Source organism: Schistocerca gregaria, chromosome 6 (assembly GCF_023897955.1).
Source record: "Schistocerca gregaria isolate iqSchGreg1 chromosome 6, iqSchGreg1.2, whole genome shotgun sequence".
In the NCBI taxonomy this organism is placed as follows: Eukaryota; Metazoa; Arthropoda; class Insecta; order Orthoptera; family Acrididae; genus Schistocerca; species Schistocerca gregaria.
The window spans coordinates 352,621,691-352,693,779 of NC_064925.1; positions in this window are offsets into that span (position 1 = coordinate 352,621,691).

Consider the following 72,089-nt stretch of genomic DNA (forward strand, 5'->3'; position numbering starts at 1 on the left):
TAGAGCTTCTGGTTCAAAATAAATCCAATGAAACACGGTATGAGTTCAGGTACTACAAGAACAGACAAAAGCACTTCATGAAAACATGGCCCGAAAAATACCCCGAGTGACAATAAGCAATTCACACAAGTCAATTAACATATGCAAGCACAGCAGATATAAACAGGCAATGATTAACTGTAAAGAAAACATGAAATATAACCTTTACTTAACTCAGAGAAATATTATTTGAACTCTTTTGAACAGGTAGTGGTTGGCTTATATAAACAGGGAAACAGGGACCTCAGCAGAATGTAAATCACATTGAAGAAAGATTTCAACGTACTTAGCTGGATTGTATGTTGCGATAACTCAGGCTTGTCTTAGAAAATGTAAACAACGACGCCCATATGGCTCCAAGCGAAACAGTAAAACTCAGCTTACATTAACCATGAGTTAAAAATAAACTACACCGAAACAGCGCAAATAATAATATCTATAAATTAAGAACAGGGGACATATCAGATTGACAGCTTTTACTGTGGTATAAACAGTATTGTAGGTTAGCCAATGTCACTCTTGAAATTTTATCGATGTGGAGAGCAGTCAACGAAGTTTTGGGACTACAGGCGGATTACGTCGACTTTTCTACATGACTTTTCAACTGACAATCACTCAGACATCTTTACGTGTTTCACACAGTAGATTGCTAGTTCATATCACTATCAGTACATCAAAAGTTGGCCCGAAGGCACATGCGCAAAGGCAGCAACTGCATGAGCGAACTCTGTCGACTTTCGCTCCCTCGTCTATTATTGCTCCCTCCATTGAGAACAGAAGCATGCCTAATGATGGTATCACACGAGCGCTCTCTGGCGGAATGCGCGCTCGCGGAGTTAAAATTCATATGCCAAAAGTCATGCAATTAACAGTCGCAGATATGTTATTAGTGATAAAATGTTTTGTTTCCAATTTTTTGTATCAGTTAGCGATTTGAACTGCCAATCTCCAGCGGATATTATTTAAATGAAGATATTTGAATGGTTGTCAGCCGAAATATCTTGACAAGAAGTCTACGTAATCCGGCTGCATTCCCGAAATTTCGTGGACTACAATGTTAAAAAAACATATCGGCTCAATCACTTATTTATAGTGTAAAACACTAAGATTGACGCGTTTCGGAAGTCAAGCTTCTATCATCAGAATAATAAAAAGTAAAAGAACCTGTTAAAAGTCGCTAAAATGGAACATGCACAAGGCACAATACAATTGATGATAAAATTAAAACATCGTGGCTACTTCCCTTGTTGCAGCCGTGTCTTCCAAGGTGCATCTCCACAGAGTCGTCAAATTATAAAAAACGCAAAAATGGTTTCGCCTATGGTGTTCAACATCTAACCACATGGCTCTCTCCTCTATCGTCGTAAACCGCCCGCGTGACATCCTTGTTTACTTGCGCGTGAGCTCACTCGCGTTTCAGTGTCGTGTTTGGCTACGTGGTGTGAGGTATCAACGAAGACGCACGGGCGGTTTACGACGATAGATGAGAGAGCCATGTGGTTAGATGTTGAACACCACAGGCGACACCATTTTAGAGTTTCTTATAATTTGATGACTATGTGGAGATGAACCTTGGAAGACACGGCTGCAACAAGGGAAGTAGCCACGATGTTTTAATTTAATTAACAATTTCATTGTGCCTGTTGCATGTTCCATTTTAGCGAGTTTTAACAGGTTCTTTTACTTTTTATTATTCTGATGATGGAAGCTAGACTTCCGAAACGCGTCAATCTTAGTGTTTCACACTATAAACAAGTGGTTGGGCCGATATATTTTTTAACGCTGACATTCACAACCACGACCTCTCATGAAGTATGGATAAAATCAAAGTTCGTGGACTACGCGTTACGTCGAGAAAATTTTAATAATCACAAAGGTTGTCTTACACAGCTGAAACTGTGTGTGCCGTAGAATATCTGTCTATCTGGTGTGCACCCAGCAACCCCGAAAAATCATGGAATAACTTAGCTTAATTACGACCGATAAACTCTCAAACCTAAAACAGTGTAAACCAGTATAACACACATACGAATGGTGTAAAGAAACCGGCGGACCACCTTATAGCTAGGAGCAACTAAACTCGTCTTCCTCCATAATAGAGCTACGTGGTTCTTGGGCATGTTAGATGGTAGAATAAAACATCGCCCCAGCTGCTCGAAAGTAATATTCATCAGAGGCAAATGCTCATACCGTCCATATGCGTCATGGCTCGAAGTACATGTCCTAGGAGAGCGCACATTCTCCCTGGTGGGAAGTAAAGCAAGCGATAGCTTAGCTACACAGGCAGTGAGATTACATCACGCTATCAACCAGATATCGAAGCGCTGTACGGGTCAGTATACTTCTACAAAGGTCTGCCTCTCAGGAGAATAATATTTCAGCACCCGATCATGAAAATCCCTAATAACAATTAGCATCATTTTGCACGACGATGTTTAGGTCTTCGCCATTTCCAATTCTTACTTCCCTCCCTTGGCAGGGATGATAGCAATACACCCAGAAATGGTCAATGGTTATTAACTGCCTAATGAAGTCTTCTGCACTGGCCTGACATATCTGCAATGTTTTAGCTCCCGCGGTCTTTTCGAATGGGTGTGAGCAATCGCAGGCAGTGGAGACCTTTGCCATGTCCAAAATGTGGTGCAAGATGTTCAACATTGATCAACGATTTTTCACTTTTTGGTGAACTGCCCTGCCCTTCCACTAAATAACAAAATTTAATACCCTTGCGACTTTGTATCCTTATGAGATTAGCATTAAATTTCAAGTAACTGTAACTCAGGCGTGCAGGAGCATGCTTAATGATGCAATCATACACAGAAGAGGAACGAAATACTCGTAGCTATGGTCAAACAAGGGAGTGCTAGGAACATAACCCAGAGGCAACAATGTTTGAATTCACAACAATTTATCTCAAATTTTCATTAACTATATAGCTGTCACTGAAAACATAATTAATTACCTCTTCAACCATTAGCCGAGAGATATGCACAACACGCCCTTAGGTTTAATATAGTGCCGACAACAGACGCCTGCAGTAGCGTGAAAGCTCTTGTTCCGCCCGCATCTCGTGGTCGTGCGGTAGCGTTCTCGCTTCCCACGCCCGGGTTCTCGGGTTCGATTCCCGGCGGGGTCAGGGATTTTCTCTACCTCGTGATGGCTCGGTGTTGTGTGATGTCCTTAGGTTAGTTAGGTCTAAGTAGTTCTAGGTTCTAGGGGACTGATGACCAAATGACCAAAGATGTTAAGTCCCATAGTGCTCAGAGCCATTTGAACTATTATGAGCTCTTGTTCCAGGGTGCTACAGGAGACTTCCAAAACAAGAAACGAACATACATATAACAACTAAAACAGGATTGTTTTAAAGCCTTTAGTGTCAATGTTTAAAAGCCGCTCCGACCTGCTGTATTTGAATGAATAAATTGTGGATGTAATTCTAGGAATTGTTGATAAAGGATATCCTGTGCAGAACAGGAAGCTTTAAATGTCTTTAAAAAAGGACTTTAAATTAAAAATACATCTCATCTACTAAATGGTGCAGCGATCACTACTCATCTCTTAATTTGCTTGTAACTAATCGAACACTAGCGACATCCGTCCAGTAAAAGACATTTCGCGAACTATTGCTGCCGCGAATTAATGAGTTGATGAATCCAAGGTCCAGTAATCAATTGACGGTCGCTTTTAAACTTTCCCAGTACCCCGGTACCAATTAAAACAATTTTGTTAAGTTACTGAAAGACAATTTCAATCTTTAAAAACAACTTGTAATAGCTAAACCCTAATTTTAAATACAGGCAGCGCATTTGCTAATAAATGTAACACAAAGAAAAGATGTATATATAAAACTACACTCATGCCCATATATTATGAATAATGCTGATACATGGTGAAAGAACGCTCTGGTGGGTAGTTTGCGGGTTTAACTGAGGTAGGGGTATGACCATGCGGTGCATTTTGACCTGCGGTCGTTGCACAGTGGCGCTGGCAGCAGTCCACATACGCAGACGTGTGTTGGTGGATGTCAGAGTATGATGCAGTGAGTAAGTGTGCAGACATTTTCAGTCGTGCTAACGATGACCGCGTGTTGAAGATGGCTCAAAGAACTCATAATGATGACGTTATGAGGGGTAGCATATTATGGCGACTGGAGACTGGTCAAACTCAGCAGGTGGTAGCACAGGTCATTCGTGTGCCGCAAAGTGTGATCTCAAGATTATGGCAACGATTCCAGCAGACAGGAAACGTGTCCAGGCGCCACAGCACGGGACGTCTACAGTGTACAACACCACAAAAAGACCGATATCTTACCATCAGTGCCAGCAGACGCTCACGGAGTACTGCAGGTAGCCTTGCTCGGGACCTCACCGCCGCCACTGGAACAGTTGTCCCAGACACATAGTTTACAGACGACAACAGACACTGTTTATTCTCTCAGAGACCTGCAAGGTGCTTTCTGGTGAACCTTGGTCACAAGAGAGCCCGTAAAGCCTCGAGTCCAGAATACAGTACATGGCCACTGGAACATTAGTCCTAGGTTATGTTCACGGACGAGTCCAGGTATAGTCTGAACAGTGATTCTCGCCGGGTTTTCACCTGGCGTGAAGCACGAACCAGATGCCATCCCTTTAATGCCCTTGAAAGGGACTCGTATGGAGGTCTCGGTTTGGTGCTTTTTGGTGGGACTATGATTGGTGCACGTACACCCCAGCATGCCTTTGAGAGAGTAACTGTAACAGGTTAGGCGTGTCAGGACGTCGTTTTGCACCAGTATGTCCACCTTTTCAGGGTGTAGTGGGTCCCACCTTCCTCCTGATAGATGATAATGCACAGCCCCATCGATCTGCCTTCGTGGAGGAGTACCTCGAAACAGAATACACCAGACGAATGGAGTGGCCTGCCTGTTCTCCAGACATAAATCCCATCAGGAACTTCTGGGATGCTCTCGGTCGACGTGTCGCTGCACGCCTTCTAACCCATAGGACACCTCAGGAGCTCCGACAGGCACTGGTGCAAGAATGGGAGGCTATACCCCAGAAGCTGCTCAACCACCTGATCCAGAGTATGCCAACCCGTTGTGCGGCCTGTGGACGTGTCCTTTTGATCATATCCCATATTGATGTCGGGGTGGATTCACAGGAAGCAGTGGCGTTATGTAGCACATGTGTTTTCGGACGGTTTTCTCAACTTATCGCCAATGCAGTGGACTTAAAGATCTGTGTTGTGTGTGTTCCCTATGTTTCTATCATATTAGCGCCAGTTTAGTGTAGTGTCACGTTGCGTGGCATCACATTCTGTAATTATCATTAATTTATGAGCATGAATGTAGTAAAAGTCATTGAAGCTGGACACAGGACGGGAATCGAATCCTACAATAAAACCACGGGCAAAGAATATAGTTTATTTAATGCTGCAGATGCTCGCACTTATCACCTCGTAGTGAAGTCTGCATTTATCCAACCCCATTGCATAATTTTCCACGAGGTACAATAGTTTCCAGCATGGTGCCAACCATGGCGTATGGCATCCACAGTACATCACATTTAGCGAAGCACACAATGTCACCAAAAACTGCGGCTGCAATGGCCGACTAAACTCGATGCAGTGTGGAACTTACTACCATACGGGACGGCGTATCTCAATGAACGTGGAGCAAGAGGGGTCATTAACACTTTACATTCGATATAGTGCATTTCTGGTGATACATATTCTAGACATCACATTGCCAACACAGCAGTCGTTACGTATGCATTCATACACATTGCTAATCTGCCACAATCTAGTGGCCTTCTGTAAACCAATTATCGTGCGGAGCACAACACTTGCTTATCCAAAACTGCACTCTCTCCACACGGTATGGGTCTCCAGCATTCATGCTTTGGGCATCCAAAGCCCGCCACCTAGAAGCTAGCGATATATCACATGAGGGCACCAAAATCACCTCTGGAGTCGATAATAGACCGTGTCATTTGCTTTAGTCTTCATTAACCACTGGCTCCAGGTCTCTTACGATTCCCAGTTCTTCACAGAGAAAAGATGTGCCATTTCGTTCAGTGACATTCGATTGTGTTTTACCACACTGGAGGCATATGCTATACCTAATTACAGTGTTATTTATGGCTTATTGCTGCTGTACACTTACACCGATTCAGCGTGGTTCGTTGCAGATTTCCCCTTGTAGAGCAAATAAATAAATAAAATAAAATAAAATTCTGCACAGGCTTCCCTTTTATCAATTCCATTTCCTTTACGTAATTAGTAGCTACACACCACGGAACGGGCCTGTCATTGTGTACCGAGACAGCAGATGCGTAGCACAAACACACAAAAAATTAGGAAATAACAGTGCCTGTGCCGTTGATGGTGCTTCTTTACAACACCGACACTACTGTTTATATTCGCAAACACCACGCTCTCAACTATGTCCTTCCTGGATGGGAATACACGTAAAGTACAAGCGCAGGTTGCGACAAAAGGACTACGACGTATGGAAATCTGTGTCTGGCCGTAATTCGTGTACGAAGAACGTAAGCGATTAAGGTAGCTGCTCACTCAGGGCGGGAAATCCGCGTTCGACTCCCAGTCCAGTCAAATGTTCATTGTCTTTATTCTAGTAAATAGCCGAAGGTGGTCATATTCGTAGCTACGAATACGTTTCCTGTAGAGAATTTATATACTTTGCTTCATTTCTTAGAGGTGATGATTAAAACACTATACGGGTCCACGCAAGTGGTCGCCCAGTTAAATCTGCCAGCTATATAAATTCGGGAGCAAGGCACTTAAGAAGCAACAGCAAAGGCTATCAGTAGCTTCAGGAGCGGAAGAAATTGTCTGGCAATAGGGGCTGGTGGTGTGTGGTAGGGGGTTGGCTGGGCACAGACCGCACGGCGGTGTCCTGTGGCGGGACAAGAGGCCGCTAATTGAATTGCTGGCCGCGGCTGGGCTCTGGCCCGCCGGCACCGCCCCCGCTGCTGCCGCCCCCGCTTCTGCCGCCACCGCCTCCGCCCTCGCCAGTGCCCCTGGCCGGGTCTCCCCTGCATAGCCGCGCCTCCGATGCCTGCAGCCTGCCGGATGCTCGCTGATGAGACCGTCCGCCTAATCTGCACAGCGGCGCCACGTGCTAATCACCCTGCGGCGCAAACACACGCACGTACACGGCTACCGGCCGCTAACGATCTCCATCCCGACCATTCGCCAGGTAATGCTCGTATGCCGACCGCTCGCCATCCGATATCGTTCCCTACTCGCCGCTTTACACGACGATGAGCTCAAGGGAAAACTCAGAGCCACACACGCAGTATTTAGCATCCATATGCTGAAGATTGGACGATTTCAAAATATCGATTGATTGATGCGTTTTTATTATCATACTACCACCACCCCAATCTATAATTTGGAGGCCTTAAAACTGCAACACCGGGAAGATAACAAATAACGAAATTTTGGTGTGCATATACTACAGAGTACAATGAATGCATGATTAAATTCGTACGAGAGGTAAGGATGTCAAGCGCCCGACGATTAGCATACAGAGCTACCGACAGTGACCCTAACCTAGCTGAGCATCAAGTCGAACTCAGCTTGTACCATAGGTAATTGCTTCGAAAGAGCATAAGCTGCAGTGGCTCGGTATCTGATGCCTTTCTGTCTACAACCCATGCGTAAAAAATCTGGAGAATATAGTAGTATGAGTGTAGTCAATGCTCTCAGTATCGATGTACATGGGGACAACACTGTGTAATTTAGAAGGAGGGAGGAGGGACGGGAGGTATGTTTCTAGTACCGTAATAGTCGAGAGCAGTGTTTATAAAAACTCACAGGGCTGATAAACACGTGAATTACGCGATAAACTTGATCACAAGTAAGTAATTCGTTCAGCCTGTGTTTTACTTAATAAATGTATTTTTTTGGAGATATAGTCAAGTGCAACAAGTACGTTTAGAGTGTAGTAATGTGGTATCTCCACCGGGAGCCACTTTCACCGACTCACACCGCCAGCTGCCCAGGAGAAAGCGAGCCGAACCCCATGTGGTGAGCACCTGAGATAAGGACACTGGAACCATTCTCCAACTATACAGGGGGTACCTAGTTGGATGCCCTCGCCTCGCTTTGGGTACGTTCTGAAGAGTCTGGCGGATAGAGGGAAGAACGCTGAAAACTGTTGGGCTCCTGTACACATTAGCGCACGCAAATGCATGGGAATTTTTGTGGCCTGACAATAGCCACCTTCCCCGCTCAGAGAAAGCAAGAAAATGTCAGCTATTCCAGTCTATTCCAGCATCCAACAGGCACTGGGAGGAATGTATACATAGCGCAAAGAACCCACATTGGGAGAAGTATGAAAGAAGTCAGATTTCTTCAAAACATGTTTTCTGGACAGTAAGGACGATCCTTATTAGTCACAGATGCCACAAGTCTCTGAGATGAAGCCCAAGTACGAGTCTTTCCAGGCCTCGTGTGGAGATAGCGGCGACAAAGAAGTGCTGTGTGGCTACTTTCACTACAACTTCAGAATGCAGAGAAACATCGGATCACTCACCAGCCCACACTAGAAAGGAAATTTCTACCCAGCACGGAGAAGCGATCAGTCGTTGGTCGTAATTGCAAATTGAGTCCGCATATAACAACGACGAGAGGAGATAAGATTTCGAGAAATCGTTGAGCAGAGGAGTGAGACAGCGTGGAAGCAAGCATCCCTTCTATCCGTTACCATCCTCCGCCTCCCGGTAGCGTGATATCGCAACTTTGGCCACGCAACCCACAAGGGGCACACAGCGCGGAGTTCATCTCAAGGCCTCTCCTCCACCTTAACAACACAGTCTTGAACACGTCCAGTCAAAACGACCCTGCGACTGGTAATTTAGTTTTGGTTTGTGTAAAAGTTACTGATTTAAATACTTTACTTTCTAAGCATTGTATTGCTTCCATACATCAACCCCATTACTTCATAATATTTTGTGTTTGACTTTATTTAATTACCGACGTTTCTTAATTTTTGGCTCTAAGATTACATTGTGGTATCCCAAAGGATAATTTCTCGATCCACAACAGTTTCGGTTCACGACTCAAGAAAAGTTCTTTTTCCTATGGTTCAAATGGTTCAACTGGCTCTGAGCACTATGGGACTTAGCTTCTGAGGTCATCAGTTCCCTAGAATTTAGAACTACTTAAACCTAACTAATCTAATGACAGCACACACATCCATGCCCGAGGCAGGATTCAAACCTGCGACCGTAGCGGTCACTCGGTTCAAGACTGTAGAGCCTAGAACCGCTCGGTTACTTCGGCCGGCTTTCTTTTTCCTTTAGTAGAATGTGCTGACCTCTTTGTGTATGATGTCAGACGCACGAATGGTTTGTTTGTGTGTGCTGAATGTGTTGCAAGTGGGAAAATGAAGTAGATATAGCGGTTGGTAGTATATTCAGTTCTAGTTCACACAGCCGCCACCTTATTTTGTGTAGGGGTTTTACAACGTGTAGTTTGTTGCTGGGAATATTCTGTTCCATGTTTACATTGCCCTGTTCGCTGCTGCCAGAGTTACCACCAGCATTGTATTCTCTCTGTTACTTCTGTGGAGTACTGCTATTTTGTGGTTTCGTTTTTCTAAGCAACTGAAGTCTGGGAGATTGTTAAATATGGAAACTTTCAGGTTATTTGTTTCTCCACGGGGAGGGGGGGGGGGGAGGGGAGTACCCAAAATCAGATAGCATTATGATAAAGCAGGCGATTTGAGGGAAGTACGGGAGTTACAAAGAAAACAGAAAGCCCTTATGTGGGGGACACAAAACGTCAGCGTACAGGGGATCGACTTCTCGTTGTGCATGGAAACCACACACAGAAGTTTACCACCATTAGAGAGTAGAATAAAAAAATATTTGAGAGACTGCAAGCCAATAATTTGTAATCAGAAACCTGATGGGCAAACCGCTGAAGTTAGGCCCAATTAGAGACCGAAATCAAAAAGATAAGGATGGAGGTCACCGAAGGCCAGGACGAGATCGGAAAAGAGTGTGAAACGAAGGTCTGACATCTTAGAAATGAGGGTGAACGAGAACATGACTCATACCTCTTCGCGCATAGATGAGGAAAATAAATCGCCCATGAAAACACAAACTCATGTGTCAGTCCGGGTGCAAAAAGTGCTTACAATGCGACAAGGAAATGTCCTAGTAACGTAGGTCACTTCAACGAATTTGCAGGGCGCATTCCCTATGTGATACCAAAAATGGTTCAAATTGCTCTGAGCACTATGGGACTTAACAGCTGAGGTCATCAGTCTCCTAGAACTTAGAACTACTTAAACCTAAGTAACCTAAGGACATCACACACATCCATGCCCGAGGCAGGATTCGAACCTGCGACCGTAGCGGTCACATGGTTCTAGGATGAAGCGCCTAGAACCGCACGGCCACACCGACCGGCTATGGGATACCACTACGTAAGTTAAGTCGAAAGAGCAATACCCAGCCGAATTCATACATAAAGAATTTAGACGTTACTCTATGGACAAAAGGAATGGCGTAGTGTAAAGCTTTACTCGTTGCACAGCACTTGTTCGACCACGAGGATTCTGCCAGGTTTGATGTAACAATTAGTGAGAACAGTTGTTACAAGCATTTCTGCACAACATATCTCGAAACATACTGGCACCTGGCCGCACAGTCAAGTGTAAAGATTAGCGTGCCCCACATTTACGTCAATCCGTGTGAACATACGTTATTCGCTTTGTGTGGTGTGCGTACTGTAAGACCTTCGGTACACACACCTTCAGATTAGCTGACATGTCGCTCTAACGAAGTAGGCGAGTGTCAGCAATACGTCTCGTGGTCTTATCGTGGCGTGTTCATCTTCTGCCGTTAGTTCAGACGATAGAAATGCCACTTGCACACTTAGAGTAGCAGATTGACAGTGACTAACTTTAAACAGAACTTGATTAATTTTTACACACATTTATTAAAATAATAACAAGCTTAAACATTGTTTAACTTGATTCTGGATGCTATTTACAATTCATAATCTGAAGTTCCTTTGGTCTTGGTACATTAATCTTATTCTCACATATCTCTGATACTTGACAAAGTGTCTACACATTTCTTTTCATGGCTATGTACAGGGATATGATAATATTATTAGGCGCAGACTGAAACTTGACTATAGACTGGTACAGGCTAATTCAGACTAACTAATCGGAGGTCTGTACTCTCGTTATAATACCTCGCGCGTTCAGATATCACTTCGCGAGTGTGATCCGCGAGGAGAAAAGGTTCTACGTTAGCAGCAATCTCATTGGCTGCGTTACATATTCATACGCGGATCGGCGGAAGCAGAATCTGGTCCGTCTCTAAGACAGCACCATCTCGTAGTGCGGAGACGGACGAGCGCTGTGCCTGTGCTGTTGTGCTTAAAGGGGCGCGCTCCATTGGGGAATTTGTGTATGCACTGACTACGCGGAACTATGTGAACAACACTTTGTCATTCAGGTGGGATACTTGGACGTCAATATGGCAGAGGAGGAATGGTGAATCGCGAGTGGTTCACATTCTCCTGCTCACATATAACGTGCACTCGTTGGGGCACTGTCGAGAGAACAGTTCCTCAGTATTTTATGAAGACAGCGAATGGCAGGAGAAACAAAACACGACACACGCTGATGCAATGGGGTAATAGGTTGCCAAAAAGTTTTGTGCAGCGCACTAACAGGCAGAAATGGTATAATAACGGACGAAGGAGTGAAGAAGGAAGTAGGCGAGGGCGCGATAGACGCTTTGGTCCACGCCAGGGAGAGCAGGGATGTGCCTGAACACAGATGCCACCTGATTTGCAAGCGTCGCCTAAGAAGAAAGGCCATGAGAGTAATGGAGATTCACTAACACTGCCCCACCACAGGCAGAGATGCATGAGGTCGCACAAGTGAATGACCATAAACAATATCACAGGCGTCGCCTCTGTAGAGAAGGGGCAGCACATACTAACGTGAGATACTGGCAATGACAAGAGCAAGACAACGTTGACCGTACAGTGTTGACTCATAATTGCAGGAAAAAGTGGACAACCGGTGTCCCCTTATTGAGATAACAAAAAAAAAAAAGATCATAGGTGTGTGAAATCTTGTGGGACTTAACTTCTAATGTCATCAGTCCCTGAGATAACCGTTGAAGCAATGAAGAAGAAAACATGTCGGGATTCTGGTTCGGAAGTGACAATACTTTAGACGCCTTTTAACAGAAGAGTGGAGGAATTGGTATTGTGTGTTCATGCTGCTCTTGTTACTCTGGATGCACCTTTGGTGTAAAGGGACCAGAGCTGTGTGATCCGCCGAGTTGCCCAGTGGTTGGACGTGGAGGGAGGTCGCTTTGAGCATCCGTTCTTCTGAGGACAACGTATTCCGTTGTGAAGGTCATTCGGTCATTGTATGGACATTATTATTGTCACTGGTTGCCAATGTGCGACGTCTGAGCGCTCATATTACATGTATTATAAATGACAAGTAGTTGTTGTGTTATTGTACTGTGCTGTCATATTTAACATTTCAAAACTGATGTTGTATTTTAGTTATTCTCTCCTATGACAGGTCATTTGTTTCAATTGTCTACTTTTTATTTGTCTAACCACATATTTGTAATGCTCAGCGCTACAACGTGTTGTAAATTTAAGATACACGTGACCTATGAAATAATGTATATTACAAAATAAAATGCCAGAATGACATTACCAAATAAAAATTTAAAAAATCTACCCAACCCAGGATCGAACCCCTGACCTCCTGCATTCTAACCCAACTTTAGACACTACACGAACTGCACAAATACAAGCAAGATGTGCAGTAGAGGTAGTCACCGTACAAGTGCTTACAGTGTTGCCAGATTGCCACTCTTCAACGTGCTTTTTCTACTAGATGTACTGGCCTGACGAAATTTTGGGAAGGAGATTTTTTTATCCTTGACATGTGAGGAGTCGTGCTACGAAGCTCGCGAATTTCACTTCACCCTGTATATTGACAATGCGGTCACAAACCCAGAAACATTTAATTCAATAATGCTGGCTGTCGCAAACGGTAGTTGGATGTGAAAATATGAGGGCTGGGTGCAGTTGATTAGTTACAATGTAGAATAGTATTTAATCACGAGTAAATGATGATTGCTACTGAGTAGAAACTCTAATTTATTGCCGTTCGTTAGCTGATCACAGCCTTATTACAGCATATGATTGCGAATTCGTGCTGCAAGAGACTGAATGCTGCTCCTGATCGTGTAACTGGTATGTAAAGGAACGCAGTTAATTATTTATTAAAGCATTGTTACGGCTGTTACCCTGTATTTATTCACTCTAAATATTTTGACAGACGTCTGTTTTCGCAGGAGCCAGCTATAAATGTGCAGGCTGTATGATAATCTTGGAATCGATTATATTGTTATCCTGGTGATGAATTGCGTTGTTGTTGAGTCTTTGCTTGCCGTGAGATGCTATTATTCCTTGGAAACCACTGGAGCTCAGCAAGATCTTTATTTTATTTTCCACTTCTAGTTCCGTAGGACCAAATTGAAGAGCAAATCTCAAAGGTCATGGAACGTCTCAGGACATGAAATTACAACACGAAAGTAATAACAGATAAAATAAAATGTTTCAGATTCCAAACATTCAACAATTCAACAATATAACTCAGAGATCAGCTTCAATTTTCAATGAATTCCTCGATGGAACGGAAGCAGGAAACTCTTTAGTTTCGATTTGAAAGTGCCTGGATTACTGCTAAGATTTTTGAATGCTTGTGGTAGCTTACTGAAAATTAATGCTGCTGTTTACTCTATGCCTTTTTCCACAAGAGTGAAGGTAGTGCGATCAAAATGCAGATTGGATTTCTGTTTAGTATTGAGTAAGAGAAAGCTGCTTATTCTTGGGAATAGTATGACATTATTAACAAGAAACGACAGTAAAGAATATGTATATATTGAGAGACCAATGTCGGATCACCCAGATTAATGAACGGTCACAAGAGGTTCACGAACATATACCATTTATTGAAAATAAGCGAAGTAGACTACATTACTATCGACGAATCACTTACTTTAGGTACCGTTTTAACAGTAAAAATGGCAGTATTATGTCTTTGAACAACATCGTGAGCACAAAGAAATTTTAAGTGTTCGGTTTCACTAATCATATTCCCATTTTGAGAAATTAAAAAGTCGTGTTTTGTTGAGTTGTGAGTTACACACCGTAAAAACTTAGTATTACTGTGATTTAGTATTACTGTAGTTTCTAAAAACAATGAACTTATTTTTTGAACTGTTCTACTTGTAACATGTCACCGTTGCACACATATGCTTTACCACCAAGCTATGTCATCAGCAAACAGAAATATTTTACAATCTCTTGTAGCACTGGAGGGCATATATCATTATGTGATTTATATAAATAAGAAACAGGTGTGGTCACAGAACTGATCCCTTAGGCACCCCCTTCTCCTCCCCTTTTAACTGTATTCCATTCGGAACCAACATCATGGCCACCCTAAATATTGTGGAAAACGAGCTTTTTCTGTCTCTTATTAAAGTAAACGTGAACTGCGATGAGCTATTCCCTGTATTCCAAGATGGAGTTCTAGTTTGTTATTAACACAGTCAAACGTCCTTAGTTAAATCGATAAACTTGCCAAGCATTCGAAACCTTTTGTTTAATCCATCCAGTACCTCACAGAAAAAGAGAATGTAGCATTTTAAGTTGTTCAACCACTTTTAAAACCAAACTATGCATCAGATGCAAATCATGTGAAATAAAATGGTCATTTATCCTTACATACACAGATTTTTCAATAACTTTAGCAAACACTGATTTCTTATAAATAGGTCTATAATTGCCCACATTATCCATTCCTCCCTTTTTATAAAGCGGCTTTACGTCTTACAACTTTAATCGTCCAGGAAACTGATCATTCCAAAAGGAAACATTACAAATATGGCTAACTATAGGGCTAACATGTACAGCACCATTCTTTAATATTCTGATAAATAGTCCATCATATACATGTCAGTCTTTATCTTTAGTGAATTAATTATTTATTTCATCTCCCGCTTGTCAGTATCACAGAGGGGTATTTCAGATACCAGTCTCGGAAAGGCATTTTGCAAGAGAGTTATATAATTCTCTGTAGAAAGTAAGTTTTTATTTAATTTAATGTTCTGAAAATGATTGTTCAATACTGTACATATATCTGAGTTATAAATAAGAAAAATATTCTTACCAGGAACTAAATTTACATTGTCGACTTTGTGCTGGTGACCAAACACTTCCTTCATAAATGACCATATGGTTTTAATTTTAACCTGAGCATTAACTATTCTATTTGCTTACCACATACTATTTGCCTTCCTTACGAGATTTTAAGCACTTTGTAGTACTGGTTGTAATGGGCTAATGCAGCTCGATTGTGACCACTAACATTTTGATACAATTCTCAGTTCGTTCTTCATGATATCTATATCCCACTAGTCAGCCACTCAGAATGCCTCTTACTATTAGTTTCCTGTTTAGGGCGTTGTAATGAAAATCAACTTTCAAAGCGCATGAGAAATGCGTTAAAGAAAGAATTGTATTGGTCATCTGTGTTATCTTTTTTTTTTTTAATCTTATGGGACTTAACAGCTACGGTCATCAGTCCCTAAGCTTACTCACTACTTAACCAAAATTAGCCTAGGGACAAACAGACACACCCATGCCTGAGGGAGGATTCGAACCTCCGCCGGGACCAGCCGCACAGTTCATCTGTGTTATTGGCACTATAGACAACTTACCACTATTGTTACTTAACGATGCTTAAAAAACTCTCTATTACCGTTGGATTAGCTCTACATAATTTTCAATTAAATATAACATTTGTTTAAGTACAAAAACGTTTTACTTTCAAAATTTATTCGTCATGGTCTGAAAGGTCAGTCACGCTTTTCGTAACAGAATGCCCATCTAGTTATCAAGAATGAATAAAAAATATTGTCTACAGCTGTGATACTGTTCCCCTGCACTCTGGTTGTGAAAAATTCAGTCTCCATGAGATCTTTTGAAATGGGGAGATCTTGCAAGACCCTTTTTCTTGCAAAATCACAAAAAAATTAATACTGAAGTCACCAAAAATAACCAATTTTTGTTATTCTCTATGCACTGAGCGAGGAACCCTCTCTAGTTGAGCAGAAATGCTCTGAAGTCAGAGGTAGGAGACCTATAAGTAACATAAATTAGAAGTTTAGTTCCGCTAAATTCTACCGCCCCTTGCACAACTTTCAAATACACTCCTGGAAGTGGAAAAAAGAACACATTGACAACGGTGTGTCAGACCCTCCATACTTGCTCCGGACACTGCGAGAGGGCTGAACAAGCAATGATCACACGCACGGCACAGCGGACACGTCAGGAACCGCGGTGTTGGCCGTCGAATGGCGCTAGCTGCGCAGCATTTGTGCACCGCCGCCGTCAGTGTCAGCCAGTTTGCCGTGGCATACGGAGCTCCATCGCAGTCTTTAACACGGGTTGCATGCGGCGACAGCGTGGACGTGAACCGTATGTGCAGTTGACGGACTTTGAGTGAGGGCGTATAGTGGTCATGCGGGAGGCCGGGTGGACGTACCGCCGAATTGCTCAACACGTGGGGCGTGAGGTCTCCACAGTACATCGATGTTGTCGCCAGTGGTCGGCGGAAGGTGCACGTGCCCGTCGACCTGGGACCGGACCGCAGCGACGCACGGATGCACGCCAAGACCGTAGGATCCTACGCAGTGCCGTAGGGGACCGCACCGCCACTTCCCAGCAAATTAGGGACACTGTTGCTCCTGGGGTATCCGCGAGGACCATTCGCAACCGTCTCCATGAAGCTGGGCTACGGTCCCGCACACCGTTAGGCCGTCTTCCACTCACGCCCCAACATCGTGCATCCCGTCTCCAGTGGTGTCGCGACAGGCGTGAATGGAGGGACGAATGGAGACGTGTCGTCTTCAGCGATGAGACTCGCTTCTGACTTGGTGCCAATGATGGTCGTATGCGTGTTTGGCGCCGTGCAGGTGAGCGCCACAATCACGACTGCATACGACCGAGGCACACAGGGTCAACACCCGGCATCATGGTGTGGGGAGCGATCTCCTACACTGGCCATACACCTCTGGTGATCGTCGAGGGGACACTGAATAGTGCACGGTACATCCAAACCGTCATCGAACCCATCGTTCTACCACTCCTAGACCGGCAAGGGAACTTGCTGTTCCAACAGGACAATGCACGTCACCATGTATCCCGTGCCACCCAACGTGCTCTAGAAGGTGTAAGTCAACTACCCTGGCCAGCAAGATCTCCGGATCTGTCCCCCATTGAGCATGTTTGGGACTGGATGAAGCGTCGTCTCACGCGGTCTGCAGGTCCAGCACGAACGCTGGTCCAACTGAGGCGCCAGGTGGAAATGGCATGGCAAGCCGTTCCACAGGACTACATCCAGCATCTCTACGATCGTCTCCATGGGAGAATAGCAGCCTGCATTGCTGCGAAAGGTGTATATACACTGTACTAGTGCCGACATTGTGCATTCTCTGTTGCCTGTGTCTATGTGCCTGTGGTTCTGTCAGTGTGACCATGTGATGTATCTGACCCCAGGAATGTGTCAATAAAGTTTCCCCTTCCTGGGACAATGAATTCACGGTGTTCTTATTTCAATTTCCAGGAGTGTATATGTTCAGTGCACTGCTTTGACTCATATACGGGCTCTAATCGAGTACGGTTTTTAACGTACATGGTCACTCCCCCAACCTGGAAAGAGCTCCTGGAAAAACAGCCAGCTAATCTATACCCTGCTGAATTATCATATTATTTAAGATGGCCCTGGATACTTCGTTTATCAGAAAATTAATCATATAATTTCGCTGGTGCATCAGAGTGCCATTTGACAGCAGACTACACGGAAAAAGAACTCCAAACGGTTTCCACAAATGCTGTGTGTTTGATAAGCCACGTTAACACAATTAGTAGAGAATGATTTAGCACTTTCAACAATGTCGTCTATGAAGCTATGTTTTAAAAGCCAGATCGCTCTCAAAATTAATTGGTTGGGGCTGAGGATCTCACACTGTTAAAATATATACTCTTGAAACGGTTCACAGTGCAATGTGTAGAAACAATACCAATCATTCACTACGCGTAAGTCCGTAGAACGGTATATGTCAAGTCACTGTTATGTTTTAAGTACAATGGTAGGTCAGTATACTGTTTGAAAAATCACGGTATAACAGCAGTCTCCGAATGTAATTTCTTTGGGCTATTGACTGTTAGTCGCACTTCGGTTTCTTCTTCCCGTCCTCTTCTGCGAAAATATTGAAGTACCTTCTCTCTCGTAATAGGCGGTTCTTCTCCGAGATGTTCACAACTTGAGCTTTCCTATTCTTCGATCTTCGAAAGAAAAGCTTCGTCCCAAAGTAATAGTATATTATGGCAACAGTAATGATGTAATAGTTTTTCGGAATGTTCTGCAATTTATTTATCTTTCTAAGTAAAGACACAATACTCTGTGTCAAAAACACAGTCCTTGAGATCTTCCAAGCTTCCCCTCCTTCCACCACTTCTGAAACTATTCATTCAACAAATTAATTAATTGATCCCGAACTTAGTCCGCACATACACGAACTTCTTCTCACTTCCGAGAACCGCCAGGAGACTGCCTCATCAACAGCGCTTCCTTTCTCACAATATTTTGTTAGATAGTATATTTCCTACTGATTGGAGCTTTGGGAAGTCCTGAGATCGCATGTATGATTACACTGAAGGGAATATTACAACACAAAACAGCTTTTTCTTTCCCCTCGTCCACGTTGAAAAAGTCACTGAATTGATAAAAGTAAAGAAAGAGAAAAAAATATTTGTGATTTTTACAATGCATTCCTATGGAATATGATATTGGTGAAGAGACTGCTGTATAATAAATGGCGTGAAATCTGCCCATCTCAGCTTAAAAAAGTATCACTTATGAGACTTAGACCACATACGGAACTCAGTAATGCGGGCAACCACAGCCGTAACGAAGTGAAGCAAAATGAACTGCAAAACAATTGTAACTGGTGATTTCTTTATTGACACAACGGGTCTCGCTGCATTAAAACATCATCATCAAGTGATCTACATAAGAAAGAAAAGTATCTATGTAATACTATAAGAGTTTCTTCAAAAGTATTTTTAAAGAATTTTAAATTTTTCCATAATTTAAAAAAAATAATTAAATAGGCAGAAATTGCAACGTGCTTACAATTGCTCACCAAGACGCCCCAAAACTTCGTGGTCAAAAATGAAAGTACGCCTTAAAAGTGTACTTCTTCGAGAATCGGGCCATACAGTTTGTTACGTACACTCCGGTTTATCTACTATACTCTAAAAAGAGAAATGTTTAATTCTCAAAATCCTCGAGGAGGTGACCATGCGCTCTAAGAACACCCTCCCACTGCGAACTCTGAATAACCAGATGAAACTCATGCTCTTTAGCAGTTTTAATAATTTCGGTTGTCTAAAAAGCAGTTTTCAAATCCATTTATTTTTCAAGTATACTTATTTGTACGTGTGTTACTTTTTCATCAGGACCTTTACCTTTCCTTGAATGAGGAATTAACATGTCTAAAAAGAGGAACTTAATTTCATCTACTGCTTGATTCTGCTCAATTTTATTGTATTACTTTTTTCATCGTTATATTTACATTCCTTGAATGAGTGCTTGTTATCATTTACTTTTATACTTCTCCATCTTTGGATACATTCTTTCACAGTTAGGGTTCTTCCCAATCATCCGTATTCAAAAATTCCTCCCCGTTTACGTTATGTCGCGTGCTTACCGTAGCTCATTCGCGTCTATCATCATATGTCATCTTTTCGTGTTGGATCATGCCTGACCACCTTCCGCTTTGTACTCTTGCAATCACCACAGGATACGTATAACTCTTGTTTTATGTTATTTCATCTTACTCTGTTGCTATCATATTATTTATAGCCGGCCGCGATGGTCGAGCAGCTCTAGGCACTTTTGTCCGGAACCGCGCTACTGCTACGGTCGCAGGTTCGAATCCTGCCTCGGGCATGGATGTGTGTGATGTCCTCAGGTTAGTTAGGTTTAAGAAGTTCTAAGTTCTACGGCACTGAAGACTTCAGATGTTAAGTCTCATAGTTTTCAGAGCCATTTGAACCATTTTTTATTATTTATAATTTCTGTCATAGCTAGCTGTCCATTCTATTGACGTAATTTGCCTGAATACATTTTTAACGCGTCAATAACTATGTTACTATGTAGGGGTTTCAATCTGGTATCCTCCACCTCATGGATTCCACACGGATACGCTTATCATGTTGTTGGCGAATCCTTCTTACGGTCTTGACATTTACTGATAGTCGTGAGAGGGAGAGTGAAGGGGACTGAGAAAGGGCCGGGTGGTGGTGGAATGGGGGGAGGGTGGAGTGGAGAGTGGAGGTGCAGTGTTGGTTAGTTAGCTCGCTCGAGGACCCAGTTCTGACACTTCCCCATTGTCCTTCATTTTCACTCATTGTACTTATATATGGCTTTTTTCTTGTAATGCTCCACCGTACTGTTCGCACCCATGTCCTATTTTATTTATTTCCACGACGTACCTTCTTCAGGGTTTCGATTTTTTACTAACAGCGTGGCGGTCGTTTTGGTGTGTAAATATGACGCTGTTGTAAGCACGTTTCTATTTTGATTTCGTCTACATATTTAAATACTTTACATAGGATCAATGTAAATATTTTAACAAATTAATAATTATCGAAAACTTAAAAAACCAATTTAAAAGATTGTTTTAGTATTCTGATCACATGTGTTGCAAGGGATCCCCTCGTTCTTATGTAGTTCAGTTGAGGATGCCGTTTTAATACACTGACACCGGTTGTGAGAATAAAGAAATCACCAGTTACAGTTGTATTACGCTTCATTTTATTATTATTCGTTATCAAACCATATACTTTTGTATTTGAGGGACTGTCTACATCTACATATACATGGGTACTCTGCACATCACATTTAACTGCCGGGCAGAGGGTTCATTTAACCACCTTAACAAATATCTATTATTCCAATCACGTATAGCGCGCGGAATGAATGAACACTTATATCTTTCCGTACGACCTCTGATTTCCCTTATTTTATCGTGGTGATCGTTCCTCCATATGTAGGTCGGTGTCGACAAAATATTTTCGCATTTGTAGGAGAAAGTTGGTGATTGAGATTTCGTGACAAGATTCCGTCGCAACGAAAAACGCCTTTCTATTAATGATTTCCAGTACAAATCCTGTATCATTTCTGTGACACTCCCTCCAATATTTTACGATAATACAAAACGTGCTGCCTTTCTTTGAACTTTTTCGATGTACTCCGTCAGTCCTATCTGGTAAGGATCCCACACCACGTAGCAGTATTCTATAGGAGGACAGACAAGCGTAGTGTAGGCAGTCTCCTTAGTAGGTTTGTTACATTTCCTAAGTCTCCTGCCAATAAAAAGTAGTCCTTGGTTAGCCTTCCTCAAAACATTTCTATGTGTTCCTTCCAATTTAAGTTGTTCGTAATTGTAATTCCTAGGTATTTAGTTCAATTTATGGTCTTGAGATTTGACTAATTTATAGTGTAACCGAAGTTTAACGAATTCCTTTTAGCACTCATGAGGATGCCTCACACTTTAAGTTATTTAGGGTCACCTTCTAATTTTGGCACCATTCAGATATATTTTCTAAATCAGTTTGAAATTTGTTTTGATCTTCTGATGATTTTAAGAGTCGATAAACGACAGCGTCATCTGCAAACAACCGAATACGGCTGCTCAGATTGTCTCCAAAATCGTTTATACCGATAAGGAACAGTAAAGGGGCTATAACACTACCTTGGAAAACGCCATAAATAACCTTTGTGGCACTCGATGACTTTCCGTCAGTTACTACGAGCTGTGACCACACTGACAGGAAATCACAACTCCAGACACATAAGTGAGACGATATTCCATAAGCACGCAATTTCACTAAGAGCCGCTTGTGTCGTACAGTGTCAAACGCCCTCCGGAAATCCAGATATACGGAATCGATCTGAAATCCCATGTCAATAGCAGTCAATACTTCATGTGAATATAGGGCTAGTTGTGATTCACCGGAACAATGTTTTCTAAACCCATGTTGACAGCGTGTCAATAGACCGTTTTCTTCGAGATAATTCATAATGTTCGAACACAATATATGTTCTAAAATCCTGCAGCATGTCCACGTTAACAATATGGGCCTGTAATTTGGTGGCTTACTCCTGCTACCTCTCTTGAATAATGGTGTGACCTGTGAAACTTTCCAGTCTTTAGGTACGGATCTTCCGTCGTGCGAACGGTTGTATACGATTGTTAAGTATGGGTCTAATGCATCTGCATACTCAGACAGGAACCTAATTGGTTTACAGTCTGGACCAGGAGATTTGCTTTTATTGATTTAAGTTGCTTCCTTACTCTGAGGATATTTACTTCTACGTTACTCATGTTGCCAGCTGTTCTCGATTCGCACTCTGGAATATTTACTTCACCTTCTTTTGTAAATGCGTTTCGGAAGGCTGTGTTTGCTAACTCTGCTTTGACAGCACTGTCTTCAATAGTATATCCATTGCTAAAGGGCAATGAAAGCATTGATCCTTTCTTGCCGCTAACATACTTCACCTACGACTAGAATCTCTTTGGATTTTCTGCCAGGTTTCAAGAGAAATTTTCGTTGTGGAAAGTATTACAGTTGTCTCACAAAGACGTCCGCGCTAAATTTCGAGCTTCTGTAAAAGATCGCCAATCTTGGGGAGTTTGAGTCTGTTGAAATTTGGTATGTTTGTTTTGTTGTTTCTGCAACAGTGTTCTAAACGTAAATCTCTCAGTTGCTGCCTATAATATTTATTTCAATTTAAGTCACATGTGGTCTACAATTATATTATTAATTTGGAATGAATGGACATTGTCTCATATGAAGGAGTCAAGTGTATTTTAACTGCTTTTTTGAATAGGTTTATTTTTCGCCTATTTTTCAATGATTTGGGGATTACCGCTTTCAATCTCACGACGACAACTCTGTGTTCACTAACCCCTGAATGTGTTTTGATGCTCGTCATTAACTCAGGATTATTTGTTATTAGGAAGTCAAGTATGTTTTCACAACCTTTCACTGTTCGCCAAGGGGCATTAACTAACTGCTAGAAATAATTTTCAGAGAATGCGTTTAGCACAATCTCTGATGATATTTTATATGTACCTCCGGAATTAAACATGTATTTTCGCCATCATGTCGAGGGGAAGTCGTATGAGTCGCGTACGTGCTTGAAATCAAACTCAAGTTTTCTTTGATCCTTTCGGCAACTGTATCATCTGAAATGGGAGGTCGGTAAAGGGATCAAATTATTATTTCATTCCGGGCACAAACAATAACCTCTGCCCAAACTAAATCAAAGGAAGTATCTACTTCAATTTCGCGACAAGATAAACTACTTCTGACAGCATCAAACACGCCACCGTCAACCGTGTTTAGCCTATGCTTTCGGATCACCGCTAGGTTCTTCGTAAAAATTTCACCTGTGCTTATATGCAGCTTTAGCCAGCTTTCAGAATCAGTGCTTTCTATTAGTACTTGGAGCTCTGGTACTTTCCCAACACAGCTACGACAATTTATAACTGTTATACCAATGATTCTTGTATCTACGTTCCTTCTGTGTTCAGCCTGCACCCCTTGTGATTAAAGCCCTTCTTGTGTTTTCCCGAGACCCTCTAACCTAAAATTTAAGTAGTTCTAAGTTCTAGGGGACTGATGATCTGAGATGTTAAGTCCCATAGTGCTCAGAGTCATTTTCTAGTCTAAAAAACCGCCCATTCCACGCCACACAGCACCTGCCACCCGTGTAGCCGCCTCCTGCGTATAGTGGACACCTGGCCCATTCAGCGGAACCCGAAACCCAACCACCGTTTGGCGAAGGTTGAGGAATCTGCAGTCTACACGGTCGGAGAACCGTTTGAGCCTCTGATTCAGAGGTCCGCATAGGCCCTATCGAATAAGCTGCTCGAATCAAGAGAGAATCTCTTCTGATACAAAGTGACATACATCATTGGTACCGACTTGTGCTCTTCATGGCATTCCACATCTGGAATGACTCCATCCGCTATGCACACAGAGTGTACATTCGTTTTCTTACCCTTCTTGTCAGCCAAGTCCCTAAGCGGCCCCACATCATTGGTACCGACTTGTGCTCTTCATGGCATTCCACATCTGAAATGACTCCATCCGGTATGCACACGGAGTGTACATTCGTTTTCTTACCCTTCTTGTCAGCCAAGTCCCTAAGCGGCCCCATAACGTGCCTAACGTTAGAGCTCCCAATTATCAATAATGCTACCCTCTGTGACTACCCGGATCTTGCAGACTGAGTGATTTCCTCTGAAACAGGACAGGCAACAGCATCTGGCTCAGAGGCAGTGTCAGCCACAGACACCACCCGGAACCTGTTTCTCAGGCAAACAGGGGAGGCCTTAGGTGCGGCCGCCTGGGAAGCCTTTTACCGCCTGCTTCGACCGGGGCCACTGCCCACTCGATCACAGGTGAGGGGTCAGCCTCAGAGCGAGCAGTAATTGGGTTTGCCACCAATGAGGACCGATCGGAGGATTCTGACGTGCTGGACGTCCTTTGGATCCCAACGGCCGACCCACAACAGTGGTACCCATTCACTGTAGCCTCAAGCTGTGTAACCGAAGCCATCACACCCTGAAGCTGTGAGCGAAGTGTCACCAACTCGGCTCGCATCCGCACCCAACATTTACAGTCCCTGTCCATACTAAAGGTCGTGGAAAAGTAAACTATGTAGATAAACGACTATCGGCACGTGCCGCGCAACTCTACTCTAGACCCTGACGGAAATGCACTAACTGTGTCTAGTAATAAGCAGATATTCGAAAGCCTAACTACCGAAGCACTCAGGGGAAACTAAATAATTTGCCCCTGATTAGGAACTTGTAATAAGTCACAAAATAGGTTTACTTTCCGACGCAAACGAAAACTCGAGAACAGTGGCTATTAGATATTAAATTTACACGCATAAACTCAAGAAACTAAACTATTAAAGCACACAGATGATATAATGGAATTCTCTCCTGGCTAGGAACTTATAAATGACACAAAAGCGGCTACGTCCCTGCTGCTGCGCCTGTTTCGGTCGACTACTGCTGCCTGACTCGTGCTGAAAAATAATGAAATGGTGGTCTCTGGGAAACAAATCTAATACTTGATAGGATAAACCGACTCAGTACTAAGGAACAGCTAAATATGCGAAAATTGGTTATATCACTTGTGCTATTTGGAAACGAAGATTCAACGTTTACCTTGTGCCAGATATTTCTGGAGCAGAGAATGGGAAGGAATTAATAAAATAACGCTTCTGGGAAGCTAAACCATTGTCCAAGGACACGAACGCATTCCTAAAGCAGGCGAAAATGAGCTAAACATTTGGAAAGAGAAAATTTTGTAACTAACAAACAAAGACTGAGAGGAAGGATCTATATTACTGAGTTTATATAACTGCAGTCTGAAGTGAAAGGGGGCTCAACAATCTTTTACATTTAATTTTTATGTATTTAATAGTCTTTCGAAATCGCTCCAAGGCAAGCCTTGATCTACTTTAATTCGTGACCTCGAACGTTTGTTCAATACAACAGCGTGGAGTTTCCAACTTTTCATTGTGTCCAAAGTAGCTCTGCTTTTGATTTACGAACTTCGGATAAATTTTCGTTTGCATCAACCTAAAACAATCATTTTTATGACGGTGTGATTCTACTTTGTTGATTTGACACACGTTACTACTTCTGAAGCTGCTGTAAGAGAATTTTTTCTCAGACAAGACTCACTTTATCCACATGAAATATCTCGAAAACATTTTTATACATCTTAAATTTTTCAATTCCTGTTTCACTTTTCTCACAGTGTAACCACTTTCCGTCTCCCTAGATTATTTTCAGATGTGTGGTGTCGTGTCAGCAAATATTCTGATGTGTAAATCTCATACGCAAACGCAAGGTTGCTTACGCCAGTACGCAGATCTGAAGACGATTCAAAGGAATCAAATTTAGTTTCACTGCAAAAATTGTGCAACTGAGACTGAAAAATAGACGATATAATTTTTTTCTGATTGTGAATTCTCTCGCTACCAATATGTTTACTAGAGAGACATAAATATTTTTTTTGCTAAAATTAGAAGATCACGTGCGAAAAAATCAAAACTGTTCAAACGTTGTCGATGGAGCAGTGGACACTGTAAGCGCCGCTTTTTAGAATTTGACTGTTCTGTTATCGCACCGTCTTGACAGCTTACCAAGAGGAAAAATTTAAATACTTTAAATGAATGCGGCGATAACGATTATGGATTGAATCCACCAAGCTCTAGTTTTTATTGTTCCTACAGTTTGTAAAGCATTCAAGAGTCTGTTTCATTTTTTTTTTTCGTCCTGTGTGATATTTCTGTCGATTCTTGTCTAGGATTTTGGAAAAGATGTTTTCGTTCTGGTTACCTTCGAGGCGGCGCTATGGATTTCAAGATGTAAAACAGACTAACAGGTTAGTGTTATTTCCTGTGAAATTTCTGCATTCAGTGTATCGGTGTTTTTGTTTTGAAAATAATAACGCGTTCCTTGTTATTTAAATAACTGTAGATTTTCCTGTGACACTTTCCCGTCTCAGTAGAACAGCTGTTGTAAGTTAGCGTTCTTTCTTTTCTATAGTTATATTTCCGCTGAGAATTAGTTTGTTCCATTTTTCGCTCAATCGCTATTTTCGGTCACTCCATTAGTTGTTATCCCTATCTGTTACCACCAAAGATTGCGAAGCCTTGAACTCTTAACTGAATTTCATTTTCCTTCATTCTTTTGAATACTGTACCTTGTATTTTATTTATATTTCTTACGTATCGGTATTTTGATGATTACTCTGCATTTTTCTACTGCACAAAGTCGACCATATTAGAACTATTTATTAATTGAACTTATTTTTGACCTGAGTTTACGTCTATAGTTTATAAATGTGAAATAGCAGATTTAATGATATAATGTGGAGATTCAGCGAAACCCAGTAGAGCACGACATCTCTTTACTCACTTATTCATTTATACATCTGCTTTCAAAATCCATAACTGCACTTAAGCACAGCCAAGTAATTGTAGTTTGGCGTAATTGTAACAGTTAGTCTGATATGTGTCCACTCTCACTTGCACGCCACGTCACAGTAGTTAAACCCCACACTGCGTCATTTCTGATAACTTCGCATGAGGTTGAATATCTCGCACCTTTAGATATATTCAATAGAAGCAGACTCGCACCAAATTGTCAGTGAAATCTACAGTAACAATTGGTGCCTGTCTTTTGTTAACGTGTATCAGATCTGAGTCTTTGTCGCTGTTGTTGAAATCTCTTCTAGATACATCGTGCGTAACAAGAGACAGCAAAAGGTCATTATTCACAGTGTTGACAATGGCTGCGATGTGGGGTCTGGTTGAGGTACGATCAAGTGAGGTCTGCCCCAGGGATCAGTTTTGGGGCCACTCATGTTTCTTATTTATATAAATGATATGATCTTCAGTATTACGGGTAACTCCAAAATATCTCTGTTTGCGGAAACACATTGTGCAGGAAGGTGATCAGTATACAGCTGCATCCATTTTCAATAAGCTAACACAACAATTGTAAAATCACTGCAGCAATCCACGCACTTTCAAGTCGAAACTAAAGAGTTTCTTCGTGGGTCACTCCTCCTATTTAGTTGAAAAGTTCCTTTAAAAATTAAACTGATTCTTATATTATATTGTTGACCGCGTTTACTGAAACTTATGTCGAGATTCTTGTAGGTTCATAAACAGTTTATTTTATCTGTTGTTACCTTTATGTTGTCATGTCATGTACTAAAACGGACCTTGAACTTGGAGATTTGCTTCTTAAATTCGTCCTACAAAACCTGACGTGTAAATAAGTATCAAAGTTGGTTAGAGCGAAGACCACTGTCCCTCAAATTACCTAAAAAATCAGTTTCGTCCTGAGAGCATGAAGGCATCTTAATTGAGAAAACATCTGTAACTCCACGTTCATTTATTCTAAGTTACCACAGTCAAACAATACTGACGGTCGCTTTCAAATTCTGTGAAAATACTGAGCGCATTAAAACTGTTGTAACGATGTTGATTTGTAATGTCTGCCTAACGAACTGCAGAATAACACACATGTACACTTTTCAATACTCTCCTTCGACTAATACAGATGTGAATGTGGGGCTGGTGGACTGCTGCCACTGTGTAAAACCATTACTCGGAATACTACCTACATATTGATTACTGTTTCACCTAAATATATCGGAATGACCCTTATGCCTTCTCTAAACTTGTAATTGGCTAAGTTATACTTCCGCCTTTGCTACTAACACATGACCAAATTTGACGCACATGCACACATTGACACCTACACAAAAGACGTGCAAGTATAATATTACTGTAATATTTATTCCACTAATTAGACAGATAAATTACTAACTACTATCTAGATGTTTTAACTGAAATGAGGAGACGAAACATAAATTTTTTCCTTCCCAGGACTCCAACCCGGCACTGTCGCTGTTATAATCTAGAGAAAACGAACGTTAAATATGGGTTTGTTGCAACAGCAGCGACATTTGAGCATGTCTGAAAGAGAAATAATAAGACGAAGAGTTCAGTGCTCACTGGGAATAGAGCCCCAAACACATCGTTGTTGACTACACACAAGGAGACGTCAGCTATAGAATTTTTCTCCACCAGCTGCTTGGAATAACATCTTGAACTTCCAGTCATCTCACAAATAGTTCTGTGTCTCACTGGGAGTTAAAAACGTCAGATATCGTTAGTGTTGACAACGAATGAAAATACATTAAAAATCTAAATTATTATCCACCGGCAGATAGGTGTTCTCATGCTAGAGATTGATAATACATAATTAAATCCTTAATGCCGGGCCAGGATACGATCAAATTCACAATTATTATGTGCAGATGTTGAGGAATCTGCGTTATGCCGGTTGAATGCGAATCAGGTGAAATGCTAAACAGGTCGTTCGGATACTTTTAAGCACGACTGTACCTCAACTTAACTCAGCAAATTTTCTCATGTAAAATCAAGAGTGCTTAAATTGTTATAAAGCAATTTAGTGAAGGCTGTGACAGTATAAAATCTGTAACATGAAACGGCTTGCGTAAATGTCACCTTGTAGCATATGTTGACCTCCGTTATTTAAGTTAAACGATACTGCAAAATTTTTGACATCGAGTGAGAGTATATGTGTATGTAAAAGAACATACTTAGATTTGCTGTTATTAATATGCATGATTGATTCGATCTCAACGTTCTGTACTGTTATCTATCGCCGAAATCAGACGTGTATTGTTTAGTTACGGTGTAAGCAGTCACTGATGTGAACTTTTCCGGCAGATTAAAACCGTGTGCCGGACCGACACTTTTACTCGAGACCTTTGCCTTTCGCGGGCAAGTGCTGTATTCACTGATGTGTTGAAAAAATGACTGTCTAGGCAAATATGAACTCTTCTCTCACCTGAGATGTAGTTTCTGCTGGAGATGATAGTCTCTGAACTTGTGTTTCAGATGTTGTCGACGAAGCAGAAAGACGCTAAGATGACAATGAGCTATCTCATAAAAGAATAAATTCAGAAATGCTCATAACTTCAACTGGCGGTCCACTGCAACGTCTTTCAGTGAAAACTGCTTTAAACCATTAAAATGTGAAAATTTCACTTGCTGGTCTGATTAAAAGAGTCACGCTGTCTTTTTAAGTGCAACAACAGACAACTACATCAGACATTTTTGAGTAGCTGGCCGTCACATCAAACTTTAACTTTTGAATAACATGTGCTTTGTTCCTCACTCTTAGTTTCTCACAACAAATTTACACATTAAGCAATACGCTCACAGTCCACATTCTCAAAACCAAAAATCAGCTAACAATCACTTTTTGTAAGAGAGTCCACAACGTTGTCGTGGTTCACAGTCTCTCTTCTCTTCTGAGTCAAAGTAATGCATTAATGTTTATGTCATATACAGTCTGCGGTATCGTAGTACATATTCGCGTTTTGTTATGAAAGCGCTAAATCTTAACTCTCCTTTCGCCTCCTGCACCAGTCTTATTACTAATTCCTCAGGACTCATGTCTTTTGTATCTTCAGTATTGTGCCTTTTCTTCTCCGTTGATAATTTCAACTCTCGATGACATCGAAATAAACTTTTTGAAAACCTCTTCGTTCTACACGTCTGTGAACTCACAAGAACTGCTTCTACTGTCTCAGTATTTCAACTCTTCTCCATAATACACTTTCCAACTGTTACCACAAAGAAAAATTACTTCACTCCGCAACATAGCACTCATTTACCAACCATTATTATGTCACATTTTTCCAGTCCGTCCTCATACTTCAATCACATTGCTTCCATTTGTGCCCCAGTCCCTCAGTTAAAGTTAACAAAGATCAAAATAATTCTCTACACACAATCAAAGTTACATAGGAAGGTTACATTAAATAAACATACATACGTCACTTATCACTAAAAACAAGATGCGGAAGTTAGCAAAGGAGAAAATCTTCCTTACTGTATGGCCTTTGTCTTTTGACAGAAATACCGCATCCCGGTTGGGAGTGCTGTGTTTCGTTTGTGACAACCGCCTAATATTTGGAGGGAGACCGTGTGCTCATCGTCCCATGTTTTCACTGGCCCAGTACCATCACAAAGTTTCGAAGACATGACTTATTATTTACTTCGGAAATTGAGTTGTCGCTAACAAACATAGTACGACTAGATATCTTACTGTGATCATATCAGCGTTGCTTTTTACAGAATTATGATGGGATTCTCTGGTGAAAGGAACAATTGACTTCTGTAGACGTTAGAACTCTGTGTTGGTCGCGTCTTCCTGTACTTCTGTGTAGTACGGGTTGGAACCCACAACAGCAAACCGACAATGGATAAGCAACAACGGAAAATCATTCTCCAGCTTGTAACTGCTACATATCAGGCTATCAGAATAATAGTGTGTAAGTAGGCTGTTTATGTTTTTTTATTGGTAACGCCGCCGCCACGTAGCGCTCTGTATGAAAATCACTGGCTGTGCCGTGTGCAGTCTGTGGCTGGTTTGCACTGTTGTCTGCCATTGTAGCGTTGGGCAGATGGATGTGAACAGCGCGTAGGGTTGCGCAGTTGGGAGTAAGCCGCCAGCAGTGGTGGATGTGGGGAGAGAGATGGTGGAGTTTTTAAATTTTTAAGACAGAATGTCATGAACTGCTATATATATTATGAATATTAAGGTAAATACTACACGTAGCGCTCTGTATGAAAATCACTGGCTGTGCCGTGTGCAGTCTGTGGCTGGTTTGCATTGTTGTCTGCCATTGTAACGTTGGGCAGATGGATGTGAACAGCGCGTAGGGTTGCGCAGTTGGCACTGAGCCGCCAGAAGTGGTGGATGTGGGGAGAGAGATGGCGGAGTTTTTAAATTTGTAAGACTGAATGTCATGAACTGCTATATATATTATGAATATTAAGGTAAATACATTGTTTGGTCTCAATCAAAATCTTTCATTTGCTAACTATGCCTATCAGTAGTTAGTGCCTTCCATAGTTTGAATCTTTTATTTAGCTGGCAGTAGTGGCGCTCGCTGTATTGTAGTAGTTCAAGTAAATGAAACGTCACCTAGGAAAAATTATACATGACTTTGCTTAAACTGACACACAATATTTTTAGCGCAAAGCAATTTGACTTTCAAAAATCCCTACAAAAGAATGGCCCTGACTAACATTAACCTATACGTTTCACATATCACTTACCTCATCAAAAATCTTCGTTACTCGAACTACTGCAATACAGCGAGCGCCACTACTGCCATCTAAATAAAAGATTCGAACTACGGAAGGCACTAACTACCGATAGGCATAGTTAGCAAATGAAAGATTTTGATAGAGAACAAACAATGTGTTTACCTTAATAGTCATAATATATATAGCAGTTCATGACATCCAGTCTTACAAATTTCAAAACTCCTCCATCTCTCTCCCCACATCCACCACTACTGGTGGCTCACCTCCAACTGTGCAACGCTACGCGCTGTTCACATCCATTTGCCCAACGCTACAATGGCAGACAACAATGCAAACCAGCCACAGACGGCACAGCCCGTGATTTTCATACAGAGCGCTACGTGGCGGCGGAGTTACCAATAAAAAAAACCTAAACTGCACACTTTTCTGTTGGTCATAGTATATGGACAATAAGTGAGAAATAGGGACTCATAGTGTTTGCACGTGTGTTAATAATTCAGCAAGGGACTGGATAACAGCATTGCTGGTTCTAAGGACAATAAAAAACAAAAAACAAAAAAAACTTTGTGAGTGCAGAAGTGGTGGTTTATGGACTTGCTATATTGTCCACAAGACCCTTCGATGGTGATTGTGCACCGGCACAGTCGCAACGGATGGCTGCTAGCCATCTCTGCAAGAACTACAGTGTTTCTGCATCTTTGATGGCCCACCAATACCATTATTCCTACAAGGACTGCACTGGGTCTGCACCTCTGGTAGCCCACCAATACCGTAATATCTAACAAGACAACAGTGAGTGGTCTGCTCAGTGATGACCTACCTACCAATATCCTTCAACTTCGACTGACTCTGCTGTGGGTTTGCTCTGTTGTGCCCCATTAACTGTCTGCATGTCAAGTGTCAGCACTGTCTTTCTGTTGGAAGACTACACTACTTCTTCAAGAGTGCATGGAAATCCACTACTTCCGTGTGCATTCTCTTTTACTACTCAGACTTTGAGAAAAAAAAAACACTGCTATTTTACTGTGATGAATGATCAGGACTGTCTTTATGGACTGCTTTTGACCAACATTGTATCAATAAGTGTGTGCATTTGATTTCCTTGTATTTTTTTTTTTTTAATGGGTAACGCCGCCGCCACGTAGCGCTCTGTATGAAAATCACTGGCTGTGCCGTCTGCAGTCTGTGGCTGGTTTCCATTGTTGTCTGCCATTGTAGCGTTGGGCAGATGGATGTGAACAGCGCGTAGCGTTGCACAGTTGGAGGTGAGCCGCCAGCAGTGGTGGATGTGGGGAGAAAGATGGCGGAGTTTTGAAATTTGTAAGACTGGATGTCATGAACTGCTATATATATTGTGACTATTAAGGTAAATACATTGTTTGTTCTCTATCAATATCTTTCATTTGCTAACTATGCCTATCAGTAGTTAGTGCCTTCCGTAGTTGGAATCTTTTATTTAGCTGGCAGTAGTGGCGCCTGCTGTATTGCAGTAGTTCGTGTGACGAAGATTTTTGGTGAGGTAAGTGATATGTGAAGTTAGTCAGGGTCATTCTTTTGTAGGGATTTTTGAACGTCAGACTGCGTTGCGCTAAAAATATTGTGTGTCAGTTTAAGCACAGTCATGTATAATTTTTCTAAGGAGACGTTTCAAGGGGCCTAATTCACATTTTTGGGAAAAATTATATATTCACACCGAACAGCACTTTACGCCCTACCATTAGGTTCTACAATCGCCGGACATGTATTCGGACATCGTGGACAATGTGGCAGCGTCACATGTTGTCTGTCCACCGTGCAGTGCCATAGGAAACCAGGCGCAATGCCACATAGGCCACTATTGCGCGATGTATGCATAGCGACTAGGCCTGTGGGACAGACTGCCATAATACGTCTTACTGCACCTGACGGCTGGCGGAGGACATAGCTCCAGTATAGACTCACAATATTATGGTCGACACACCGCTGAACGGTCATTAGTATGTGTGTACCACAGAACGATATTGCAGTAGAGCTGGTGACGATGTCGAAGCCGCATGCGAGGTACGGATGGTGTTATGTTACCTTGTTGGACTCATATGATTTCGTATGGTCACCGGTGCAGATAAGGAACATTTCCATTTCAGACCTATTTGGATCGGACACAACTACCGATGCCTCAGACGTGGCATGAGAACCTGGACGGTTCAGCCAGCATGCAAGTGGGACAGTGGATTAGTTACGTTTCATGTTGCCAGAGCCAAATGTACTCGGTACACCGAAGCATACCACACCAAATACGCCAACCATGGACGTATCGGAGGGGGATCGTAGCTACTGGTACCGTAACTGCACAGCAAGGAGGAAGAAAACGGGTCCGGAATGCACACCTGTGGGCACGGAACATTCGAAAAGAAAAGCGATCGAAGGGGGAAGAATACATTAACGTCAAAAAAATGCAGTGCCAAAGAAATTTCCCACCCTCGGAGCATCCGCGAGTCAGAAGGAATGTGGTCGACATTTTTCATCTGAACACCACCAACATCTATTTGACTCGTTCTATGCATTAGGTAGTTTCTATTTGAAGTCGGGATACATTTTTGTTATGGTTAAGTTAGTCCCCACGGCACTCGCGTATTCCTCTGGTACTAAGAAGTCGAGACGAGTGACAACACGCCTATACCATTTTCAGAATGAAGAGGGGTGAAGTGAATGTATGTAATCATTTATTTAAGAACATTTTGCTGATATCAGACTGTAGGATTACAAGGGTTCTTTCACGCAAAGTGCAGCATCAGACCCCACCCATTGATAAGCGAGGAACATGCCATGCTAAAACCAAAACACCAATAAGAAAGACGGTAGTGGTAGAGAACTTCTTAAAACGGTTTCCAGCATATCGGGGCCATTATGCACGAATAAATAAAACATTGGAACGGACGTACTACTTACGAGACCCGTTCTTCCTGGCAGTACGCGTGAAGTAACGGATGATGATAAACAGAAGGCCAAAGTTCTAAATCTAGTTCCCAAACACTCGTTACGGTAGAAGACTGTAGCACAATTTCCCCTTTCAATTATCGAACAAACCCAATGATGGCTCACATAGTATTTAGTTTATCTGGGATTTAAATCAGTTAAGATCCTTAGACGCCAGGAATGCATTTGGCCAAGCCGGTATCCCCGTAAGATTATATGTCGACTATGCCACAAAATATAACAGCACCATTCATATCCATCATCTATCACAGATCTTTGGGAAACCGGAAACGGGACTGGAAGAAGGCCCAGGTCATAGCAATCCATAAAAAGGGTAGAAAATCGGATGCACAAATTACCGGCTAATTTCACTGACATCGATTTGTTGTAGAATCGTGGAACAGATTTTGTGTTCAGATATAATGACCTTTCTAGACCCTGAGAAGCTCTTCTACAGAAACAAGCACGGTTTTAGGAAACAACGGTCATGCTAGACATAGCTGGTCCTCTTTGTGCATAATATACAAAAGGCTCTAGATACCGGCTCCCAAGTTTGATGCCATATTACTCGACTTTCGAAAGGCGTTAGACTCAGTTCTGCAATGTCGCTTACTCCAAAAAGTGCGCACTTATGTGCTGTACGATTACATATGCGTTTGGATAGAACGTTTTCTAGCAGACAGAGAGCAGTATGTCGTCCTCAGTAGGGTGACTTCAACAGAAACAAGCGTAACTTCAGATGTGCCCCAGGGCAGCGTAATAGGCCCGCTGCTTTTTACGATTTCTGTAAACGATCTGGTTGATGGCACTGACAGTGGCATTCAAACATTTGCCGATGACGCTGTAGTCTACAGCAAAGTAGTATCAAACAAAAGTTGTGAACAAATAAATGAGGATTTGCAGAAAATAAATGCCCAGTGTAACGACTGGCGGTTAACTCTCAATATTAGTAAGTGTAACCTAATGTGTATAACAAGGCGTGAATCCCTTTAATGTACGAGTAGGAAATAAATGCCTCGTATTTAGAAGCGGTAACATCAATTAAGTATCTGTGTGTCACTATTCGAAATGATCTCAAATGGAATGATCAGATTAGACAAGTAACTTTCAAGGCAAACTCTATATTGCTGTTTATTGGTAGAACCCTGAAGCGATGCAGTCCTTCAACAAAGTTCGTCCAGTCTTAGACCATTGTTCACCTGTATGGGACCCTTACCAATTGGGTCTCGTTCACGAAATTGAAAAGGTCCAAAGAAGAGAAGTAAGATTCGTGACTGGTACATTTAGCCATCGCGAAAGCTAACAAATCTCATAGAAAGTTGGAAATGGATACACTTGCAGATAGACGACGAGCTAAGCGGAAGGAGCTGCTCTCTAAATTCTGAAATGCGATCTTCGTTGAGGATGTACAGCATATATTATTACCACCAACTTTCAAATCGCGCAATGATCACCATTCAAAGATAAGGGAAATTACAGCTCGTACTGAGCTGCAGTTTTTCCCTCGTGCGATTCGCGAGTGGAACAGCGGTGGCGGGGAGGGGGGGGGGGGAGGTATATGACTGTGGCACGCATTGGGCCCTCCGCCACACACCGTCTGTTGGATAGCGGAGTACATATGCAGATATAGATGCAGATCTGAGCATGGGGAAGTTATACCATTTATATAAAGCCGAGCATAATGATCTGGTCCCGTTCTACGTAATGGTTCAAGTATTTAATAAAACAATTAATACATTCCTGGAAATGGAAAAAAGAACACATTGACACCGGTGTGTCAGACCCACCATACTTGCTCCGGACATTGCGAGAGGGCTGTACAAGCAATGATCACGCGCACGGCACAGCGGACACTCCATGAACCGCGGTGTTGGCCGTCGAATGGCGCTAGCTGCGCAGCATTTGTGCATCGCCGCCGACAGTGTTAGCCAGTTTGCCGTGGCATACGAAGCTCCATCGCCGTCTTTAACACTGGTAGCATGCCGCGACAGCGTGGACGTGAACCGTATGCGCAGTTGCCGGACTTTGAGCGAGGGCGTATAGTGGGCATGCGGGAGGTCGGGTGGACGTACCGCCGAATTGCTCAACACGTGGGGCGTGAGGTCTCCACATTACATCGATGTTGTCGCCAGTGGTCGGCGGAAGGTGCATGTGCCCGTCGACCTGGGACCGGACCGCAGCGACGCACGGATGCACGCCTAGACCGTAGTATCCTACGCAGTGCCGTAGGGGACCGCACCGCCACTTCCCAGCAAATTAGGGACACTGTTGCTCCTGGGGTATCGGCGAAGACGATTCGCAACCGTGTCCATGAAGCTGGGCTACGGTCCCGCACACCGTTAGGCCGTCTTCCGCTCACGCCCCAACATCGTGCAGCCCGCCTCCAGTGGTGTCGCGACAGGCGTGAATGGAGGGACGAATGGAGACGTGTCGTCTTCAGCGATGAGACTCGCTTCTGACTTGGTGCCAATGATGGTCGTATGCGTGTTTGGCGCCGTGAAGGTGAGCGCCACAATCAGGACTGCATACGACCGAGGCACACAGGGCCAACACCCGGCAACATGGTGTGGGGAGCGATCTCCTACACTGGTCGTACACCTCTGGTGATCGTCGAGGCGACACTGAATAGTGCACGGTACATCCAAACCGTCATCGAACCCATCGTTCTACCATTCCTAGACCGGCAAGGGAACTTGCTGTTCCAACAGGACAATGCACGTCCGCATGTATCCTGTGCCACCCAATGTGCTGTAGAAGGTGTAAGACAACTACCCTGGCCAGCCAGATCTCCGGATCTGTCCCCCATTGAGGATGTTTGGGACTAGATGAAGCGTCGTCTAACGCGGTCTGCACGTCCAGCACGAACGCTGGTCCAACTGAGGCGCCAGGTGGAAATGGCATGGCAAGCCGTTCCACAGGACTACATCCAGCATCTCTACGATCGTCTCCATGGGAGAATAGTAGCCTGCATTGCTGCGAAAGGTGGATATACACTGTACTAGTGCCGACATTGTGCATGCTCTGTTGCCTGTGTCTATGTGCCTGTGGTTCTGTCAGTGTGATCATGTGATGTATCTGACCACAGGAATGTGTCAATAAAGTTTCCCCTTCCTGGGACAATGAATTCACGGTGTTATTATTTCAATTTCCAGGAGTGTATGTCCTTTCGTCCCTGTAAGTGATTCCTGCGGTAAATGTGACCTCTATAACATCAAACTTGCTGCAGCCGACTCCGCAAAAGAGAAGGGTAGATGGGAACGTGGAAGAAAGTTACATCAACGAAAGGCCGAGAGCGCGCGGACGCAAGTGCATCGCGATGCAGCAGAATGGAGGCATCAGGACAACGATACGACCGTGATGGCCTTTGATTTGTTGAGGACTTTACCGGCACGGGCACTTACGACAGGTATCTGTTACTACAAGCGGCAGTTGTGGACATACTGCCTTGGAATATACGACCTATGTACGAAGAAAGCTGCCGTGTATGTATGGACTGAGGGCGGAGCATCCCGAGGACGGCAAGAAATTGGATCGTGTCTCATGCATTAAATTAAACGTAGTGTCAAAACACAGCGGCTGGTTATATACTCGGATTACTGTGCCTGGCAGAATCGGAATATAAATATGGCCTTACTGCGTCAATTCATGGTTCGGCATGCACACTTCACACCGGAAATAATCCACCATAAATTCCTAGACAGTGGGCATTCAAACCTGCCATGTGACCTGGACTTCGGTATCATTGCAAAAAACAGGAAATTTCACCCGAACATACACACAGTCTGACTGAATGAATGTCATCATCACTGCACCAAAACAACAACTCTTCACCGCTATACCGATGACGAGGAATGATTTCATATCCACAGTACGTTTGTAGAGGAACATACGTAACCGTAAAGTGTCGACACAAAATACCAGGGTCCAATGTTTCCATATTCAGTGGCATCAGTATAAAGCATCCTCTCCCCATATCATGTTCTATAAGTACTCCAATGAGCCTGGTGTCTCGTTTGCCGACGTCAGTTTTGATAAACGAGGGTCGAAAGTAGTTGAGACGTACCATATCCCAATGGACACGCGATTATCGCGTTCAAAAAGACCGATTTAACGACGTTGGTGCAACTTTTACCCCACTGTACCATGGATATTACCTTAACTTGAAGACATCTGCACAGCCGTGTGGAGACACAATCCTTTTAAATGATGATACGCATGTTGAACATTAACGCCTGTTTTGTATCTTGTACAGTGTGTAAAGCAATAACGGCCTATTCCACATGTTTCGTGTATTACAGCCGAGTGCGCCGAAACAATAGTGGCCCACACGAAAACGAACACTATTACGATTACCTTCACGTATTGCCGATTACCGGACACCATACCGCGTTATGTATACCACAATCATTGCTATACGCCGCAACCACTACCTTACACTTCATTTCTGCAAACGTCAGTATCTTCCAGTGGCCATTCACACAAACCAGTGTGCTGTGGATTAGACCCCTATAGCGCTGATAGCCTCATAGACGTTGCATCTCGTCGCGTCATCAGTTAAAAATAATACTACTGTAGTAATAGACCGTATTGAATAGGTCGATATGTTAGCGAATCAAAGACGTGAGTGGCTGTAACATATTATCTAGATAGTACAGCAGGAATAACGTCTGTTCTGGGGCTCTCTTCTGGAGAGTTCTATTGAAGGGATGACGTAAGCACATTTCCGGCCAAAGTGTCGCCACGAGACTTCACCTGCCATTGCAGCCGCACGTTCGTGACGTTCTCGTGCCCCTCTTCAGTGTAACGGCTACTCGTTCAACTGAACGACAGCACGATCCTCCAAACGACCGGCCTCCATGACCGTCAGTAACCGCCGTACCCTTCTTCGAAAGTTCCCCAAGCTTTACCAGAAAGACAGTATACTAGTGCATAATGGCGGTAATAAATATCCACATAAGTATATAACACGGCTACTCCAAAGCTGAACAAAACGTTGATAATCACACGACTGCACATGTATGAAGAATCTCTGTCTTCGTTGTCTTAGAATCTACGAACTGATTCAGATTTGAGAGACATATGTTCAGTTATACAATGAGACAGTAGACACCAGTAAGGACTATACTTGACCCTAATATTTCATACCATGTAAACAGCAGATAATGAAACTGATAATGTAACCAACTGTTACAATTTCCTTTACTCTCCGGGATACCTATCAGGGATTAAATATTACTTATCAGTTCACAAGTAAAGCCGTCCGTCTACTGATGTATACAGTCTCATACAATATCTTGACCTGTGGAAGATGTTGATGTATCATTCGATACCAATAACCTCGACTGTCAGATACAAGAGACAGCTGAAGAGGTAGGCGCACAACATACAACGTCTTCCGAGGCTGATGTGGTATTATTAGCTTACAAGTCAACTTTCAACACAATGTTATCAAGATTGCACTCAATACCATTGCGTTATAATGTCAGTAGGAGCCATCCCTTCAAAACCTACCGATGTTTTGCTGTCGCAAGCAATGAAAATGACTCATGCTATTATGCTCCAGTTCATAGCGCATAGACCCCAAACTCTTGATTCTTCAGTAGCTCAGATATTAGCTGCTTTACAGCAGCTTCTCTGCAGCAACTACCGTATCTCTAATGAAATGAAAAGCGGATCGCTGAATGGTACTTTCTACTTAAAGTCAACACTTCCTTATTACCTAGATCAGGGGACGAGACATGCTTTCTGTGTTCCTTTTTCTCAGTCACTCGCTTGATGCAACAACCATGTGCTCCTCGAAAGTGAAACGGCAGTTGTCAACTACATGTTCTCTATTTCTGTTCAAAAGCAGTGACCAGGTGCACTGGTGGATCGAGAGTACCATTTGTCGTGATCTCCGAAGAAAACGGTCGTTGTTCCACCTTCAGAATAAGTTACTGGATACCGCAGACTGTCAGGTTACATGGAATGAAAAAAGACCCTGATGAAAACCGATTCGTTAATTGTACTAACTGAATGACAGCAGTTCTCATGAACTTACGGTCGAAGGATATTGAGATACAGTGGTACGGTAATTGTCAGCTCTCTCGGTCTGTCAGCATACCAGGGCATTCTGACTGACCTTCCCTAGTGCTGCTTACTAAGCAGATCCCTGTGATGAGACTAAAATCTAGACAGTAGAACGATGTACGGTTCTGTTTGGAATATAAGCTCGATATCGTCATTGGGTCGAGGCGTAGTTTACCCTCATGTTCAGGATCTAAACTTGCTGCGGAAGTAGTGTTATCCTGCGAGCCCTTAGTTAAATTAATCTAAGCATTAAAACAGTGAATCCACAAATATTGTTTATTAGTGAAATAACGGTAAAAAAATTATCAAATGCTGCGAAGATTGCTTGACTGCATATTTAAACTGGTAACAAATACCAGAATTACTACTTAAAGCCGGCCGCGGTGGTCTCGCGGTTCTAGGCGCGCAGTCCGGAACCGTGCGACTGCTACGGTCGCAGGTTCGAATCCTGCCTCGGGCATGGATGTGTGTGATGTCCTTAGGTTAGTTAGGTTTAAGTAGTTCTAAGTTCTAGGGGACTAATGACCACAGCAGTTGAGTCCCATAGTGCTCAGAGCCATTTGAACTACTTAAAGACATTGGTCGGCGAAGAAAAAACCCAGTTCCGTTAAACTAAAAATAAAATATTCGGAAACTCATAAACGTATGCAGTTCATTATGGTGATTATCTTATGAAACATCGAGTAATCATGTGTTGATTCCCAGAGTATATTAAAGAATAGTTTCAGATTTGCAGCCAAAAATAAACAAATTTCAACAGTGCGCATTTTAATCGAAATTTCTAAGAGTCAGCGAATGCTAAAGCCTTTAAAATATTAATTTTGTTGTGGTCCACAGCCTTAAGGTGATTTAGAATGAAAACATGGTCCAGACAGGCTATATCTTTTTGATTATCTATGCGTTTGGCCAATTTAAAACATGATATAAAATGAAGCTGGAAGTCTAAGATACGGGCTTGAAAATGGCTGAAAGCTGAAATTGTCAAATCACATAGATAATAAAAGGAATCAGACTACCTAGTCCATGTTTGCATTCTCTAATCATGTTAAACTATTCGAGCGGCTGTTACCGCCCAAAACATATCACTTCACAAGTCCGGAGACAACCTATCAACTCCTCAACATACAAGTTATTCGTATCTCTAAGGCGGATCCGCACAGAGCGGCCTTCCAAACAGAATGGCGCTCTACGCAGAATGACCTCAAACCTTCGCTCGCTCGTGCTGATAAGGCTTCGATTTCCCCACCAAAATTTGCAACTGACATATAATACGGAAAACAACCCACCATTTAAAATATATGCCAGATACAATTACAACGTGTTTTTTGAATGAAAGTTCTTTCTCGCCCTGTGCCCCTCGGGCCATAACATTATCGTATCTCTAGTATGCACAATTAAATAAAATATGAAATTTGCCAAAACGCCCTTATGATCGGTGGCAAAGGATTTGTTGTCAAAACATTATAAAAAAAAAATAAAAATAGCTTGTTCAATAGAAGCGTCTCTTTGTGATGTATTCAATAATGATACCAAATATTACATTTACTCAGGACAGTCACGATAATATGACGACCTGTCAAAAGCGTTTATAACCATGTTTTGCATGGCGGACGTGGAGTAAGATGATCTATGAAGTTCTGGAAGGGATCAGAGGTGGGTTGTGCTATAGATACACCCGTGAATCGGATAATTGATAGAAATAAAGAGGTATCATGTAAGCCTATGGCCCTTTTGCCTTACGCAAGTAGCGTTTCAAGTAGGATTGGTCATTTTCTGCAGAAACACGGCGTGAAGTGTGTTTTTCTACCATCCTCTAATATTAAGGCCTCGTAAGGGCTGCAAAGCATGATGCTGGATTAAGAAACTCACTGCAAGTCCAGAATATTGTCTTGAAAAATGTACTACTCCTTCGAAGGATTTCAATGAAGAGAATGAATGGATTTACAGGTTCCTGTACTATGCCAAACGAGTGTAAAGAGAATTTTATAGTGAATGTGGAGTGGTGGCCCGCCGTTCTTTACTTGAGCCAGAAAACTATTTCTGTGGTCAGCCAGAAAGCGATGGAGAACATACTTACCATAGTTTCCAGTGTGCAATTCCACAATCTTGTACAGCACATTGAAAGAAATATTTATATTCTCTATAATACATGAAGATTATGAGTTCCAATTGATAGATATATCTGATAAATTTTCACATGCACAACATTGTGATATAAGTGATGTTAATACTAATAATAAATCTCTCTATGCTAAATATAACTATGAGCTGTTCAGAGGCAACCTCTACGGTAAGTTCCATTAAATGCTTTTTCGTCCTGACTTCTGATTATCAAAATAATTGCTCGCCGCAAAAGTGGATAAATAATATCGCCACTTGCCACGTTGTTTTGTTAACATTAGGGGCGGCACACTAACAGTTACTTGTGCGAAATCTAAGCGATCCAGGATGGTGTACAGTCCTTGCGAGTTCTCTTGCTGTTTGTAGGGAAACATGAGGTTTAGTTGCAGTCTGGCAGTAACGTCATTCGAGGCAGTGCGTAATCTGGCGCTTAACTGGCGCGGACCGTATGGCAGCTCGGTGCGAAGTGGAGTGAAGTGTTGCCTCTCAGACCGTGTTTATGTACGGGCGCAGCTGACTGCCAAGGGAACATCTGGTGCTATCTGCTCTATGCCCACGGTAGTAGCATCTCATCGGCAGCTTTCTTACAATTACATGAATAAATTTAAAATGTTTGTGATTTTTGTACGAACGTAGTTCAGTTAGTTAAAATCAGAGAAAAGTTTTAGCTCACCTGCATTTAAACTTCGCCTTATAGAATTTTTAGGACGGAACTGAAAGTATAAAACTATCTCTGAACTGAAACTTTAAGAGACCTGTTATTTGTTATTATTTACATCCACACCATGAAACTTGTTCAAAGGCTCAAATGGCTCTAAGCACTATGGGACTTAACATCTGATGTCATAAGTCCCCTAGACTTAGAATTACTTAAGTCTAACTATCCTAAGGACATCACACACATCCATGCTCGAGGCAGGATAAGAACTGGTTCCGGACTGAAGCACGTAGAAACACTCGGCCACAGCGGCTGGCTGAAACTTGTTATAGCTCTATTATTTAACTGGTTTAATCACGTGCAGTAACCAAAACTTTGTAGCATTACTGTAACACATACCTAATCTACTACAGATTAGGACGTTTTTGTTCCAAACTTAGTTTTCAGTAAATTACTATAACACTACTGGAGCTATGAAATAAGAGAAAAGAAATTATTAAGATAGTGAAGGGAGACCAAATTTTAAGAGTCATCGGTAACTGGAACTCGGCAATAGGAAAAGGGAGAGAAGGAAACGTAGTAGGTGAATATGGATTGGGGATAAGAAATAAAAGAGGAAGCCGCCTGGTAAAATTTTGCACAGAGCATAAATTAATCATAGCTAACACTTGTTTCAAGAATCGTAAAAGAAGGTTGAATACGTGGAAGAACCCTGGAGATACTAGATGGTTTCAGATAGATTATATAATGGTAAGACAGAAATTTAGGAACCAAGTTTTAAATTGTAAGACATTTCCAGGGGCAGATGTGAACTCTGACCACAATCTATTGGTTATGAACTGTAGATTAAATCTGAAGAAACTACAAAACGGTGCGAATTTAAGGAGATGGGACCTGGATAAAATGACAAAACCAGAGGTTGTACAGATTTTCAGGGAGTGCATTAGAGAACAATTTACAAGAACGGTGGAAAGAAAAACAGTAGAAGAAGAATAGGTAGCTTTGATGGATGAAATAGTGAAGGCAGTAGAGGATCAAATAGGTAAAAAGACGATGGCTAGTAGAAACCCATGGGCAAAAGAAGAAATATTGAGTTGATGAAAGGAGAAAATATAAAAATGCAATAAATGAAGCAGGCAAAGAGGAATACAAACGCCTCAAAAATGATATCGACATTAAGTGCAAAATGGCTAAGCAGGGATGGCTAGAGGACAAATGTAAGGACGTGGACGCTTATCTCACTAGGGGTAAGGTAGATACTGCCTACAGGTAAATTAAAGAGACCTTTGGGGACTAGAGAGCCACTTGTATGAATATCAAGAACTTTGATGGAAACCCAGTTTTAAGCAAATACGGGAAAGCAGAAAGGTGGAAGGAGTATATAGGGGGTCTATACAAGAGTGATTTACTTGAGGACTATATTTTGGAAGAGGATGTAGATGAAGATGAAATGGGAGATACGATATTGCGTGAAGAATTTGACAGAACACTGAAAGACCTGAGTCGAAAACAGGCCCCCGGAGTAGAGAACATTCCATTAGAACTACTGACAGCCTTGGGAGAGCCAGTCTTGACAAAACTCTACCATCTGGTGAGCAAGATGTATGAGACAGGCGAAATACCCTCAGACTTCAAGAAGAATATATAATCCCAATACCAAAGAAAGCAGCTGTTGACAGATGTGAAAATTACTGAACTATCAGTTTAATACGTCACAGCTGCAAAATACTAACTCGAATTCTATACAGAGGAATGGAAAAACTGATAGAAGCCGACTTCGGGGAAGATGAGCTTGGATTCCGTAGAAATGTTGGAACATGTGAGGCAATACTGACTATACGACTTATCTTAGGAGAAAGATTAAGGAAAGGCAAACCTGTGTTTATCGCATTTGTAGACTTCAAGAAAGCTTTTGACAGAGTTGACTGGAAAACTCTCTTTCAAATTCTGAAGGTGGCAGGGGTAAAATACTGGGAGCAAAAGGCTATTTACAATTTGTACAGAAACCAGATGGCACTTATACGAGTCGAGATGTATGAAAGGGGAGCAGTGGTTGGGCAGGGAGTGAGACAGGGTTGTAGCCTCTCTCCGATGTTACTCAATCTGTATATTGAGCATGCAGTGAAGGATACAAAATAAAAATTAGGAGTAGGTATTAAAATCCATGGAGAAGAAACAAAAACTTAAATGTTTGCTAATGACATTGTAATTCTGTCAGAGTCAGCAAAGGACCTGGAGGAGCAGCTGAACGGAATGGATAGTGTCTTGAAAGGAGGATATAAGATGAGCATCACAAAAAGCAAAACGAGGATAACGGAATATAGTCGAATTAACTCGGGTGACGCTGAGGGAATTAGATTAGGAAATGAGACACTTAAATTTGAAAAGGATTTTTGACCTTTGGGGACGTAAATAACTGATGATGGTCGAAGTAGAGAAGATATAAAAATAGACTAGCAATGGAAAGGAAAGCGTTTCTGAAGAAGAGATATCTGTTAACATCGAATATAGATCTCAGTGTCAGGAAGTCGTTTCTGAAAGTATTTATATGGTGTGTAGCCATGTATGGAAGTGAAAAATGGACGATAAATTGTTTGGTCAAGAAGAAAATAGAAGCGTTCGAAATGTGGTGCTACAGAAGAATGCTGAAGTTTCGATGGGTAGATCACATAACTAATGAGGAGGTATTGAACAGATTTGGAGAGAAGAGGAGTTTGTGGCACAACTTGACTAGAAGGAGGTATCGGTTGATAGGACATGTTCCGAGGCATCAACGCATCACCAATTTAAAAATGGTTCAAATGACTCTGAGCACTATGGGACTTAACATCTGAGATCATCAGGCCAGTAGAACTTAGTACTACTTAAACCTAACTAACCTAAGGACATCACACACATTCATTCCCAAGGCGGGATTCGAACCTGCGAACGTAGCGTTCGCGCGGCTCCAGACTGTAGCGCCTAGAACAGCTCGGCCACTCCAGCCGGCTCACCAATTTAGTATTGGAGGGGAGCGTGGAGGGTAAAAACCGTAGAGAGCGACCAAGAGATGAATACACTAAGCAGATTCAGAGGGATGTAAGTTGCAGTAGGTAATGGGGGATGACGAAGCTTGCACAGGATAGAGTAGCATGGAGAGCTGCATCAAACCAGTCTCAGGACTGAAGATCACAACAGCAACAACAACAACTGGAGCTATCTTAATAGGGTCACACAGTTAATGTTCCTACACGAAACTGAAAGGTCATACAGGTTTTCATAATTCAAATACTTATCGCCTTCCATTTTTCTTAAAAACATGGTTTCTGACCAAACTATAGGCCTAATCGCGTTGACACATTTACTAGTTAATGTTAATATACATCCGCACATTATCGGCCTTATAGCTTTGTTCCTGAGCGCCACTTGTTTTTCGTAAAACCATTTATTTGGGGAATGATACTCATCTGATAAATCTGAGATTTGACAACTTAAACATCAACATATTAAATCACATGCTGACGAAGAGTGGAAAAGCAACTTTACCTTTTAATTTCATTCTTACGCACAGACGGGTTATGATGACGTGATGCAAGTGCCGGCCGGTGTGGCCGATCGGTTCTAGGCGCTTCAGTCTGTAACAGCGCGACCGCTTCGGTCGCGGTTTTGAATCCTGCCTCGTGCATGGATGTGTGTAATGTCCTTAGGTTAGTTAGGTTTAAGTAGTTCTAAGGTCTAGCAGACTGATCACCTCAGATGTAAAGTCCCATAGTGCTCAGAACCATTTGAACAGTGATGCTAGTAGCAGTGAATTGGGGGAAAGTACCGGCATAGTCGCTCGTCTCTGTATCTCTAAAATGATAGAGCGCTTGTTTCGCCACACGAAGTCACTATATTCTCACCAAATCGGACGTTTTATTACCTCAATGAAAAGGAGTGTGGTCCTAGAGAGATTTTTCGTCAGTGAATGCAAGAACAGGCTGCCCAAGAGAACCTAATACCCTGGGGATTTCTTCCTTTTCTGCAGCGGTATGATTCAAGATTGTTTGCGGTATTCACGTTGCGGAACACTGAGGAGTATGATAGTTGCTGAATATGGTACTGACACCCTTTGCTGCTGATGTAAGACGATATCTCATAGGTATTTAGCTCGATAGGTCGAGCAGGACCTGCTGCTTTGTCATAAAATCACCTGACTTCAGTCATCTGATGTTATCTGTCCGGCCTCAATTCAGAAGTGATGTGCCCAGCAACGTCACTTAGAACGATTAAATAACTGTTTCGTTGTTTTATACTGTCTTGTCAAGCTTCACGAGATGAGCTACGCTGTTGGATAGAATTCTTCACTAACGGCGAAGACGAGGTGCTTTGCATCTAAATGCAACAATTTCCCGTAGCACACGTCATGTAACAGGTACGAGCGCACAGCAAACCGGAACATGTAAAGTGCAAAATCACTATTTCGTACTAAATTTGGACACGAGTGCAATGTGAGTCCAGTTACACTGAGACTTAAATGAAAGATTTACGTTGAGAGTACAGTATTATTTCATACAGAAGTCAGAAGCAGGTCGTAACCACACATTCGGAACTGTCACTGCAACAGGTGGTCTGCTCTCGTGTGTTTACTACAAATTTTCTATTATCGTATCTTTTACCCAAACAAGTTTTCGCAATTAATTATGATTCACCCTGAATGTTAACCTTCCAAAAACTTCACATGGTAGATACACGAGGTGCTTTAGTTTTTCCTTTAGTTATAAGCAAATTTCGGAAACGAGGATCTCCTCACAGATCTCCTATGGCGGTTTCCGCTGGGTGCGATATCCATTGACATGAGGTGAAAAATGAAGAGGAAAAAGCACTTACATACGTACGATGGGCTTTCTCATAGTGACCTCAAAAACAAAAAAATAAGTATACAAATAAAAAATTATTGTTTCATTCTCCGACGCCACTTGCTCACATGTTGGTAATCAATATTCAACTATCGAGAATTTCAGACGTTGATTTTGTGATGGCGCTGGTTCCATAAGGGGTTTGTCTGTATATTGTTTTACTGATACGCCACATTATGGCTGTTGGTCCAAGTGCTCTCTCGAAGCATTTGTCCCATTAAAATGGGTGAATGTGCACTGTGTTTCTACAGAAATACCGGCGGTTGTCGAAGACATCAACCAATAGTAATCCCGTGGGTTGTTTATAGATCGGCAGAAGCACAAGTTTCGTGCATGAGTTCAATTTTGTGAGCAGTTTAGTTACCTTGAAGAGGAATAGTTGTTTTAATGTTTCGTGATGACACGAATACCAAGTCGTAGAAAACTTAACTGGGTAGGCAACATTTTGAGCTCGTTTAACCATTTTCTATGTGTGCTACACAAGTCAAACGAAGAGCCTCAATGATTGCTCACTTACAGACCAAGAGGAAATAATATTACTTTAGCAGGAGGTTGAAGTCAGAGGTAAATGTAACGAAGAAAATAAACCATAATCATCATCTCTCCTGCCAACAGACCTGCCAGAAGGTAGAAGGATGTTGATGGTGATGGCTTATGATACATTACATGCATTAATATATATATATATATATATATATATATATATATATATATATATATATATATATATATATTATGCTGACACTTTCAGCATCAGGCGCTCGTTTCCAAGCGCTATCAAGGGTTTCGTCACATTCTTTTTAGAGTCGTTGCTGTTATTTCCGACTTCAAAGCCCTGTTTGGTGACAGAATACTAGTAGGTACATTGACGGAAAAAATTGTAACATCAAGAAATAACTGATGTAGAGTAATGAAATTTCGGAAATAGTTTTTGCCAAGTTAAAATGTTTAAGACATTAAGTCATTAACATTGCAAGATCATATGTTAATATAAGTGCGAGATAACCTACTGCCAACGTGAGATGCTCCAACAAGAATAAGCAGTGTAATGCCAGAATGCTGAATACAAGCATGCAAATGTGCATGCATTGTGTTTTACAAGTTCCTGGTGTCAGTTTGTGAGATGCAGTTCGATAAATACAGGTAGGGTTAATGCTGATTGTGGATGATGCTGCAGTTTCGTCCGAAGACGCCTCTTAAGTGCCCGGTTGAAAAGAGATATGCTTATCGAGCAGGCCAAGGCAACTTATCGATAATCTGTAGAGCATGTTGGGTTACAACAACGGTATACGGGCGCACTTTATCCTGCTGGAGAACACCTGGTATGGTAACACAACTGGTCTAACAACCAATATGTTGTTAAATTTTGCATGCAGGGTGTATGGGATATCAACGAGAATGCTCTTGCCCAACGAGAAGGCTCTTGCTTTCATAGGAAATCGCTCCCCTGACCGTAACTCCAGGTGTTATCCCAAGTGCCTAGTACACAGACAGGTTGGTTGCAGACCCTCAACTGGAATCCTTCAAACGAACACTCGTTCATCGGGGGAACTGAGGCAGAACCAGTTTTCATCAGCAAACATAACACTCCTCTACACTGCATCCAAAGAGTTCTCGCTTGTCACCTCTGAAGTCGGAAATGGCGTAGTCTGGCTGGAAGCTGCCTTTGAAATATCCGATTTCTAACAGTTCGTCGAGTCACTGTAGTGCCAACTGCTGTTCAGAATGCTGCTGCAGATGCTGCACGATGCACCAGCACCATACGCCAAACACGATGGTCTTTGCTCCTCTTTGGCCGTGTGAAGCCTGATTTTCTTGCTACCGCACATTCCCGTAATCAGTGATGCCAGTAATCATGTACAGGGGATACATTCCTGCATAGTTTCTCTGAAGTGTCTCAGAAGGAACATCCAGCTTCCCCTGGCCCTATTGCACGACCTCGTTCAATCTCAGTGATTGTTTATATACGGCACAATATTTTCGTTTCATCAAACATAATCACATAGTTCTGAAGCTGTGCTGTGTTCAGCATCGGTAAATTTATGTAAATCGTCATATTTAATGTTATGTCGCCTCTCTCTCTGCGGCAGACTGTAATCATTCGTATAGACTGGACAACTTAACTGCTGAAATCCTTTTTTACCTATCGGAGAAATACATTTCAACCACTATGCAGCATTTCGAGTTCCACCGTAGTATTATAATGTAGTTAAAGGGGTATTGTGATTCATAGAGGCAAACAACTTTGACAGTTAGCAGAATTTACTAGTAGCCGTAATTTAGTATATAATGAGCTACGAACGATTTCTCTGTTCGTGTAAATAGCTTTCTCAATACCGTTATCTTTTAGAACTCTGAACTATGACTCTCACAATGTATTGTAGCTATACTGAAAGAAATGGGTAACTGTTTTTAAAACCCTTAATCTTTATATTTTTAGACAAGCCAAGTACACCTTCTCAATCTAAATATTTTCTGTCATTTTCCTACATGGTCACCACTTCTTTGTACACATTTTCTCGATCGTCCTGCAGGTTTTAAAAATACCCTTATGGTAACACCCCGGCGCCAAGCGGTCTACGGCGCTGCAGTCATGGGCTGTGCGGCTGGTCCTGGCGGAGGTTCGAGTCCTCCCTCGGGAATGCATGTGTGTGTGTGTGTGTGTGTGTGTGTGTGTGTGTTTATGTGTGTGTGTGTGTGTGTGTGTGTGTGTGTGTGTGTGTGTGTGTGTGTGTGTTTGTCCTTAGGATAATTTAGGTTAAGTAGTGTGTAAGCTTAGGGACAGATGACCTTAGCAGTTAAATCCCATAATATTTCACACATCTCTGAACATTTTTTATGTTAACACTCCGTTACAATTTTACGAAGACACTGACGCAATACTTGCGGGAACATCCGCGCCATCTTATGGATTCAGCCTCGCATCTGTTTACCAGCATAACCTAGGGTGCCAAGTAGGGACTGTAAGGAGGATTGGAGCAGTTTCCCAACTAACTGTTCTGACTTTTTCCACAGTGACTGAAGCAGTAAGAGGACGCGAGTTGTCTTATTGCAGGATGATCTTCTTCCCAGGTATTTTATCACGAAATGCATGACGGATCTTCCAAAGTGTCTTGATATAGCAGCATTTATGGGTTGTCATAATTCCGGAAAATCACATTCCTTGTTGCATTCCATAGAGGCGCCACCTCTAGGAGGCTCATTTGGATACTCATGTTTACATCCATATCCTAACACCGATGGCGCCTATTCACACAGTTCTACTGCCACATTGAGGTCTCAGGTGAATCACACAAGCCCATTTTCACTTTTTAGTAAGGAATTCAGTCACAGCACGGCCATTGGTGTTGGCTATGGTAATACCGCCTGAGGTCATAGAGGTGACACAGACCAATAGCGTCATAATAAGGCAAAATATGGTGTAAAGTTTGTAAATAGGATCCTGCTTATATCTACGTTTCAATGTGGGAATTGTGAAGTTAGCAACGGGTTGCACACAACTTTTGATACGGTCCTCGCAACAGTCAGAGAGTTAGAAAACCGCTGTATATTTACGAGCTCCTCATCCAGTCCATGAAAGCCCAAAGAATATCTACCAATGGTCGTGCCACCCTCTTCCCAGCAGCAATATGCGGATGCGGTATGGATCCGCATGTGATGAGCACACCGCTCTCCCTGCAATTTTGCCGCCTTTTCAGACCGTGAAACCGCTGCTATTCGGTCAATCACTTTAGCTGTCATCACCAGGCTGAGTGCGCCCCACTCCAGCCCTTTCAACAAGGGAAGCTCCTTAACTACTACCAGAAATCGAATCCGGGTCATCAGCATGGCAGCTATCTACGCTGATTCCTCAGTTACGGAGGCAGACGAGCCCTGCAGAATGAAATTTTCACTGTGCAGCGGAGTGTGTGATGATTTGAAACTTCCTGGCAGAATAAAACTGTACGCTGGGCCTTTCGTGGGCAAGTGTTCTACCCGACGAGAACTCGAGGTACTAGCAGAAGTAAAGCTGAGAGGACGGAACGTGATTCGTGCCTGGGTAGCTCAGGCGGCACTGAACTTGCTCGCGAAAGGCAAAGGTTGGATATAAGTCTTCAAATATCTGGGATCATGCTAACGACTTGGAGGCAACTTAGTGATATTTCCTTTTCTGTTTTCTTATACAAAGGCTTAACTTCAGCATATCTCAACTATTCAGGAAAAGGTTTGGAATGCTTAAGCTAATGGATTTCAGAAATGTAGACGTCATCATGACTACAGAAATAGTGTGCACCATGCATCTGGTAAGTGTAATCTGAGACTTTCGTAACTAATGTATTCCATACTGTACCTCCTTCCAGATAATTATTCGCATCTAGCAGCATTCAGTTTTACCCCACTTGTACGCTCCCACGGTTGAGGCCTAGAGCAGCCCCCGCTGATTTCCGTGGTTCAGCGGAAATATTGAGGCCAGAGTTGAAGGCCGCCATAGCCGCTGATGGACTGCGGTGGAGCGAGGCGCGTATTGCTGTGTGCGGTCGGCAGTGTTTATCAGCCAGCGAAACCAATCGTAACGCAGTAATTGTGTTGGGCCCGTGGCGCACCATTAGCCTGTATTAGCGGTGCTATTAGTGATTAATCTGCGCTTCGGAATCGATCCAGCGAGAGCGTTCGCGAGCGTGCGAGAACTACGCACCTGAAATGACTGCGTTACGCCTGCGGAATGTGACGACCGCGTCGGACAGTGGCGTCTTACCAGCGTCCACTCTTAACGACGACATGGTCAGCGTTCTGTGCATCCTCAGGTGGTATCCAACTAAGGAGCGAACAAATTATATGCAGGCGTCGGCGTCGCTCCGACAAGGCACTGGGTCCAGGCTTAGATGGAGACTTTTTCTCCATGTAAGGATACCGGGTCGATGCATTAATTGAACTGAATCACAATTTTTGAGCAGTGGAGTTGTTCATTACGTCAACGTCTGTATTTTTTAGTGTAAACTATACCACACTGTGGGTAAAGTGAAACATTAGCTGCGTAGTTCATTAAAGAACATGTGTGTTGTTGTCGACCGCTTTCAAAGAAGAAATGATTTCAACTGTCTGGAAGGGTTTTAAACGGCTGCTTCTTGCCTCGTCGCTTTACTATACTTATATCTGCCAGCTGGTAAAAGACGTAACAAATCGATAAACGTAAATATGTCGTCTTTAGTATTAGTAAACCCCTTCAGCTATATTTAGTCCTTTATTAATGCATCACAACCGGTTTCAGGGCATTAAAGGCCACATCTTCAGGTGAACATAAAGCTAAAACATTAGATTAGCGATTCCGTATAGATCGGAGAAGCGGAGCCATCCACTATATTTGGATGCGGCTGTTTGATTAAATGTCATACCGCCTTTCAGTTGCGTTTTGTTCTGACGGACGACCGGATGTTGGGTGAAAAGGTTCCGAGCTTGACCGCTCTATTGTTTTAGTTATATGATCACCTGAAGACGTGTCTTCTAATGCCACGAAACCGACAGTAATCTTACAAAGAAGGACTAAATCCAGTTAAAGCGGTTAATTAATTTCCATGATGACTACTGATGGCTGTGGTTGCCCTACAAACAAGGTTGCCAGGAAACGTAAATACATTGTCGAAAATAAATCGCACCATTTTAGACGTTCCCAGTCCACTGTTATTGTTGCAACATTGCATATTGACAACACGAAATGATTACATTTACACATCAGTAGCATGGGAGTCTTTGAGGTACTAGGTATCAACCAATGCTGAAACACCAATATTGATATGTGGCTCAAAATGGTTCAGATGGCTCTGAGCACTATGGGACTTAATATCTGACTGAGGTCATCAGTTCCCTAGAACCTAGAACTACTTAAACCTAATTAACCTAAGGACATCACACACATCCATGCGCAAGGCAGGATTCAAACCTGCGATCGTAGCGGTTGCGCGGTTCCAAACTGAAGCGCCAGTCACAACGGCCGGCTTTGAAATGTGGTGTACCCTCCATTGACACCAATGCAGTCACCGACTCTAGCTTCCAGTCGATCGTGCAGATGGCGAACACTGTCCTTGAATACGCTATGTACCTGCCCCATCCTGTCATATACTTCTGTGAGAGTTTTCGGTTGAGGAGTCACGTGAGTCACTTCTCGTCTTATCATGTCCCAAACGAACTCGATTGTAAACAAGTCCGGAGATCATGGTGGCCAGGAAAGTTGCTGCACGTCCTGCTGAAGACGCTGAGTTTCATGGGCTGCGTGTGGCCAAACACTACCCTGTTGCAACAACACATCACCTGCCTGTAACAAGACGAGCAAAAGAACAAGTCTAACAACAGTCGGTACGTATCGCTCACTGGTTAGCGGACCTCGAGAAACACATGGGAGACGATAAGGCATGGGTTGGGGCCAGTATGGTTTGGACGAATGCACTCTGAGACATATTGCTCACCAGGTCTATGTCGTATCTGTAAACGACCATCACTAACATGCAGGCAAAAGCTGGTTTCATCGATGAAAGTCAAGTCGCGCCATCTGACGGCACCAGTCGAGACGTGCACGTTCTTGCTGTGAATGGAAGACTGTCTACAGGTGTGCGTACTGGTTGTCTCACTGCTAATAACTGGTTCGCAAGAGTTCGTATTAACACGTCTGGACTCAGAAGCCATATCATCTGTGCTGTGGCAGCTGTACGATCTGCCACTGCTACCCCTGCAATACGACGACACTGCCGGGTGTTTCTGCTGCTCGGACGTGTAGGCCCTCGTTTACGTGTGCGAGACTGTTCACGTCACCGCTGATAACTGCACTGTCGCACCATAAACGCAATAAGTCCAACTCGTATAGTAAATAATCGAAAGGACCATCCCTCCGGTAAGAAGGCCGCAATTTGGCAGTATTCAAACTTGAAGAATTTTTAACAAGTGCAGCCCTGTCAGCAACTGTGATAACATGTCAAAAATCAGCCTCAGGTATGAAATTTTACTGGCGTTTATCAAGGTTTCAGCTAGAGTAACATAGCCTTCTTCAGAAGTATAAAATAAACTAATACATGCTAGAATAGGGGGACGGTCTAACATAAAAAGCAAAAGTACTGTGGTATAATGTCAAGCTACGTTACTTAGCTGTGGAACAGCCCCGGCTCCACTTCGTGGAAAGTGGTCGATTAGCCGCGGACGCTACGTTGGAACTCAAACATAGTGACCGCGGCTAACCGACCGCTTTCCACGAAGTGGAGCCGGGGCTGTTCCACAGCTAAGTAACGTAGCTTGACATGGTACCACAGTACTTAAGCTTTTTTCACTACTGGCCATTAAAATTGCTACACTAAGAATAAATACAGATGATAAATGGGTATTCATTGTACAAGTATATTATACTAGAACTGTCGTATGATTACATTTTCAAGCAATTTGTGTGCATAGATCCTGAGGAATCAGTACCTAGAACAACCACCTCTGGCCGTAATAACGGCCTTGATACGCCTGCGCATTGAGATGTTTGGATGGTGTGTACAGGACAACTGCCCATGCAGCTTCTATACGATAACACAGTTCATCAAGAGTAATTACTGGCGTATTGTGACGAGCCAGTTACCAGGTGCTCGGCCACCATTGACCAGACGTTTCCAATTGGTGAGAGATCTGGAGAATATGCTGGCCAGGCCAGCAGTCGAATATTTTCTGTATCCAGAAAGGCCCGTACAGGATCTGCAACATGCGGTCGGGCATTAACCTGCTGAAATGTAGGGTTTCGCAGGGATCGAATGAAGGGTAGAGCCACGGGTCGTAACAAATCTGAAATGTAACGTCCACTGTTCAAAGTGTCGACAATGAGAACAAGAGGTGACCGAGATGTGTAACCAATGGCACCCCATACCATCACGACGGGTGATACGCCAGTATGAGGATGACAAATACACGCTTCCAATGTCCGTTCACCGCGATGTCGCCAAACACGGATGGGACCATCATGATTCTGTAAATAGAATCTGGATTCATCCAAAAAAATGACGTTTTGCCATTCGTGCACCCACGTTCGTCGTTGAGTACACCATCATAGGGGCTCCTGTCTGTGATTCAGCGGCAAGGGTAACCGCAGCCATGGTCTCCAGCTCATAGTCCATGCTGCTGCAAAGGTCGTCGAACTGTTTGTGCAGATGGTTGGTGTCTTGCAAACGTCCCCATATGTTGACTCAGGGATGGAGATGTGGCTGCACGATCCGTTACAGCCATGCGGATGAGATGTCTGTTCAACTCGACTACTAGTGGTACGAGGCCGTTGGGATCCAGCACGGCGTTCCGTATTTTCCTCCTGAAACCACCGATTCCATATTCTGCTAACAGTCATTGGATCTTGACCAACGCGAGCAACAATGTCGCGATACGGTAAACCGCAATCGCGATAGGCTACAATCCGACCTTTATCAAAGTCGGAAACGTGATGGTACGGATTTCTCCTCCTTACACGAGGCGCCACAACAACGTTTCACCAGGCAACGCCGGTCAAATGCTGTTTGTGTATAACAAATGGGTTGGAAACTTTCCTCATGTCAGCACGTTGTAGGTGTCGCCTCCGGCTCCAAGCTTGTGTGAATGCGCTGAAAAGCTAATCATTTGGTTATTACAGCATCTTCTTCCTGTCGGTTAAATTTCGCGTCTGTAGCACGTCATCTTCGTGGTGTAGCAATTTTAATGGCCAGTAGTGTATGTTTGACTGTGCCCTATTCTGGTATGTATTAGTTTATTTTATGTTTCTGAAGAAGGCTAAATTACTCTAGCTGAAACCTGGGTAAAGACCAGTAAAATTTCGCAACTGAGTAGGATTTTTTACATATCAACTTATTCAAACTCGCTCAGTTGGTTGTAGGAAGCACGAATGCACCTCCGAGGCACGGATGCCCGCTTGCGTCGCATGTTTGCACCACACCAACCCTTCTGGCTGTGAGCACTCCCTATTAAATGGCAGATACAGATGGCGCTCTGGTAGCTACGACACTACTTAACTTGTTCGCGGACGACTTGGAAACTATTATCAGTACATCTACTATCCCCCATGTGGCATATATTGTTTTCTGATGAAAATCGACAACATGATTCCGGGTGTACTGTATTTTTTCCGGCAGTGTAGCGGCTGAGGGCACAGGAGTCATTGCAGAAGCAAAGTAGAATATATGTGGATAACACCTTATACGTTGTTAGGCAGATTCATATCACTCTAGAGTATCTTCTTACACCGTTCACGTTTAGAATCCTTGACTGCAATCTATTTCCCGATCTTCTGGTGCTCCCTGCTAGTGAAAGGCTGCTCAGTGTCCAGCTGATTCCTGCGGAGGGGTCAAAACATCTATTGTGTAACAAGAAAGGGAAGAGAAACGTTACGCGTCCTAATAGCCTTGGATATAAAACATGAAGTTTAAATATTTTTTCATTACTAGTCGCCGTGCGGAGTGGCCGCTCGATTCGAGGTGCCATGTCACGGATTGCGCGGCCCCTCCCGCAGGAGGTTAGACTCCTCACTCGGGCGTGGTAGTCTGTGTTGTTCTTAGTATAAGTTAATTTATGTAGTGTGTAAGTCTATAGACAGATGATGCTTCAAATGGTTCAAATGGCTCTTAGCACTATACGACTTAACTTCTGAGGTCATCAGTCCCCAAGCGCCTGGAACCGCTCGATCACAGCGGCCGGCTAGGGACTAATGACCTCAGCAGTTTGGTCTCTTATGAATTCACACATATTTGAACATTTGAATATCATTATTCTTCGGACTGGTTCGATGCAGAAGCTCATGAATTCCTCTCCTGTGTCAACCTCTCAATCTCAGAGTAGCACTTGCACGCCATGTGCTCAATTATTTGATTGACGTTTTCCAATTTCTGCTCTCCCTTATAATGTTTAGCTTCTACAGCTAAGTCTGCTACTATGGAAGTCAATGATGTGTTAATTCGTGTCCTACCATCCTGTCACTTTAATTGTCAGCGTTTTCTGTATTTCCTTTTTCTATAACAGTCCACCAAAATTTCACTATTCTGCTATTACTCCTTATCTCAAATGCTTCGATTCTCTTCTTTTCAGATTCTCCCGCAGCCCACAATTCTTTACCATACAATAATGTTCTTCAAACGTACATACACTGAAATTTTGTCCTCAGATTTAAGAAGTATTATTTATAGCACTAAATGATTCAACATTTATTTATAAAAAATATTTGGGTCGAAATTCAGGAATATAGAATACATGCTGCGACATGATAGCAAATAAAATAGTGACACGAATGTAGAATAAATTTCCGTTACTTTACGTCTATGGGGAAATTTTTTTGCATCAGACAACCGGTTTCGGTCTGTAATGACCATCTTCAGGTTTCTTTTATAAAAACATGTCCTAATTTACTGCAGCCATAGTGGCATCGTCAAATGTTAAACGCAAAATCAGCACCATCATCGTCAAATACATAAAATACAATATTTGCAAGGGTCATCTTGTCAGCAGCACTAGTGTCCAAATAGATCTGAAGATAGTCATTACAGACCGAAACCGGTAGTCTGATGATAAAAAAATTTTGAACATAGACGTAAAGTAAAGTAAATTTAATATAAAATACGACATGTCAACAGTATACCTAAAGATTATATTTTGCTTATGACGTGTTCAGTTTGTCGACTACCACGTCTAGCAACTTCTTCACCATGAACTCCTATGTTTTGGGTTACTCGACGATATATATCTATGCCTCAATTATCAGCTTCTGTTGTTCCATCACTGTACGAGAATCTTTAGGAAAAACATTATCCCTCAGGATCCCCAAAGAAAAAACTCACACGGGTTCTAAACAATATTGTTTGTTAGCCACTATAGTCCACATGTCAAACGATTAGGAAATCTATGTGAAATGACATCTGCCTTAAAAGTTAAAAGTTTCATGCAGGAAGTCTAAGACAACCTATTATGGTGGAGAATGCTTAGGAAACTTTCGCTCTTAACTAAATGTTCAAAATAGAATGGCCCCCATTACCGTTGACTCGAGATAGCGGGCCACACAGTAATTCTGGGAGCTTGGTACACCTTTCATGAAGCATGTTCGGATTCAAAAAGGCCCAAAGGCACATATTTGTATATTAACAACGCCGCCAAAGTGAAAATGAGCCTCTCTTAACCACACGCCTAAATTCACAGCTCATTCAGCGAATGTCATTCTTCGATGTTTGTTGCGCGTCGTTAATATTTAGGCACCTCTGTTATTTTGTATTGACACAAATGCAAATTACTTTTCAAAATTAACTGTAGAGATCGTCAGAAAATGGCAAGCTGTGGTGCTGTTTCCCTTGTTTATTTTCCTGCCCTCTTCAGTACCGCTGCTCTGACAGCCTCGACATTCCGTGGAAAAGGAAAATTGGTAGGCCGTTCACGCTTTCGCTCGAGCACTCAACCAACATTATCAAATGATTTGTAAAATGATCGAGTTTTAGAATGTGAACGTAACCGTCTCTGTGAAAGCACCATACGTTTCGTTTCATGAAAAAATAACACAGTGTTAACGCGCTGTTTAACAGTCAGTTTTCCTTTGTTAGTCACCTTGTAACGATACACAAACAGTGCTCTACGAAATAAAAGAAAGTAATCTCCACGAGCTATACTCACTTCCACTAACATAATCCAATAAGCTCAAAGAGTAATGCCAAAATAAATTTTTGATCGTTTCGTGTGCCAGTCTATTTTTATGTCCTTATTTCGTCTGCCGTCTTGCTTTCAAGGTAGCAGAATTATCTCACTGCATATAAGTCGCCTGTATTGTCATGTTCATCAGAAATCTCTTTTCTGCTACTCCTCATTACCTTCATTTTTCATCGGTTTATTCTCAGTCCATATCCTGCACTCAGTAGATTGTTCATTCTCTTATGTATGTCCAGTAATTCTTCCTTGCTCTCATCGGGATATCAGTGTCACCAAAGATTCTTATCACTGACATTCACTGATCTTGAATTTTAATTTCACTGCCAAACCTATCTTTTATGTCTGGCATTCTTCTTCGTTGTAGGGTAAGCTAGAAAGACTGTATCCGCGTCTTATACCCTATTTTACACGAAAACCTAGTTCATGGCCTTCCATTCTTACAATTCTTTCTTGGTTCTTCTACACACTGTGTATTACCCCCGTCTTACTATACGTCACACCAACTTTTCTGAGAACTTTGTATATTTTGGACTAAGCGTATTGCCGAACTCGTTTTTTAGGTCGACAGGTGCTGCGAACATGCTTTTAGTTTTCTTGAGAGTTGCATCCATTATCAGTCCCAATTTCACAGCTTCCTCTCTGGTGCATTTACCTTCCCGGAAGGCAAACTAATCGTCATCTAACAAAACTTCTATTTTCATTTCTGTTATTCTGTATATTACTCTCGTTATAAGACTGGATGTGCGAGCTATTAAGCTGATTATGGGATAGCTCCTTAACTTATATGTAAGGGCGGCCTACTCGGGGGCAAGTTGGAGTTACTTCAAAATGGTTCAAATGGATCTGAGCACTATGCGACTTAACTTCTGAGGTCATCAGTCGCCTAGGAATTTGAACTAATTAAACCTTACTAACCCAAGGACATCACACACACATACATGCCCGAGGCAGGATTCGAACCTGCAACGTAGCGGTCGCTCGGCTCCAGACTGTAGCGCCTAGAACCGCACAGCCACTAGGGCCGGCAGTTGGAGTTACTAAACTGCCCTCCTTCCTCCTATTTCTCAGAGAAAAGAAGAAAAACAATAAGGTGCTTTTTTTTTCAAGAAAATGATCTAAAAGAAGGTATTATGATTTTCCTTGACAGGACCGGAACTGGAATTTTTTTGTGGCTACTTATAAGTCGCCATTCTTCTCCTAAAATATTAAAAATTCTCTATACAGCTACATATACCTCCCCCTCCCCCCTCACTCCTCAGCCCCAACATACTAGGTAATGGGCACCTTTACTTACGTGCCCTTGCTTGCTATCGTCGGGATCATGTGGATGATATCTTCTTGAACGTCTGACGGCATGTATCCGGATAGATTCAACACACTAACCCGAGTACTTCTTCGTTTACCACTGCCCCCCTCCCCTCCCCCTCCCCACCCCCACACACACACACAATAGCTTTGAAAATCCGAAGGCCTCTTATCTACACTTTCCACCGTATTTGATCTCAAGCCTTTCTAAGCTTTAGTATGCTCAGCCTATATGCATATTTCATCCACATAGACAGATATTTCTTCTTGTATCACGTTATCATACAACCGTTGTAGAAGTATTCAGGATACTCCTTCCACCTATGGGCCCTCTCCTCTGTTTTAACAGTGGAATCCCCATTACACTCCTTTTGTTCCAGCGCTTGTCTTTAATTTCATCGTTTCGACATTATCGCGCCAAATCAGTCCTTCTGATTTCTAGTGGTTCATACTTTTTGTGAAGTTTTAATAATCGTCTCGAAATAATCAAGTTACGTGATTATTGGTTTGTTTCTTTGCATTTTCATGTCTGCAGCACTTCTACATACCAAGCTCACTTGCACTCCACTGTAACGCACCAAGCGAAGCCAAAACAAAATGGCGCCGCCCTTTAATATAGTGAAATGACCAGAGGTAATTCGTTTCCGGCAGAAGCAAAAATGTTCCAGCGGAGCCAAGTCAGTACAGATAACTTCCTTAACCGTAACACCGTAACGAGAGGAGGAGTTTGGAGGACGCCTTTATCCAGCAGTAGTGTCAAATAACTGATGACGTTGCCGCTCATAGATATGGAGTCATTTAGAGCAACTTTTCTTTTTGGTCATCAGTCTACTGACTGGTTTGATGCGGCCCGCCACGAATTCCTTTCCTGTGCTAACCTCTTCATCTCAGAGTAGCACTTGCAACCTACGTCCTCAATTATTTGCTTGACGTATTCTAATCTCTGTCTTCCTCTTTGGTTTTTGCCCTCTTCAGATCCCTCTAGTACCATGGAAGTTATTCCCTCATGTCTTAGCAGATGTCCTATCATCCTGTCCCTTCGCCTTATCAGTGTTTTCCACATATTCTTTTCCTCTCCGAATCTGCGTAGAACCTCCTCATTCCTTACCTTATCAGTCCACCCAATTTTCAACATTCGTCTATAGCACCACATCTCAAATGCTTCGATTCTCTTCTGTTCAGGATTTCCCACAGTCCATGTTTCACTACCATACAATGCTGTACTCCAGACGTACATCCTCAGCAGTTTCTTCCTCAAATTAAGGCCGGTATTTGATATTAGCAGACATCTCTTGGCCAGAAATGCCTTTTTTTTGCCATAGCGAGTCTGCTTTTGATGTCCTCTTTGCTCCATCCGTCATTGGTTATTTTACTGCCTAGGTAGCACAATTCCTTAAAATCATTGACTTCGTGACCATCAATCCTGGTATTATGTTTCTCGCTTTTCTCATTTCTACTACTTCACATTACCTTCGTCTTTCTACGATTTACTCTCAAACCATACTGTGTACTCATTATACCGTTCATTTCGTTCAGCAGATCATATAATTCTTCTTCACTTTCACTCAGGATGGCAATGTCATCAACGAATCGTATCATTGATATCCTTTCACCTTGTATTTTAATTCCACTCCTGAACCTTTCTTTTATTTCCATCATTGCTTCCTCGATGTACAGATTGAAGAGTAGGGGCGAAAGGCTACAGCCTTGTCTTACACCCTTCTTAATACGAGCACATCGTTCTTGATCGTCCAATCTTATTATTCCCTCTTGGTTGTTTTACATATTGTATATGACCCGTCTCTCCCTATAGCTTACCCCTACTTTTTTCAGAATGTCGAACAGCTTCCACCATTTTATATTGTCGAACGCTTTTTCCAGGTCGACAAATCCTATGAACGTGTTTTGATTTTTCTTTAGCCTTGCTTCCATTATTAGCCGTGACGTAAGAATTGCTTCTCTCGTCCCTTTACTTTTCCTAAAGCCAAACTGATCGTTACCTAGCGCATTCTCAATTTTCTTTTCCATTCTTCTGTATATTATTCTTGTAAGCAGCTTTGATGCGTTAGCTGTTAAGTTGATTGTGCGATAATTCTCGCACTTGTCAGCTCTTGCCGTCTTCGGAATTGTGTGGATGATGCTTTTCCGCAAGTCAGATGGTATGTCGCCAGACTTATATATTCTACACTCCAACGTGAATAGCCGTTTTGTTGCCACTTCCCCTAATGATTTTAGAAATTCTGATGGAATGTTATCTATCCCTTCTGCCTTATTTGACCGTAAGTCCTCCAAAGCTCTTTTAAATTCCGATTCTAATACTGGATCCCCTATCTCTTGTAAATCGACTCCTGTTTCTTCTTCTATCACATCAGACAAATCTTCACCCTCATAGAGGCTTTCAATGTATTCTTTCCACCCATCTGCTCTCTCCTCGGCATTCAACAGTGGAATTCCCGTTGCACTCTTAATGTTACCACCGTTGCTTTTAACGTCACCAAAGGTTGTTTTGACTTTCCTGTATGCTGAGTCTGTCCTTCCGACAATCATATCTTTTTCGATATCTTCACATTTTTCCTGCAGCCATTTCGTCTTAGCTTCCCTGCACTCCCTATTTATTTCAATCCTCAGCGACTTGTATTTCTGTATTCCTGATTTTCCCAGAACATGTTTGTACTTCCTCCTTTCATCAATCAACTGAAGTATTTCTTCTGTTACCCATGGTTTCTTTGCAGCTACCTTGTTTGTGCCTATGTTTTCCTTCCCAACTTCTGTGATGGCCGTTTTTAGAGATGTTTACTGAACACTAGAGAGCAAATCTCTTTTCTCTCCTTTAAAGTTTCCTTTACCAGTGTTCAGAAAGGTGTGCTCAAATTCTAAGATTCTCTATTCAATAGGTCACAATAGAGGTAAAAAAAAAGATATTAATCCTTATGGCAAATTATTATTATGCACACAATCACTCAGAGAAATAAATTTAAAAATTTCAGGGCTGGTTACCCCACAAGGCAAAATCAAAAGAAACAGTTATTCGAAAAATCATCCAATTTTAAATGGTTAACAAAGAACATTCTACGATGTTTTGAGCGAAGTTACCCATTTAAAGTGTTCAAATATCCTCCACTCCCTTCTATATTCTGCCCCATTGGCTGTGAACAATGTGTGGCGTACTAACATATGTAAATTTAATTAATGAAGTGAAAGAAGGCAGTGAAACGGGAATCCACTAGCACTATACTTACAGTATCTTGCCCCAACACGATATCATCAAAACTATCCGGACATCCCTATTCACTGAATGTCAACAGAGTAAAATGTCCATCTGGGACGTTTCATCTTTTCTAAAGCTGCCCATGTTGACTGTTGGCCACGTAGTTGTGAAGTGTAAGTGTGAAGGTACAACTGAAGCTCGACGCTATCTAGACAGGCCTTGTGAACTGAACTGGACTGTCTCTCACTGCAAAAGTTTGCTTGTAAGAAATCGGATGAAATCAGCGAAAGGTGTCATTCGAGAGTTCCATAGTGTTACAAGTAGTCCAGAGAGCAGAATGAGTTAAGAAGAACGGGCTACGATGGGCGAGCAGCTCACCACAAGCCACACATTTCTGTAGTTGTTGCTAAGAGACACATGAGGTGGTATAAAGAACAAAGTCACTGGAGAGTGTATGTCTAAAAATGAGTGACGTTGAGGGATGAGTCACGCTATGCCTTGAGGTAATCTGCTGGGAGGATTTGCGTTTGGTGAATGGCTGGAGAATTTTACCTGCCCCTGTTCGTTGTGCCAACAGTGAAGTATGGATGAAATGGCGTTACTGTTTGGTGTAGTTTCTCGTGGTTAAGAGAACTCCAAATAACGAAGGATATGAACATATTTACAGCACTGCTGAGTGTGTAAAGGATCAGGTTGGGAATGGTGATTGTGTGTATCAGAATGACAATCCATGTTATCACAGTTGTTTGTACACAAAACCATGCCTGCAACTGACTGGTCTGTACACTGACCCAAACTGAAACAGTATTACGAAACAAACACCCATTCAGCTGCACAACCGATCTGTATTGCTATGTCAGATATGTAAACTTCAATCCCATTTGATGACACTACAAATATCATATGAGAAAAAGTGACTAGAAACCAACAAATACCAAAGTCACTACAGATGAACATAGACAAATCATGAAAGCGATAACCACAAAAACTGCTTTCAGTTAGCAATACATTCTGTTTACAAGGAAGGTCTTGGTAGTGTGAAACATTGTCTCATAAGCAGTAGCAAATATCCTAATGAGTTACATTCAAAATGTAATTTTTGCAGATATAATAGACACAAAGGAATCTAAAGTAAAGTAGTGGTGCAGATGTGTAGATGATATAATATTCCTCATAGATGACACACTAGAACATATGAATAGTTTACACAGATAACATACAACCAATATCTCAGTTCATTATGGAAACGAAAACAGAATAGGCAATACACGACTTTGACAGCAACTGACATGCTAATTCAGAAGAAATCAAATCCTCAGAAAGTAGTATCCACCAGACTTTAGGTATAAAGACTGCAGAACACCTCTAAACAAAACGAATTTCCAAGATTAAACTCATCGTTAACAAAGCACAAAAAAGGAATCTGTCAGAAACAGAGCATACTGTCTCCCTGTGTCATTATTAAAATTGGGATTCAGACAGAAGACCACAAAATAAGAACAATCCTGATATACTGGCAAAAACAAAGACGCACAATACAACATACAGACACCAAAATACCCGACGCTCATCAACATAAGATGCCACACCATTATATACTACTATCAGCTCACCCACAAGAAAGTAATACCTTCAGAGAACATAAAATTAATATATCCTTCAAGACAAACACCACAGGCCAAAAGAAACTAAAAACTTTTATATTAGCGGAAGATATATGCAACAGTTCAGAAATACAAGAATATTATGCGAACAGCTACAATTCTAAACTTATTAGGATGACTACAAAAACATTTAAGGTCAGGTACTGAGGAGTGAGTGTGTGCATTCCACATATGCAGAACATCTAATAAAGTAGCATTACACTGTGAAAAACAGTCACGGCTTTCTACAACCGCAGAAATATTTCATACAGAAGACTATTCCACATATGCAGTACATCTAATAAAGTAGTATTACACTGTGAAAAACAGTCACGGCCTTCTACAACAGTAGAAATACTTCATACATAAGTCCAACATTGAAAATTTATAAATTGAAGCAATTAAAAAAGAAATAGTAATATCCACACGCACGAACACGCAACTCCCTCCATTCCCACACCAACAGCCTGCACCACTCTCCTCTCCTGCACCTCCAATGATCCCTCAATCATTTGTAAAGAATGTAATCAAGCAGTTGAAGCACTTGCAGTAGCCCTATACTATAATATAACTTATGCACAAAGGAGTTTTTGCTGGAAGAACCTGTACTATGTGAATTTAGCACACATGGAACAAGAACTTGTTGCATAAACAGGACAAAATATGAGTGTAAGTAAGAAAAGTCAACTGTGTAATTATAAACAGAAATAGAATCAAACAGAATCACCAAATAATCAGTAGAAATCTCATACAAATATAGATATAATTATGTAATTTTCATGTATTATTGACGAATGAAGAATCCTATCATGAATAGGCGAAACATGTCTGGTACACTGATAGAAAGGAATAAATTTACTTACAAAAGACGGACTTCTTATTACCATAGTAATAAAAAAGTTGTGATACCTCTATTTATAAGCTGTAAGCGAAGAGGAGCAGCTACAGATAGCTGAGTAGTATATAATATTGTAGATAATGGGTGAACGACATATAGCACTACCGACTCTTACTAACTGAGCAGAATACCGATAATGTTTCTTCTGAGAACGGTGTTTTAATTTTGACCATGATTCTGTGAAACAGAAACCTACAGAATTGGTTTTCGTCTCTCAAAAGACTTCTGTTGAAAGGAATCACCACCCAAACAAACTGGAATCGAACCAAATTCTATTAGTAATATTGTGAACTGTAATCACGTAAAATCAAACGGCGGCCAACGTAATTAGTCAAAGTTGTACCAAGTACTAGCACTGTTCATTAAGAAAGTCAACTCTATGGACTGACTTTACTCGATGCTGAAATTCCGTTTATCAAATAAGATATAAGGTAGTAGCACAATTTAGCAAGAATATCACATACAAGGGATATTAACCGTTTTTGCAACAAGTGACTCTCAATAACCCTTATTACCCGTTTATTAAAGTAGAAAGCTAATGACCATTACAGGTAAACGGCTGCTAATGGCAGTTCACCAATAACTACTAGGAAGACCCTTTATAAGCTTAGTTATTTAAGTATACTGCGATTGATACGTTTTGCAGATAATTATAGTATTTATATTTGCTGTTCTGTTTAGTGTTTGTTTTGTTATATAACTCCAGTGGAACATACGGTTCTTAAATCTGTTAAATCTGAATAGTGGCAGCCAGTTGCTTGTTGTAGCACACACTAGCCTTAAGAATGGAAGTTGCGCTTGTTTAGTGCCGTTGCTGTCACATATAGTTCAAAACTGGCTCAGTAACTAGCTTCGGTACACAAAAATTATTCCATAACTTGACTCAGAACATGACTGAACATTTCAGTTACGACACAATATGAAAAAACACTTTCAACTATATACACAAAAATTATAAAAATTGTTTCTCACAAAGCAGCGCAATAACTATTCCTTAAGCTTGCCCTTCGATTTTACTTATTAATTTAATTATCACAGTAAAGTGTTAAATTTAAATGCTGTACTTTTAAATAGGAATGACATTTCAGCAAAGCACTTTACATCAATTCCTTGCAAATGTACTCTGTTGGAACGTTATCTAGTCGTCTATAAAAAAACATGTGGTATATTTTAGAAAAGAGGGTCACTGAACAATCATGAAATATACTACCGCAATTTTTAATATATAGAAACGAGGCTAACTGAACAATTCTGAAATTTACTAACACTTTTTTTTTTAATATAGTTACTTTGCAGCGCTTCACATGGGACCCTTGCTAGGTAGGTGACTATGGATTAAATATGGGTCTTCGAAACTAAGTTTACACGAATTAGTGTTATTATTTGGATGAGAAATCAAATAACTGTTCCATGCATTATAAAGTACTCAACTGAATATTTTAGACGAAGCTGGTGGCTGCAGCCGTTTTCTATGCCTACTCAAAAAGACGAAGAAATACCAATTGTTCCTGTTGTGTAACACGCTCTGAAAATTCTCTCCTTAGCGTTGGATTTTCTTGGTATAGAGCTAACCGATGCATTCCATACACCACAAGCCGAAGAACGTCCATATCCAAGGCTGTTTTACATAACCTTGCTGCATTTATTGCCTCGTTCAGAACACAAGATGCTAATACTTTTAATGGTAGCCACCAATTGACTCTTGCGACAGAGGGATCTTGCAGTTTCACCACCAAATCCAAGTTTGCTACTCTCGCCACGTGGGTTTCGTTGCAGAGAGACTTCCTTCTTTCTTTGTATGGGATTAAACACCTAAGTGCAGTATGCATGAACCAGTATTACAAGTTATAACATTTCTATTCTTCTACAGAACATTACTATAAGAAGTACATCTATGAATGAATTACTCTGACACGAATAGACATAAATAATAAATAAAACTTTTACATAATTGTTATATCAAAGAGCATGGTTAACAGATGTCACATTAAGTGAAAGCAGAAAGAAAGTTTGAGATCAGTATTGATAATATCGATATTGATGTTATCCAGACCCTATGATTCAGTAATATTTCCTGTTAGCGATACATCAGTAAAACACCATTACATCCCAATCAGTGTTGGGCGAGAAAAAAACTGCAAATACCTCAGTACAGCATATATTTTACACAAACTTCAGTGCCTCAAACATTTCGTCTTTACGTTTAAATAAAAGCGTTTTTAGTTACATGTTGAAAAAATATATGATCGTAGAAAACTATCTCTGTTACATAGGCTAACCTACATGAGAAGGGCACATGCATAAGGACTGTTGAAAGATATAAGTGACATATGTAAGAAAATAAACAATACCTAAATACAAGAGAGAAATAAAACACAGATTTTTACTTAACCATTATTTAAAATTAGTTCAGTGTAGATTACTCCAACTTTAATTAGTTTCTTCTACTTTGCTCTACGAGAACATTTTAACGTCTGACTTTTTATAATTTTCAAAATATTACTGAAGATTTAAATTTCAGTTGGTGTACACGAAAAACAAAGAGGAAAAATTATTACTTTCACGAGATACATGCTCTCGTCTTTGTTAATTTTCATGCAGTTCAACAAAATATCACGACACTGCTTACAACAAGCACAGATTTTTTTCACTGCCATTTCATTACTTCTCGTAATATACACTAACACTATTTACAAATCTTATGTAACCAAGGAAACAATTGGCTGTACACAGATATTTTGAGCATTCCATTGGAAACACATTTCCTGCTTACTCATTTAACAGGAAATTATGCTGCTCATTTCATATATTGACAGTGCCTTTTATTAAATTGCAACTCTTCATGCAATGAAGTCTTTTATCATATCGTTTCAGCTTTTTGGAATGTCCATTTCATTCTATAAGCAGTTACACTGTTGACAATCTGAAAACATCAGACACAGTTTAGGAAAATTATAATAGTAAGTCCTCAAAACAGTGCGTCATTTGTTAGAAAACACATTTCTTAAGAATAAACATTTTATAAGAGATTACACATTATTCATGACTTATTTTCAAACTGAAACGTTTTTTATTCTGTTTTGTATACATAATGTTTCAAGTTCACTGTCTTGTGAACATCTAACGCCTTTACAGATTTTGGCTACAACAGATAATGTACACTAGTATAAGGAGTTTCTTGCAACTCAAATATATTTGAATTTGGAAATTTCATAATTTAATTCGCTAGACTTCTTATGGCTCAGAGATTAACTTCCGATTTTTAACAAGGTAAATTTGAGTTTTTTATCCTGTCCCTTAGATCTGTTATCTGCTTTTCACTTCATTGTTTCCGTCCAAAATTCCTTTTTTCTGTCCAGTTCCAGGTCTATACAGAGTGTAAATTCTATGGCCTCTTCTATTATGCTTTTACTGTTGCTATCCAGCAAAATTTCTTCTGATGTACAGCCCTTCGATTCTTAAACCAATCCTCCTCACACATTATGGATGTGGTTGCAATGAGTTCTGCATAATTTACCTGACTCACACACACAGCGTTCAACCAAACCACTTGTTGGGTGGGATGCTGAATCATATTTCACTTAGATTCTGTACAGCTCCATCTCGTCTTTCCTGATCTTTGAAATAGAGTGGGACACAATATCTGATAGCACTGATTTAGACTTCCTATCGCATTAAAGTATCTTACCACCCTGTTAAATACTGCTTTTTCTGTTGCTTTGTTGGGAGAGAATCCTTTTTACAAATCTTGAAAACTCATGTAAACTACTAAAACAATTGTACAGTTTCCTGCAGAATTCAAAAGGGGGCCGGCATACAAATCCACAGTATGTCAAATGTAAGTTGATTTGTTCAATTTACTGCCCTCGCAGTTTGGGAAATGACATACGACTTGCTACAATCGGCTATGTTCCTGCTCACACCACTGATCATTGCTTTTATACCCAGAACTATTCCATATACCTGGTCAGTCCATAGTTCACTAATCCAAGGTGAAAGCAGTCTATAGCCTCAGTCTGAAACTGAGAAGGAAAACATAGTTTCCAGTATTCCCTATCTGTATCCGTATGATCTACAAAACGCCCTTACTGATCTTAATATTCGGCAATTTGAGGGCAATTTACACTATCAAAATTTAATATTTATAATTTCTGAACTATATATTATTTTGGTAATGCCTCACGGTTTTACAAAACTGTTCTATTTCTCTTTCGCAGTCACTTCTATAATGAATCTTATCTGGAAAGTACCGTCTTCATTACATCCTTTGGCATTCTGGTAACCTAAATAAGGCACCTGCTACGTAGCTGTCAGTGCCTTGCATGTAATGGATCTCGTAATCAAACTATTGAAGGTACAATGCCCAGCGGAATAATCTGCCGCTTAAAAGGTGGCAGACTTGTAGAAATGTAAATACCTTATGGTCTGTGTGGATTACTATTTTATATCACCATAATAATATTTGCAAACCTCATGTGACAGCTAAGGCTTCTTTCTCCGATGTGTAGTAGTTCTTTTTCTATTTATTTAAAGTCTTACTTTGAAGTCTATTGTTTTGTGATCTACTTCTCCTGTACTAATGTCTTGCTAAATTTTGAAACCTATTCCCAGTGCGCTGATAACTACACTCATGTAAAACGGTTCCCTGAACACAGGATGGTGTAAGACATTGTTTGTCACTAGGTAATTTTTTAAATTTTCGAAATCGTTTTGATGTTATTTAGCCCAAATAAATCTTCATCTTTTTCTATGTAG